At 41.4% G+C, this 72089-nt stretch overlaps 3 protein-coding genes across 3 annotated transcripts in view; 2 read left to right on the top strand and 1 right to left on the bottom strand.

Moving 5' to 3' along the window:
• Positions 1-9124, top strand: part of spam1 (sperm adhesion molecule 1) — a 16801-nt gene extending 7677 nt beyond the window's left edge. Inside the window, exons 2-4 of the mRNA XM_028015612.1 lie at positions 4174-5089; positions 6631-6720; positions 8560-9124. Coding sequence (XP_027871413.1) covers positions 4184-5089; positions 6631-6720; positions 8560-8889 — 1326 coding nt within the window. The 5' untranslated portion in view covers positions 4174-4183 and the 3' untranslated portion in view covers positions 8890-9124. The remainder of the gene's footprint in view (positions 1-4173; positions 5090-6630; positions 6721-8559) is intronic.
• Positions 9125-32859: 23735 nt separating this feature from the next.
• Positions 32860-39158, bottom strand: cpa5 (carboxypeptidase A5). The gene is made up of 11 exons (XM_028013762.1): positions 39024-39158; positions 37730-37811; positions 37480-37614; positions 37284-37388; positions 37091-37192; positions 35991-36092; positions 35794-35904; positions 35608-35698; positions 35074-35273; positions 33369-33453; positions 32860-33168 (listed from the first exon to the last, which is right to left on the bottom strand). The coding sequence occupies exons 1-11, from the start codon at positions 39113-39115 to the stop codon at positions 32981-32983; spliced, it is 1293 nt and encodes a 430-aa protein (XP_027869563.1). The 5' UTR covers positions 39116-39158; the 3' UTR covers positions 32860-32980.
• Positions 39159-45166: 6008 nt separating this feature from the next.
• Positions 45167-66116, top strand: tes (testis derived transcript (3 LIM domains)). The gene is made up of 7 exons (XM_028014714.1): positions 45167-45330; positions 48591-48676; positions 51795-52275; positions 58656-59216; positions 61503-61718; positions 61802-61960; positions 65386-66116. The coding sequence occupies exons 1-7, from the start codon at positions 45304-45306 to the stop codon at positions 65575-65577; spliced, it is 1722 nt and encodes a 573-aa protein (XP_027870515.1). The 5' UTR covers positions 45167-45303; the 3' UTR covers positions 65578-66116.
• Positions 66117-72089: the final 5973 nt, after the last annotated feature.

Raw genomic sequence — 72089 nt, 5'->3', positions numbered from 1 at the left:
TTTTCTCAGTTTCCAAAGCACACCTGTTCTATTGGCCTCTGGAGGAGGTTTGATGAAAATGTCTCTAGACAGTTGCATTCCTTGTAAAAATTGTTTTTGACATACAGTATTACTGCCACCAGGAGTCTCAGTGACTCTGAGGCACAGGTTGGAGAGTACTTTTGTAGGTCAGAAACTTGTAGCTCCTCAAATCCTCGTGCAACAAGTCTTGCTTTTGGTATTATTCCATTTTCAGTCTCTTTCAGAGTGCACACCCAACGAGTGGAGACACACTTTTGTCCTTTGTCCTCAATTTCTTCAAACACTTGGTTCTGTTTCCAGCTTTTTATTTCATTTTCCTTTGCTTCATCAAACGACATGTCCTTACTCACAAAAACATCCTCGTGCGAATCCGTATCCTCATCAGCTGCCTGGACGTGAAGATCCTCCAACTGTGACAGATCAGTTGATTCACTGTCGCCAGCCACTCCTGCAGGCTCAAGCAGCTCCAAGTTAAACCAGTTCTTGTATTTCCCAGTTGCTTTGCCGGCACGGCCCAACACTTTGGCTTTTTGTGAGACACCCTCTGCATTTCTGAATGTCACAATTTGACCTGTCTTTATGATGGTGTTTCCAGTTTGCTGTCTCATGGCCTCTGCATTTTCAGGAGCAGGCAAAGGATAATTCTCAGGATTTACTGCAATAGTGTCTCCTCCTCCATTCTCTTCAATGATGTCCACTGTATGTTGTCCTTGAATGTTCTCCTCATTACAGGTAATCTCAGGCGCTTCATTCTTGTGAGTAACTTTTCTCAATCTGAGTTGATGCACTCTGACACAGGTGCCTCCGTGTCTAACAAAAACGACTGCACCATCTTGACCAATCACCACTCCCGGTCCTTTCCATTCTGGACAATCCACTCTTTTGTAAAATACTTTGTCTCCAGTTTCTTATCGCTCATCTATGGGCCCCAGCTGTTTCTTTAATGCTCTGCGTATCCTTTCTGAACATTCTGCTTCTGTAAAAGCTTTTCTTGCAGCATGCAGGGCTGAAATGTGCTTAGCAACCCATTTGCTCCTGGTGGTGCCCTCTAGAACTGCAACTTTGTCTATTAATACAGAGGGCAGGTTGGGATTCTGCCCAAACACCAGCTGATGTGGGCTGTATCCATGGACACTTTGCAAAGAGTTCTTTGCCATCAGGGCCCAGTCCATGGCAGTGCTCCAGTCACATCCAGTACTTGCTTTGATTTTCAGTAGGATCTCCGTCAGAGTTTGATTATAGCGCTCTAACAGTCCATTGCCCCACGGACTGTAGGCAGGTGTTGTCTTAACTTCAATATTAAAGTTCTCAGCCATGTCTCTCACTTCCTCGTTATTAAACTCACCATTATCACTGAACAACTTTTGTGATGGGGCATGCACACTGATCCAATCATGGATAAAATGTTTGACTATTTCAGAAGACCTCTTGGTGGTTAAGACACTACCAGCACTGAAATGGGTGAACTGGTCAATAATGTGTAGGTACCAAGCCCCAGGTTCAAGTTCGTGCAGATCTACAGCAACTGTTTCATGGTATGTAGATGCCAACGGAAAGCCGACAGCAGGTTTTGGTTTGGTCTTACAATATTTTTGACACACTTCACACTGGTTCACGACCTTTTTCAGCAGGCTGTCACATTCTGTGTCCTTGTTGCCAGAATTAGTCAAAAGTCTCTGTATTTTATCAGCAGAGGTGTGTCCTAACTGTTTATGAAGTTTCTCCAGAACTTTCATCTTTTCGCTTGTGTTCATCTTGTCTGTTGCAGTCAGTATTTCTTCCTCAGTAGCTTCTAATAGCTTATCAGAGTGAATAAAATTTCTATGTTCACTGTCCACAATGTTCACGTAGTAATGACCTGAACTAGTAAAGTCCAGTTTGACAGGCTGGTTAAACATCACTGCACTGTCCCTTTCCATGTCCAAAACAGTCCCTGCCCTTTTTAATGAGGCTTTACTCAGGAGCAGCGGGATGTTAGCAGGTACTACTTCAGTTTCTATATTACACTTTGTGTTGCCGATTTTAGCAGGTATCTTTACCTTTTTGATGGAATAGACGATTTTTCCATCTCCAAACTTGACGGACCTGTGACTTTGTGTTTCTGTCTCTTTCATAATCTTCACACTTTTCTTTTGTAGTACAGTACTGTAGTTGTCCAGCCACTCTTGTCCACAAACTGTCCTGGTGTCATGACGTGCGGGTGTGAGGTGGTGAGGCAGAGGCAGCGGACCCAGGTATGATGAATGATGAATTTTAATAATAAATAAGTCCAACAACGAACAGCAGGCACATGGAAACACTGACGACGACTAGACTGGACATTGACGAGGACCCGACGAGGAACAAGGAACACAGGTGGAGTTAAATACATGGGAGGGTAATCACAGAGAGGAGACACACCTGGGAACAATCAAGGGGAGGACAGGACAACGAAGAGACTTAAGGACACAGAAAACTCTAAATAAACACAGAAAAACACAGATCCTGACACCTGGTGCAAGCAGTGTCTATTATTGCCGAGCCAAAACATTCTGTCATGAATATTTCTGCATCTGTTGGTGATTCTTTGGTGAATAGAGTTAAATTGCACTCTTCCTCGTCTTTTGCATCCTCAGCCATTTTAACACTATCAGCTTTGTGCGGACAGTTATTAACCCAGTGAAACGTACTTTGACACACTGCACATTTTGACCGTCATCTGTTCTTATCCAGCGGGTTTGTACCGGGCTGCGTAGTTTCCTGACGGGGACTTTGCCGCCAGTACTTGCCTTTTTGCCGCCGTTGCTCCGTTGCAAACACGGACTCCTGGGTAATGGCTTCTGCTGCCGCACCTCTTTTCTCGCCAAATATTCTCTTCAAAGCGGACTTCATAGAAGCAAATGTTACATCTGAGCAAGCCGTTAAAGCCAACTGTCTGTCTGTCATATCCAAACACGCGGTGTCCAAAAGCTTAAAAGATAAAACTGCGTCAGGTAGCTCCATGTTGTATTTTTTCATGCGCGAGTTACGCTGCTCAAAATCAATAATAGGCCTATAGTCCGCCATCGACATGTTAACTTCTTTTATGACTCGGTCAAAATCCGAGTACGCCTCATAGATCCTGTCCTTTTCCTCTTTTAGGAACAAGTCATCTAGTTTAGCCAACAATGTGGTCATTCCAGTGTCTTTATTTAGATCGTCTACCGGAATTTCCATCGCCGTGTCCCGCGCTCTTCCAGACAGTGCCAGGGCAACAGCAAGCGCTTGGTTTTTCTTCTCCAAATCTGTAACTCTCGTCCAAATGTTGACTTCATTCTTCCCGCTTTCGTAAGTCTTTCGTTCTTCAAACTCTGTAGTTACTAACCATCCTCTGCTACCAATGTTAGTCAGTAAAAATAACTTGTTTCTTTGCACCCCTTTATTCTGCAAAGTACAACACACGAACAGGCGACAAGAGCAGAAGAAGAGTACCAACGCAAAAACATATACTGCTCGCATAACAGTGCCCCTAGCGGATAAACATGTATTACAAACCAAAACAAAAGAGTAACAAGTGCAATCGTTACAAGTTTTGAGAAGAAAGACATGAAGTTCTGCTCTCATGTAAGCAAAAGTATGAAAAGTTTTGAGAACAACAGACATGAAATCCTGCTTTCAGACTGAACATGTGTGCTTCTGGATTATGGTAGAAAAGTTCCCCCATAACTGTCAGGTTGAAAGTTTGTCCAACCAGAGAACATGTCCTTAAATCTGCCACTGGGACAACAGCAAGCTGACTGCCTGTCAGGGTTCCGTGTCAGCCAGTACCTTAACTTTCTTATAAGAAACGTAATGTAAGTACATTAAAAATTGGTCACATTTAAAAAATACGTAAACTTCAAAGATCAATGCATCCTTGCAAGTAATTATATTATCCTTTGTGTCAGTCACAGTTCTGGTGGCCCTTAAAAAAACCTGAATTATGCAGAAGAATCCTCATACACTTTCATACATGGGGTTTCCATGAAGGGTGTGGCGCAGAGTGAAATAGTAATCATTCTGGCAAATAGGAGGATGGAAGTTAAATTACAGCTATAAAGCTACCTGTTGAAATATAATGTTATACAGTACAATATAATGCAGAACAATATGTATTGTTGGATATTATATGTATTGCCTCTTGTCTTCTCACAGGGCTATAGCGATGGCTTCGCCCTTTCTTTCCTGTCTCGGCCTCTGTATGATCATATCAGTCCTTGCATTACCACCCACTGAGCCACCACTAGTTCGTGACCATCCCTTTGTGGTCATATGGAATGCCCCCACTGACCAATGCAAGCAGCTTGAAATTCCACTGGATACTGCTGCCTTCCAGGCAGTGACAACGCCTTCTGCTGTGCCAGGTCAGTTTCTTACCATCTTTTATGAAGATCGCCTTGGCCTGTATCCTAAAGTCGACATAATCAAGCACAAGATCTACAAAGGTGGTATCCCCCAAAACGGGAACTTGACAGAGCATCTTGCTAAGGCCAAACGTACAATAGATCACTATATCTCCCAAGATTCCTCTCCTGGGCTGGCTGTGATCGACTGGGAATCCTGGCGCCCTCTGTGGGACCAAAACTGGGGATCAAAACATATCTATCAGAAGCTATCTATTACTCATGCATTGCACCTGGCTCCCTTTTTGACAACAAAGAAAATTTCCCAAACAGCCAAGAGCCAGTTTGAGCTAGCTGGGAGACGCTTCATGGAAAAAACTATCAGCATTGGCATCGGCAAACGTCCAAGCCGCCGCTGGGGCTTCTATCTGCTTCCTGATTGCTTCAACTATGGATGGAACAAGCCAGGATACACAGGGAGGTGCTCCACTAAAGCTCAGAAGCAGAACAACAAGCTGCTGTGGCTGTGGGAACGAAGCACCGCCCTCTTTCCATCCGTCTACCTCCATATGACTTTGAGAAACTCGCCCCTGGCCGCGCTCTATGTCCGTAATCGTGTCCAAGAGGCGCTGAGGGTGGCAGCACTGCCAAAACACCTCTACACTGCACCTGTCTACGTCTACTCCAGACCCCTGTACCGGGATCAGACCCAAATGTTTCAGACTCAGGTGATTCATTTTGAACATTTCTTCTGTATTGTTTACATTCAACCCCGAGTACTAATCCCAGAACTTCCTCTGGGATTAGTACTCAGGTTCTCAGCCCCAACACACTAATGACGCAATAAATAAAAAGGTCAATAAAGGTTTTTCATCATTTATGACTAGAACATATTACAGTGCCCTCCGCACTATTGGTTCAGAGATGTTTAAAAATCTTAAAATAAATTCTGCTTTTTTTGCAGCAGCTAGCTTAATATTAGTGAACATTTTATAAAAACACATTTCATTTGGGAACATTTATTCAGAATGGAAAACTACCATATGAAGACAGTTGTGTCTACATAAAACAGGCAACTTCTTTAAATTACTCCTTTAATTAGGTCCACAAAATATTAGAAAACATGCAAAAAAAATGGTTGCATTCCAAGCATTCCATTGCGATATTAACATTATGCTGATATTGTGATGAAGATTTATTAGAAATATATTATGTATCACTACATAATGTATGTAGTGCTACATTGTTTAGTGTGAATACAATTTACTCAAAACAATTAACATTTTTTTGTGTGAATTGTATTTGCTGTTTTCAGACCAGCAGTGAACCCTCATGTATGCTAAAGCTAAGCTAAAGCTGGGTTCCTGTTTTCCTCACTTTCAGATGATTCAGGCTGTTTTTATTTATTGCTCTGACCATAAATATGCACATTAAGGCCATAAGCTGTTGCATTGTAGCTTTTTCCTGACATATGACGATCGACACACATCTAAGTTAAATGGCATTTAGATCTGTTTTTCCTATTTTGAAGGGTCTGCCACACTCTTTAAACACCAGAGAAACAGGAAGTCATGGATTATTCAATGAAAGGGTTTTATTAGTACAAATGAAATGTGGCACTTTTGTTTTTGTATGTGAAATTTTAATTCCACTTAATGAATGAGCTGAGAATAAATGTTTTCTAACATGTTCAGTGTGAGATGATGCTACTGAAATAAAAGGCAAATATATTTGAAGACTTTTGACAATGGAAGCCAATAAAAGTGGAAGATATCATGTCTGAAATAGAAAGCTTTCCTTTTTCTTGTCTTATTTCTTTGCAGGTAGCTTGCATTTGGCTCAGCTATGGAGGAAGAATTCATATTCTCCATAGTTTTCTTAGGGCCATCATCAGTGAACTTATTAGGAATATTCACTTAGCTAGCACTACCACTTCCTTAGAGCCAATGTTATTTATTAGAGTTGTATTTTTGTGGACTCAATAATCCATTTCCAGTCTGTTTTGTAAGCAGTTTTACAGGATTTACATCACATTGCCGTTTTTTTTAAGCATAGTCTGATGTTCTCATGAAATCCATGAGATTATCGTTCAGAGTTCTGGACGCTTCCAGTCATCTTATTTGTTTAACATGCAATACTTTCTTTACATGAGCAGAGGATTTTAGGTCAATTCCAAATGTCCAACATCCAAGTGAATATGAGACAGTGACAGGAAACAGGAATCTGGTATGAAAATGTATTTGTCACTTGTGTGTTTTTGTCCTTTCAGACAGATCTTGTTAACACCCTTGGAGAGTCTGCAGCTCTGGGTGCTTCTGGGGTTGTAATCTGGGGAGGTACCAGGGACTACAACAGCAAGGTAACTTTCAAGGCCTGAAGTCATTGACGAACAATCTGTGTTGATATAAAATTCACATGCTGGCATACACACTGAATAGCTGTCCCGTCTCTCTAAAGGAGGAGAGGATCTACCACTGAAGGTTTCTAGGTTGATCTGCAGACATGATCACAAAAACTCTGTTGAAATATCTAAACAGGAACACATATGACCAGGCTTTAGTCAGTAATAATCAGAATGTCTTCACTTCCTCTTTTAGATAGAGTGTAGTGGAAAATACACTGAGGTGTTCTTATCTATGTGAAGCAGTCAACCACCAGTTAGTCTTTTGTGGTTTGTCGTTTACTTTAATATAATGTCAAACAAACATTTTTCTAAACCTATACTGGCCCTCTGGTATTTGAATTTTGGGATTGCATTCGTGTTTGTGCTTCCTTATTTATATACATATTAGTTTTTTCTTTCGTGTCAGTTTATTTATTCCTATCTTTTATTTGTGCATTTACATTTAGCTTTTTTAGATTAGTGTCTTCCTTTATTGTGTCTGTTAGTTTCAAGCTTTCCCTCCTTCTTGGCGTCATTAGTGTTTGTTTGTCTCCCTTCAGCCTGCTGCTTTTTGCTCCTGATGTTCCCTTTGACCTGCCTGCCTTGCCTGCAGCCCATGTTATCAGCCCCTCCTCCTTTTACATAGTTGTCTGCTTTCATTGCACTTTGCTGTTTCCTCTAATATTTTCCCTGCCGTTTTGCTGCTTCTCTGCCCAAGACTTGTGAGTTTTCAGCTTTTGTTAATTAAAGAACATGCATCACACATCATCTGAAGCTCCTGCCTGGATTTTGCTCCTACATTAAATCTACAAATCATAACAAACCTAAATTGAGTAGTTTCTATGGTTTGGTGGCTAGAAAACTAGAGTGATCTTTTTTTCCTCAATTTTATGAAATGAGTTACTGTCATACGGAATCTAAATCAAGATTTTAAGAATTGAAGAATCGTCCTTTGGCTCAGGCCATAAATCTAAAGCCAAGGGTCACCTCACTGCTTCACCTCCACCAATTCTGCGTATTCCCACTAGGCAGTGAAATCAGCAATCCTGTATTTTGTGTAACTCAGGCTAAGTTTAGCTTCGTTGAGAAGCAAAGGTAAAGCGGGTTCAGTTCCTCCAGGTAAGGGATGTTTCACTTCAAAACAAATTGTGACCACCAATCGGTCAGTCGCTGACAAACCCACTGGACTGGTTGACAGGTGGCACCATGTCAATTGAACTAACAGGGATTTAAAGATGGTCTCAGATGCCTGTTTTTCTTCATCTTGAAAACATTAAAAGGGGTGTATTATGTGACTTTTTTGAACATTTCATCATCTTATAATGTTGAAGATTATAAGATGATAATAATCTTAATAATAAGATTATAATAATAATAATATTATAAGATTATAATAATAATAATAATCTTATAATTATAAGATTCCTAATAATAATAATAATCTTATAATTATAAGATTATTATTATAATAATAATCGTATTATCTTAAGATTAACTTAGCAATTAGCAATGTTTGCTAATTGCCAGCAGTTAGCAAACACCTGGCAGAACTACGCATCTACTGAACGACTTCTCCGGCCAATGCACCTAAGAACAGTTGTAAGCGGCATCATGAAGAAACACTGTTTAGATAATTTGCACAATTCCTGAAAATACTAAAAAACAATGAAAAATTGATGGGAATGGGATGATGTGTTTACAGGTATGAAAGGGATAAAATGTCAATAGGTACAAAATCGGGTTACGAATTGGTTCAGGGATGAGTAGATGTAGATGATTGTGCTCATTGATCCTTCAACTTCCTTCAATTTGTAGGCCTCCTGCCAGGCTCTGTCTGAGTACCTGTCCTCCACGCTCAGTCCATATGTTGCCAATGTGACTGCGGCTGCCATGCTGTGCAGTAGGCTGCTGTGTAAGGGAAATGGCCGCTGTGTGAGGAAGAACTACAACACCGCTCACTACCTTCACCTGAACCCCTCCTCCTTCCGCATCCTAAAGGCAAGCGGGAAGTACGTTGCCGTCGGTCTCCCATCTGCCAGCGACCTCAGCAACTGGGTGGAGAACTTCACATGCCAGTGCTATGCTGGGTGGAGCTGCTTTCCTAAGCTGCGGCGTCCAACTCAAGTTCAACTTATAAGGGTTTAAATTGTGACGGGAGTAAATAAATGGCCCTTGCTGCCTTCTTGTGGTTGTGTAGTCATTGCTGTGAGGAAATCATATCATAAGCAATGTTTGCTCACAAAATAAAGATATGAGGCAAAACATTAAATTTCCTGTTTCCTGCAATGGGATATTTTTCTTCCTTCACACAGTTGCTGAAAATAAACTTTGTGTAGTTCAACACATTTGCAATCCAGTGTTGGCTGAAATGTAACAAGAATGCTTATTTTTTCAGTTTATTTTTCTAACAATAAGTCACTGTCAGTCTCAAGACACTTTAATAGAAAAACTGTTCAGTTGTAAGTAATTATTTAATCAAATCAATACAACAGATTCTAATTTTATTACATACAATCAAATGCAATCTTAAATCAATGCAGTTGAATTCAGTTAATTATGACAAATGGTTAAAAAATATATTATATCTGTCCCCTCTGGCCAGTGGCGTCAGGGAGAAGATTGTGCAGCCTTTTGCCATTAAACAATTTATTGAAGCCTAGACGATAATGTCATGGTAAACTTCTGACAGGTTAATTCACAACATTTTAGATCAATGATAGCATAGCTACAGATGTACTGTATTTCTAGCTTTCTTACTATCCATACCCCATGAAAAAAATGTAAGGAGATTAAAACTAAGATTTGGAGACATGTCCTGTGGTTTGATCATAATTAAAATGATAGTATTTGGTTATATAGGCCATCAGTTAATCAGGAACACCAAGAAGTCAGAAGCACTTCTCCAGGACTTTCTGTCTACTTCTGTATGGAGTTAAAGGTAGCAGGAGAGAAACAGCTAAACAGAGAAGTAATTGGACAGAAAGACCACTGACAGTATAGTTAGTCAAAGCAATAACTCCTTCGATGCTTTTTTATGGAACAAGCTTGGCAAAGCAGAAGGCCACATCAGGGGCGCAACTACATACATTTCGAGGTGTATGTGAACATGTCATCGGCGCCGCCCCCCCTCCAGGTTTAATATATCCATACAGCTCTCCCTTATTCATGTACATAGAAAATACAATAATTAAATACAGACCCTCATGATATTTAGCTTTTTTTTGTTGCCTCCCTAATGTTATTCCTTCCTGATGTCATCACTTGTCTCCTCTATCACTGACCTCAAGTTGTCCTTCACCCCTCGTCTTTGGTGTTCTCCACTAAATCATATGGTCAAAAAACTTTATATATTAGTTGTAAAAATTATAGATCTTAATACAGTTTTTAAAAATAATGTTTAAAAAATATTGCTTGGGATGAAGTAGCTGTTCCCTCACCTAATATTAGACCAACCTGTTGCTTTCCCCTGTCTGTCCTGATTCATCTTCTCTTCTTTCTCTCCATCCTCACAGCTGAATGACATTCATTTTGTTAAGTAGGTTTAAAAATACAGCAGTGAAACCACGTAAAAAATTAATTTTTAAATTTAAATGATGTCCTTGTTGGATAACAGTTACTGACTGGACATCTGATCTGACTTATCAGATACAACACCACTGTAGTGATATTGAGTAAAGACATTTAAACTCAAGTGTCTCCCTGCCAAGTCCTAGAACAAGGGTCACCAACCGCTTTGAGTCTAAGGGCCTTAGTGACACTGAGGACTAATTTTTTTGATACACACATAACCTTGTACAACTCATCTTTAATTAAAGTATCAATAATAAGAAACATACATACAGTATATATGAATAAATTGCAGCCTAGAAACAATTAAAAAAGAATGAAACAAAAAATAGGCCAATATTTTATCATTTAATATATAAGTGAGCCAAAGAGCCACTTCCACCAGCCTCTGGAACAGCCTATGGGCTGCAGGTCTGAGGCATTTCCTTAGCATGTTTTCCTTCATTCTGGCAACCCACATTAACCCTCTGATGCATAAGTGGGTCCTTTTGGACCCGGCGAGGTCATGTTTTTGTAATATCTTTGTAATGAAAAGTTTTCATTACTTCATATTCCAGGTGTTCTTCAAAAAATATGTCACTGATATCATGCAATTCAAATTTTTAATTTACCTTTGATACATTTTAAGAAACATTATGTTTTATATTACTACCCCATTCTTCCGTGAGTGGGTCAAAAATGACCCGAATTCATTTCCTATGGAATTTAATGGGAATCTTTGTTTCTTACCAGCTGTGACTGTCAGGAAAACATTTTTTGTGAACCATACACACTCAGTCCTAAGTGTCACCCCTGAATAATAAAATTTTACACAGCAAGAACTTTTACAAATTATATTTTAATTTTTACCTAACAACCGTGTATGTGTGTCAATCGTGAGTACTGTGACAGTGTTATTGTCACAAATCAACTTATAAGCCTTCTTTGAAGTTAGCCAACACTAGTTATCTAACCAACTAGCTGACATTACCACCTATACTTTATTGTGTGTGTATATTACTTGTGTGTGTGTCTCTGTGTGTGTCTGACACCCTGGATAAGAAAAATAAGAGAGAGAGAATGTGTTGAATGATATGCAAAACCTGTTGATCAATGTGTTCAAGGTTCTTACTTTTTCCCTTTTTTTTCTCTGAAGAGTTTTTGCGGCGCTAGTGGCTCATATTTTTTTCTACAGTAGGCAGACAGGAAGGAGGGTGAGGAGAGGGGGGAAGACATGTGGCAAAGGTCATCGAGACCGGGAGTCGAACCCGCGACGTCTGCGTCGAGGACTAAGGCCTCCAGACGTGGGGCGTGCTAACCCCCTGCGCCACCACAGCACGCCCCCAAGGTTCTTACTTTTATCATCTCAATAAATAAAATAAAAATTCAAAGCTATTTAAATAAATGAGCTGGAAAAGAATATAGTGCCTTCTCCAGGTCGGGGAGGATATCCTGCCCCAAGTGGAGGAGTTTAAGTATCTTGGGATCTTGTTCACCAACGAGGGAAGAAGGGAGATCGACAGATGGATTGATGCAGCGTCTGCAGTGAAGCGGGCGATGTACTGGTCTGTCATGATTGAAAGAGAGAGCTAAGTTAAAAAGCGAAGCTCTTGATTTACCGGTTGATCTACGTTCCCACCCTCATCTATGGTGATGAGCTTTGGGTCATGACCAAAAAAAAGAGGTCACGGATACAAGCAGCCGAAATTAGTTTTCCCCGTAGGATGTCTGGACTCTCCCTTAGAGAGAGAAGCTCAGTTATCCAGGAGGGACTCAGAGTAGAGCCGCTGCTCCTTCACATCGAGAGGAGCCAGTTGAGGTGACTCGGGCATCTGGTCAGGATGCCTCCTGGACGCCTCCCTGGTGAAGTGTTCCGGGCACGTCCCACCGGGAGGAGGCCCTGAGGAAGACCCAGGACACGCTAGCGGGACTATGTTTCTCGGCTGGCCTGGGAACGCCTTAGGATTCCCCTGTAGGAGCTGGAACAAGTGGCTGGGGAGGGAAGTCTGGGCCTCCCTTCTGAAGCTGCTACCCCCGCGACCCGACCCCGGATAAAGCGGAAGAAGATGGATGGATGGATGGATGGATGTCCATTACTGACATTTCATCATTGGTGTTGTAAAATTGCTGTTGTCATTTTGTTTTAAAAATGTTCTACAAATTGTTCTAAAAACGTTTAAAAAAGTGAAAGTTTTAAATATTTCAAACATGAAATAATTCTGTGTGACATAAAACACAATGGAAAGTATTATACAAAACATTATTTTAAATCAAACTGACAAAAGTAGAATAAAAACACATTGATTATAACCGGGTTAAAAAAGACCTACTCACCGAAGACTCTATAGTCAGTCACTCACGCATCAGAGGGTTAATAAAATAATAGTAAAATAATATTGACCACAAAAAACTGTATTTATAATAGATATCAACAATTTTCCTACACAGAAAGCCCTAACAAAGTAATGTAGAGAAAATAAACTGTTGCTCTTCACAATATTTAGTCATTTACCAATAATCTATTAGTATGATTTGTTCTTGTTAAATTGCCATTTATATTTTTCGGTCTCAGGATATGATTGAGGGATGAAGAGACTCTGATGTCTGGTTCTTTAGGTTCTGACAGTCCGCAGTGTTCCACTCCTGACCCATTCTGTCTGATATCACAATTAATTTAGAATTATTTTTATATTTATGAATGACATTGTGTACAGCATTGGCTTTATTTATTTGAAGAATATTTTGTAGTTCAGTACAAAATGTTGTATATGTGCAAAATATTTGGATAAATAATGTGTCAGTCTGATCCTGGTCCTTCGCCTTGTTAATTTCTCTTATTGGTCTTTTTTGAAGTTTGATTAGTGACTGTTGTGTTGTTTTGTAATTCATTTCCCAAATCTCTCTGGAGTCCCTTAAATAAGGTCAAACTAAACAGTGCAGGATTTTAGGCTGGTTCTGTGTGAACAGAAAGATGTTTGGTACTGAAACTATGACGGACCCACTTCATGTTAAAACAGTTAAATCTGACTCATCATGTCCACTTTTCCATAGATGGACATACATTCTTGTAAAAAAGGCCAACAGTCACATAACATTCAGATAAAAATAAGGGTAATGCAATTTCAAAGTATGATTTTCAAATAAAGTTCTGGTGAAGGACTCATTTTCAATAGTCATTAACCTGAACTTCTACCTTGATAATAAACTGGTTTTAGGTTTATTAATCCTATGCATTTAGTAAAATGTTCTTCAAATGACTGGAAATGCATAGTTTTGAGTAGATTTTATTTTAATTTCCACACTAGGAAATTGGGTTAGGGGTGTCACTCCACAGCTACTTGTGTCTCATTAATGTCAGCAGATGTTGGCAGGCATGATGTGGTCTAGAGATTCTGTTTCAAACTGAGTTTATACACCTCTGGAAAAACATTAAAGTTTCTCTGATTTTACTCTTTATAGGCATATGTTTGAGTAAAATGAACATTGTTCTTTTGTTCTGTGAATTACTGACAACATGTCTCTTAATTTTGATTGTGAATGTATGTAAATAAGCAGTTAGATTTAGAAAACCGCACCAACAAATATCTTCTCATGGGTCTTAGCCCTGCTGGGGGCTCAGCCCCCCTAAAAGTCAGATCCTAGAATCACCCCTGGTATACAGACTTCATAATCTGCACTCTTTTGGTTGAATGCAGTATTTATTTCCACTTTGGCTTTATGTTGTTTAGTTTTTATTCAAGTACATTTTTTATTAATGGAGACTGAGAATCCATTTTATTTTTGGTTTTGTTTATTTTGTTTATTTATTTTGTTTATTTATCTGGCTGCACAGTTGGTAGCACTGTTGCTTTACAGCAAGAAGGTCCTGGGTTCAATTCCCGGCCGGGGTCTTTCTGCAAGGAGTTTGCATGTTCTCCCTGTGCATGCGTGGGTTCTCTCCGGGTACTCCAGCTTCCTCCCACAGTCCAAAAACATGACTGTCAGGTTAATTGGTCTCTCCAAATTCTCCCTGTGTGTATGGTTGTTTGTCCTGTATGTTATTCCAGACCCCATTAAGGACAAAGGGTGAACAGAAAATGGATGGATATTTTGTTTATCAGCTCCAGTGTTAAATGTCCTTTTGAAAATAAAGTGTATCTATCTTTGGCAGGAAATCGCATGCATTATTACGTTATTTTATTATTTCCATTACATCAGTGTAAAAAGGTTTTCAAACAATATTATCGTTTATCGCAATAATTTTTGAGACAATTAATTGTTCAGCAAAATTTGTTATCGTGACAGGCCTACACATACTTGCTCAGGAGAAGCAGTTTGGCTTTATTGGATTATAACAAGTATAAAACTGCGCAGTATTTAATTAAATTTAAATCTGACTGGATTGAACTGATTTGATCATGTATTTTTTAACTGTATATGAATTGTATCTGTTCTTGTTTTGAGGGATATACAAAACATTTGACCTTTGACATATAACCAGCATACTTTGTCTGATAAAGTACCTTCAGATTTGTTGGAAAACTGCTCTCCAATGTCATGTTGGGTGCTGAACTGTTGACCCACACACAGAACACAAGCAGGATACTAAAAATCAGATCAAGTTTATTTGGTACAAGGAAATTCTTGTAGAATGTGCTGTTCTTGTACTGGAGGTGGAGAGTCAGATTCACCGGAAACACTGGAGACAGGTAAGTACAGACGTGAGGAATGAAATGGTCAACGAGTTGATTTTGCTGACCATCTCGCTGACTGATTAGAGATGACTGGATTTACCGGTGGGGGGAATAAGGTGGTCACTGGGGTTTGGATACTAGGAAGGGAGAAAGAGTTGTAGTCCAGTCCAGTTTATTTTTAATTTTTTAAGGTTTATTGGCCTTTATTTGTCAATGAATCGACAGGAAAGTGGGAGTAAGAGAAGGGGAAGACATGCAGCAAAGGTCACCAGCCAGCACTGCCCACCAAGCAGAAAACCTCCTGCCTCCATCTAGTGGCTGACAGAGAGAATGCAGCAACAAAAACAACTCCAACTCCCACGAAGGCCCAAAACCCTATGGGGGATTTTATCTGCCATAATCCAAAAGCACACATGTTCAATCTGAAGCAGGATTTCATGTCTTTTGTTCTCAAAACTTGTAATACTTTTGCTTACATGTATATTTTGAGAGCAGAACTTCATGTCTTTCGACTCAAAACTTGTAATGATTGCACTAAAAAGTTCTCCTCACAATCACACAAAAGGCACCTCCATGTTTGGTTAGCAAGCAGAGAGTCCAAGCAGAGACTAAGTCTGATCGCGAAGAGAAGTTCTGAGTACAAGTGTTACAAGTTTTGAGAAGAAAGACATGAAGTCCTGCTTTCAAAATGAAAATGTAAATAAAAGTATTAAAAGTTTTGAAAACAAACAACATGAAATCCTGCTTTCAGACTGAACATGTGTGCTCTTGGATTATGGCAGAAAAATTCCTTTAAGGGAGTCCTTCTTGATGAAGAGCGCCCTCCTCCTGCATTGTGCTGTGTAGAGGTCCAAGGTGGAGGAAAGGCAGCTCCCCACAGTCCTCTGTGCAGCCTTGACCATCTTCTGCAGAGCCGTCCTCTCAGCAGCAGTGAAGCTGTTGTGCCACATGGTGATGCAGACAGAGAACGCTCTCCACCACACAGAGATAGCAGCTCCTCAGGACTGAGTTCCCAAGTCCAGCTCTCCACATCTTCCTGAGGAAGTAGAGATGCTGGTGGGCCTTCCTGACCAGACGAGAGGTGTTGGTACTCCAGGTGAGGTCACTGGATATATGCACACCCAGTGGACCACCTCCATAGCTGCTCCTCTGATGTACAGGAGATGAAGAGGATCCTGGTCCCTTCTGAAATCCACCACCATCTCCTTGGTCTTCTTCACATTGATGCAGAATTTATTGTCTCTGCACCAGGTGTTGCACCTCCTCTCTGTAATTGGACTCATGATGTGAACCACAACTGGTGTGTCTTTGGCAAACTTCACTTTATGACAGCTAGGGTACCTTGCCAAGCAGTCATACGTCAGCAGAGTGAAGAGGAGGGGGCTCAGCACGCAGCCCTCTTCAGGGTGATGGAGGAGGAGACAGTGTTGTGGATCCTGACATTCTGAGGTCTGTTGGTCAGGAAGTCCAGAATCCAGTTCCACAGTAAGTGGGTTGATGGTTTTGAAGGCTGAGGAGAAATCCAGAAAGAGCAGACGGATGTAAGTGAAAAATGGATAATCTGTAGATTTGCAGCCCTGCAATTTATGTTCAACCTTATTTGTTATGTAACAGCTCAGAATGCTGAAAAACAACAGTTCTGTTGGGAACTGGGGTTTTTGGGGACTGTCCTTGTCTGCTGCCTTCTCTTTGTTAAGCACACGATGGAGCCTGTAGACCACTAATCATCTGGAGGGCCTGACGCCTGGATCTTCACACACCTGCAACTTGTTTGCTGTCATCAGTGTTGAGTATAAGAGGAGCAGTCTGCCAGCACTGGTAGGTTGACGGTACTCTGAGCCCCTCAGAGCTTCGACTCTGTGATCTATTAGCAAGTATCCAGTCAATTTCTACCTATTGTTCTGTTCCTAGGTAACTCTCTGTGGTGCCTTGGACCTTTCCCGTTGTACAGTCTGAGCTACTCGGCTTCTGGATCTCCCTTCGTGGATATTACCCATTGTGTTGCCTGAGAATCCCACCTCCTCAGGTAAACTCTCTCTGAAAAGATCTTCTGGTTTTCTCATCCACCGCTGGCGACAAACTGCTCCACTGTCCATATGTCAACCTGTCCGCCCTCCAACGCAAGTCTGTCAGCTCACACTCCTCCTCCAGAATCAACCAAACCCCAGTGACCACAGTCTGTCCCCCCTGCTGGATTCTTCTCACCCAAACAAGCAAGCTGCCCAGTCTCCTCATCTAATTTCCACTGCTCTATACTTGTTCTCACCTCTGCTCTCATCTGCCCCTAGAGACCCGACGAGCCAGGTTCCCCAGCCCATAGTCAAGAACCACACATTCAGTCATTTTTGTAATAAATCACCTTTTTCTGATCTCCTTGTACTCCTGGTGTGTTCTGTACGTGGCTCAGATTTCAAGCCTTCAACATGACAAGTTCTGGTGGTTTGAAACTAGAATCAAGTCTAAATCTTGTGTTTCATGAGAGCTGCAGCTGAGAGAACAGAAAAACCTTTATTAAGAAGTGAAAAATGGAGAATCTGTAGATTCGCTGCTCGGCATTCAATGGTCAACCTTATTTGATATGTAACAGATCAGAAATGCGGAAAAAAAACAATTGTGGTGGTTTGAAACTAGAACCAAGTCTAAATCGATAACGTCTTCTTGAGCAGCAGTGGACACACCAGTTCAGTCCTGAGGTCTTCTAATGACTTCTAAAGGTAAATACGTAGTTCCCTGTGATGCTGTGAAGACTCACCCCTCAAAGGTCTCCTTGGCGAGAACGGCAACAAACAGAGCGGCGAATGCGATCAGTCCCCTCATCATGACCAACTGTGTGGAACTGGTCATGGCCAAAACTAGCCTTTTATGGCGAAGCGTGCGGGGTCATGTGTGCTCACCTCGACCTTGCCCTGTGTCAGAGGAGTGTCACCGGCTGCTCCCGTTCCCAAGCCTCCTTTCACATACTTGCATGCTTTTTTTTTTTTTTTGGAGAAGTATTTCTTCAGTTTTCACAAAACAAATAACAGTATTGTAGTGAACAAGAACAAATATTTTCTGCTTTCCGACAACTAAAGTAAAAATATTTTCTTCCCTTCATGCTCTCTAGGAACTTCTCAAATAATTTCCTGAAATCAAAAAGGGTTTTTTTCTGGTTTACTAAGCAATGAGAAGTTGTATTAACTTTTAGTTTTATCTTTTCAACCTATTATTTGCATCCAAGCTGAGATTCCAGTGAAATATTTCATAACCTCATTGTTGTATTTCCACATAATTTTGATCTGTATGTGGAGGACTGTTGGATAATGTAGAAGATCTTGTCACTCTCAAGAAACTGTCAAGATGTATGTATTATATTATAACAGTTATAAAAATCATGACACTTGAAGCATCTTACATTCAAAATATTTACTAACATAACTCATAAATAATCTTTTATTAATCCCATTGATGGCTCTAATGAGCCCAAAACATAACAGGAAAATTAACTGCATAATGGAAAATTTCATTAATTCCAAACTCAATAAACTTTACCACTTTTCATCCAGTAGTTCAGGGATGGCCAACCCGCGGCTCGAGAGCCGCATGCGGCTCCTTGACCGGTTCCATGCGGCTCTTACGTTCATATAGTCGCATTCTGCCAGACGTGCAATAATGACAAAAAATAGTCAAATGAACTGTCAATTATTGACAACAGCAGCACGCAATTACTGTTGGCCATAACCACGCAAAAACAACACAAACGAAAAACAGTCTTTGTTTCTCTTGCAGCCTTACTCTTTCCAGTTGTTCACCATCTGCTCTCACACAAACCTCCGCTGACCCCTCACTCTCACTCCCCCGCCCCCTCGCGCTCTCATCCATCCTGATGCATTCGCGGACAATGGGAAATCATACACTCTAATTTTAATCTCTAAACAGCGTAACATCCAGTAACATTTAGCACATACTGTAGGGTCGCTATAATATCCAAGTTTCGCTTCGCTTGAGTGCAATACGGTATTTTCGTCAAATGCGCATGTGCGCAGTTTTTCAGTAAGAGTAAAATCATTTGAGTAAACCTTTCGCGCTCAAAATGGCAGGGAAAAAATGCACAGGAAAACGAAAATATGAAGATGAACACAGGACGTTTTTGACAGAGTGGGAGAATTTATATTTTTTTGTTGAACGTAGTGGAAAGCCATTCTGCCTTATATATGTCAGGTGTCCTTGTCGCATTTTAAGGCTTCAAACCTTCAGCTCACTCCATGCTAACATCGACCAGGAATTTCCAAAAGGGACTGAACTTCGCAAGCACAAGTTGGTTACCTTGAAAAGTCAGACAGAAAAGCAGGTAAAGTTTTTCCAAAAATGTACAAAGCACTCAGAGACTGTAACGCTTGCATCATATCAACTGGCTTGGAACATTGCACGGGCTGCCTGACCTGGTTCAAAGAGCTAAGTGTGTTTTGTTGAGACGTTTACTCCAGACACGCACCATACATGCACTTACACACAACTACGGACACAAAGATTCTGCACAAAAGCCTTTTGTTGTACACGGACACTTTCTGTAGAAACGAAACTTAACTTTAGCTCATCGTCTGACCAGTAGGAGGACCTTAGTGACGTAACACATCAGCAGACCAGGAGGCGGATTTTAGGATATAAGCAAGGTGTCTTCCGTGTTTGAGCAGATACTGTATAGATTCGGGCCTTTACACTTGACATCCACATAAGCCTGTAAGGGTAAGCGTCTCTTTCTTTTTAGCGCTAAAAAGAATAAAATAAGTAAACTCTGATTATTCTGTGTTGGCTGATTTCCTGTTCGTGTGCTCACACGCTTTGGGTCCGTCGAGTTTAAATCACAACAGTTTGCATTTGTCAACAAACTGAATTTGTTCCAGGCGCACATTCAAAAGGGAAATTAACACATTTTCCCACTCTACTAAAAGCCAGCGGGCAGGTCACCAGTGCCACCCTGAACAAGCAAAGAGCCAGATATGCAACACTGGTTGAAAACCTGCACAAAAGCTTTGTGGCCCGGTTCTGTGATCTACAACTGAAAAGGCCACAGATTACATTCCTTGTCGACCCATTTAATGCTGAGACAGACTGTTTGAAAGCCCCGCTAGTCATAGATGAGTGTGCGGCTGAGTTGGAGATGATTGATCTTCGTGAGGAGGACCAACTGAAACCTGCTTTAAAGGAAGGGACCATTGAATTCTGGAAACATGTGCCAAAGGAAAAATATCCCAATGTCAAACGAGCTGCACTTAAGATACTGTCAATGTTTGGGTCAACATATGTCTGCGAGTCTGTGTTTTCTACCCTGAAACATGTGAAATCGAAGCATCGGTCTGTTCTGACCGACATCCATGTCAAAGAATTGCTTCGAGTGACAACAACGGAGTACAAGCCAGATCTGAACAGGATTGTTCAAGACAAGGAATGCCATAAGTCCCATTAAATAACACATATAATGCACATAATAAAAGGAAAAAGGTATAAATGTATTGTAAATTGTTCTATTATTGTTTGTTTATTTGGTTAAACAGAGTTTGTTTGCATGAGAACGTGCACAGTGTTCATTGTTGAAAATGTCTGGCCTGTGGTCTTTGTAGTGTTAAAATAGTGTGTGAAATTTACAATAAATCTGGCTGAGCAAAAGTATGAGTATGAGGAAGGGATGGGTTGATGTTCATGTGTGCCCAATGCATATGATGTGGCTCTTTGCAGTAACTTGGTAAAAAATGTGGCTCTTGGTCTTTGTCTGGTTGGCCACCCCTGCAGTAGTGTTTCGTTTTAGGCCAGAGGCAGTTCCACAACAAGTTAAAAGGAAAAGGTTTAAAATTTGAGTCCCACATTAAATCTCTGAAGTATTAGCACTCTATTAATAATTGTGAATTATTATCGGTTCATTTCAAAGGCTGTTTAAGATCTGTCCCCTCAGGAAGCACTTTTGAAATATGTTGATCAGTGTGAACCTAATGCAGGTAACAACATGCTGAGGACGGAGCACAACAGAAATGCGTGTGGACATTTGGCTTGCATGAGGGTTGTGAAGGAAAATCCCACACATTTTATTTGGATAAATCTGCAACTTGCAAGCCACGCCCCTTTGGTTCTGGAAACGCTTCTGTGCAATCTGAAAGCACACACAGTCCTAGATGTTGGTGGACTGACGTGTAAACAAAGGGATTTGTCATGTTGGGTTCATGTTTACTGCTGACATGTTTTCACACATATCTTAATAAACACCAAAACTAAGGTTGTAAATATTGCATGTTTTAACAACTTCTCTGCAATACGCCAACAAACAGTGAGATTTCATGTCATTACATCAGAATCCGGTTTTGGCTAAAAGTTTATAAACATGTAAACACTGAGTTAACTTTTGATTGACACTGATATGCAATTTTCTCCCCTGGATGTTTTTATTTACACACTTAAAAAATACTACCTGTCTTTGAGAATCTTTGACATTATTTTCTAATACAATTGGTGTCAAGTGTACTCGCACCTATTTATTTTGTTTGGTTTGCAAAAAAACAAAACAAAACAAAACATAATTACACAACCAAGTTGATAAGCTACGATATGTAAAGAAGGATATGGAGAACAAAAACAGCTGCAGGATTCACATAGATGTACAGAGAAGCAGAAAATGTTCTTGTTCCTGGTCCATGTGCTGAGCCAGTTCCTACCTGATCGACCAAAACTACCGAAGGACATCGACTTTGATATGAGCTTCTGCTTAGTTCTGAAACTGCAGTACAAAATTAAACAGCTGCCTTTATTCCTAAAAATTAATTGAAATCAAAATTCTCTCCAACACATTCTGCTTTGGCAAACAACAAAACAGGAAGTCCTCTTTCCCTGCAGTCAGCGCCCACTTATTCTGTCAGTACAACACAGGCTGATAAGATGGGTTTAATTTTAGACATTGCAACACTGCAGGTCATCTGGCTGAAAGTCAGGAAATGTGTCTGTAAATCAGTGCATAAATGTTCCAAAAGAGTGTGCTGTTGTTTTCTGTAATTGCTGGCACTACCACAATTCTGACATGTTTGTCCTGCCGGGGACACCGTAGTGCAGGGGATTTTTGTGCGCGAACTGCCGTACTCTTTACAGCAGTGATGGGATTTTCGGCTCCTTTTCGAGATGCGGCTCTAATGGCTCTTCTTACTGTGGAGAGCCGGCTCTTTCGGCTCCCAAACGGCTCCCCATATATATTTTTGGCATTATTAATTAATTAATAGCTTAAACCTAGTTTTATAATATTTTGTTTCATTATTGACATTGTTAAGCACTTATGATGAGTAAAAATGCCGCATAACAATGCTATAGCAATACCGATGCGTGTGATGTCCGCATGTGCCTGTGCAGGTTGTTTGTCGAGCCTGCAGATAGGAAATGCTGACTTTGCACAGTCTGCACTCTGCCCTGGAGCTTGATGTAGCATTAAAATGAGTCCAAATCTTGCTCCGTTTTCTGTCACTCATTTATTTTCACCTATTCAGTTCTCACACTGACTCCCCTTCTTTCTGTTGTGCTTCTTGACCGCTGAGTGAGTGTCTGTACATAAACACCTGCCGACGAACGCTATACAGCTTGGCCAATTGCCTGCCGTTTCCACAAAAAAAGTGGAGATAAACTTCTTTTTTCAGTGTTTTCCCGCCACATTATTAATTGAAACTATGTGTGATTGGTCAGATGTGTGGAGCACACGCTTGACATGAGGGCAGTGGACCGACCGAGGGAAAAAAACTCTCCGCTCTAGCGCTGGCAGAAGAGCAAAACGCGCAAGGAGAGGGAGAAGGGGGGGAGAGACAGCGAGGCACCGCAGGACAAAAAAAAACGATGTGGGGTGTCAAGAAAACTGGCATGGGGTTATGAGATCTTTCCAGGTACACGCAGAAAAAGGGCATAAAGGCCTGAGAGAAATAAAGCAATCTTGTGGTTTGATTAAAATAATAATTAAGTTGAACATGTATGAATACAATCGGTAATATGTGTATAAGTAATCACTAAATAACTCTCTGAAATGTATTTCTGAATAATGATTTGTAATGGTAACAACAATGTAATGATTATGGTTGATGATTTATAGTCAATGTAATGATTAGATTTGATGATTTATAGTAGCTGAAAGATGTGATTAATTCTTAATGAATATCAATGATTTGAAAATTAATTCAAATGGTTTTAGTACAGGTTGAATATGGTTAATGATTTGTAACAGAAAAGAGAGTTATAGAAAAGAGAGGACGTTATAACATTAGAGTCAGCATGATGGGTGAGGCCCGGCTGCCAGGATATGTCGCAAGTTGGGGAGAGATGGGACTTTCCACAAGACTCAGCAAACAGGTTGGGGGCCGTTGGGGCTTTCCACGAGACTCAGCAGATGGTCAGGAAGTCACGTAGACCAAACTGTCCGCACACACATATGGTGGAGAAATGTATAAAAGAGGGCTGAAATAAGGAAGCAACCGTTCTTAGTCTGCGGCGCTGGAGACGAGTCAACACGAAGAAGCAGATTGAAGAACAGCAGAGGACCGCACCTCGGAGCCACGGGAAAGTTGAGACTTCGCGCCGCTAAGAAGGGACAAGATCCTACCGCCCCAGCCCTGGTTCCTGATTCGACTGTCGGCCCTGCCTCAACCCAACAATCTCTAATTCTGCAACAGACTTGGGGAAAAGACAAAGGTCCCTGAGGGATAAAGAGCTGGGTTTTCGAAGGATTTGGACCCGTTCTGCTTTGCATCTATTCTATGGAGGATTTTTCCACACAAGGACAAAGACTCTGACCAAGGATTCTGGATGTTTCTGCTGCCAAGATCCACCATCAACTGGGCGTGAGTTGAATCTGCTCGGTAAAAGTCCATCCCAGAACTTGCGACATAGGTTAGGGAAAAGAGACAGGATAGTATGGTTATACATGTTGATTTTATTATACTGCTCTGGAATTATATACAACTAATTATTGATTTGTATGTCACATATCCCTGCTTAAGCTTGCTCAATAAATTTATACTATACAATTCTAATGAGGTTGGTGGACATTGGGATTAATTGAGTCATTTAATAAATTTTCAGTTCTGTTAATTGAGGTAAAACGAATGTACATGATTCTAGTAAATAGGTGGCTTCATAATTTCCTTTAGTGAGTGTAAATAACGACCCTGGGACTTATATCCAAGTCACTAAAATTGATCTAGCCGGTTCCAAGAGCGAGTTATATTTTAGAAGGCGAGCTAACGTTAACAGAAGTGGTTATTGGAATTATGCAGCTGCGAGGGCTACTCAGCTGATTGTTTCTTAACTGTAAAGGGTCGTAGCTTCTGGATCGGAGGTAGTTAGAGCTAGACGAATCGCCTTCGCCACCAGTTTGAATAGATTATCTCTTATAGATCTCTTTTAGGGTAATACCCAGGTCTCAGAGATTTTCCGGACCTGTTAGACAGAGAACTGGTCAGTAGTCGGCCCAGGGGAGTTGTGAGGAATGGGCGGGGCTGACTATTGCGCAATAACAGACAGGGGAAAAACTATCGGCTCTGGCACTTGCAGAGCACAAGCACAAGGACAGGGAGGCGGAGAGACAGCGATATACTGTAGAAAAAATCCCGGCTCCCAAATAGGATCCTAAAACGGCTCCCATTGTGGAGCCGGTTCCAATCATTCACTTCAAAGAGCCGGCTCTTAGAGCCGGATCGTTAGTGACCGACACATCACTACTTTACAGTGTGTTTACTGCCTGTAAGGTAAGCAGCAGCTCTGCTAGCTCTGTGTAAAATATACATTACATTAATATACCGATCTATTTCTGTTTGTTCAGTTTGCGTGTTAAGTACAAATTACATTTTGTTTTGGTGATGTTTGATTATTTTGTAAAAAGAAAACGATTGAATGTTGACAGTGTGTTTACTGCCTGTAAGGTGGACGAAATAAACGCGCCAAAGTCTCCCCACAAAGAAGAGCCGCCTGTCTGATTCCTCTCCTGCACGGAACACATCCCACCCTCACACAAACACAACGCAGAGTCTATTGGGTGTCTTCCACCAGCTGCAGGGTTAAAGAGGAAAAGCCTGGGTTACATGACCATGAATGATACAGAGAGTGACAATGATCAGCAGTTTTGTTAATCTGAGCAACATTTATAATCCCATCCAGGAATGAGGCAGAATCTGGGAGTAGTGGTGTGTGTGTTATTTTAATTTTAATATATCTGAATATTTTGGTTTTGAACAACGGGTTATAGGTTCTTCTTTTCAACGGACTCATTGTCAGCATTATCATTTGGCATTAGTCACTTACATGCATTTTTCTGGTGTTTAAAAACCCATAACCCGACCCTGTTGAGTTGCAGGTTTATCTCCATTTGACTCAGAACTGTGTGAATGAAAGATTTAATGTTTTGGACATCCAAGTAAATCTATAATTTTTTTTATGAAGGAACATATTGACATCGTCATATCAATGACTTTCCCTGAACAACAAAACTAATCTTATGCTGCCCTGATGATGTGTTGCTCTTACAAAGCTAGACAGCTAGCTAACACTTGAGTTGAAAATAATCCAGTCCTTGATAGTTTTTTGTATTATTTTGCAACTCTTTTCTGATTTGTTTTTTCTTTTGCGAAACTGTAACAAAGCACAAAAATACACATTAACCACAGACAAAATACAGAAAACAACTAGACTACAGCCAACAAATGACTCCCAATTATCATCCATCCATCCATCCATCCATCCTCCATGGGCTGCCACCTTATCGTGGTGGAGGGGTTTGAGTGCCCCAATGATCCTAGGAGCTATACTGTCTGGGGCTTCATGCCCCTGGTAGGGTCACCCAAGGCAGACAGGTCCTAGGTGAGGGACCAGACAAAGTGCAGCCCGAAGACCCCAATGATGAGTAAAAACATTGGACTTGGTGTTCCCTCGCCCGGACGCGGGTCACCGGGGCCCCACTCTGGAGCCAGGCCTGGAGGGGGGGCACGATGGCGAACGTCTGGTGGCCGGGCTTTTACCCATGGAACCCGGCTGGGCTCAGCCCGAAGAGGAAACATGGGCCCCCCCTCCCATGGGCCCACCACCCGTGGGAGGGGCCAAAGGGGTCGGGTGCACTGTGTGATGGGTGGCGGCCAAGGGAGGGGACCCTGGCGGTCCGATCCTCGGTTGCAGAAACTGGCTCTTGGGACGTGGAATGTCACCTCTCTGGTGGGGAAGGAGCCGGAGCTAGTGCGTGAGGTCGAGAGGTTCCGGCTAGAAATAGTCGGTCTCACCTCGACGCATGGCTTTGGTTCTGGAACCAGTCTCCTTGAGAGGGGCTGGACATACTTCCACTCTGGAGTTGCCCAGGGAGAGAGACGTCGGGCAGGAGTGGGCATACTTGTTGCTCCCCATCTCGGCGCCTGTACGTTGGGGTTCACCCCGCTGAACGAGAGGGTAGCATCCCTCCGCCTACGGGTGGGGGGACGGGTTCTGACTGTCGTTTGTGCTTACGGGCCGAACGACAGTTCAGATTACCCACCCTCTTTGGAGTCCTTAGAGGGGGTACTGGAGAGTGCTCCTCCTGGGGACTCCCTTGTTCTGCTGGGGGACTTCAACGCTCACGTGGGCAACGACAGTGAGACCTGGAGGGGCGTGGTTGGGAGGAACGGCCCACCCGACCTGAACTCGAGCGGTGTTCTGTTGCTGGACTTCTGTGCTCGCCATGGATTGTCCATAACGAACACCATGTTCAAGCATAAGGGTGTCCATATGTGCACTTGGCACCAAGACACCCTAGGCCGCAGTTCGATGATCGACTTTGTCATCGTTTCATCGGATCTGCGGCCGTATGTCTTGGACACTCGGGTGAAGAGAGGTGCGGAGCTGTCCACTGACCACTACCTGGTGGTGAGTTGGCTCCGGTGGTGGGGGCGAAAGCCGGTCAGACCTGGCAGGCCCAAACGTGTTGTGAGGGTCTGCTGGGAACGTCTGGCGGAATCCCCTGTGAGACGGAGCTTTAACTCCCATCTCCGGCAAAACTTCGAACACGTCCCAGGTGAGGTGGGGGACATGGAGTCTGAGTGGACCGTGTTCCGTGCCTCCATTGTCGAGGCGGCCGATCGGAGCTGTGGCCGCAAAGTTGTCGGTGCCTGTCGCGGCGGCAACCCTCGAACCCGTTGGTGGACACCTTCGGTGAGGGATGCCGTCAGGCTGAAGAAGGAGTCCTATCGGGCCTTTTTGGCCTGTGGGACTCCGGAAGCAGCTGATGGGTACCGGCGGGCGAAGCGGCATGCGGCTCGGGCGGTTGCTGAGGCAAAAACTCGGGCATGGGAGGAGTTTGGAGAGGCCATGGAGAAAGACTTCCGCACGGCTTCGAGGCGATTCTGGTCCACCATCCGGCGTCTCGGGGGGGGAAGCGGTGCAGCACAAACACTGTTTATAGTGGGGATGGTGTGCTGCTGACCTCTACTCGGGACGTTGTGGGTCGGTGGGCAGAGTACTTCGAAGACCTCCTCAATCCCACCAACATGCCTTCCACTGAGGAAGCGGAGCCTGGGGACTCTGGGTTGGGCTCTCCAATCTCTGGGGGCGAGGTCGCCGAGGTGGTTAAAAAGCTCCTCGGTGGCAAGGCCCCGGGGGTGGATGAGATCCGCCCGGAGTTCCTTAAGGCTCTGGATGTTGTAGGGTTGTGTTGGTTGACGCGACTCTGCAATATCGCATGGACATCAGGGGCAGTTCCCCTGGATTGGCAGACTGGGGTGGTGGTCCCCCTGTTCAAAAAGGGGGACCGGAGGGTGTGCTCCAATTATAGAGGGGTCACACTCTTAAGCCTCCCTGGCAACGTCTATTCAAGGGTCCTGGAGAGGAGGGTCCGTCGGATAGTCGAACCTCGGATTCAGGAAGAGCAGTGTGGTTTTCGTCCTGGTCGTGGAACACTGGACCAGCTCTACACCCTCGGCAGGGTCCTGGAGGGTGCATGGGAGTTCGCCCAACCAGTCTACATGTGTTTTGTGGACTTGGAGAAGGCGTTCGACCGTGTCCCCCGGGGAGCCCTGTGGGGGGTTCTCCGGGAGTATGGGGTACCGGGCCCTTTGATATGGGCTATCAGGTCCCTGTATGACCGGTGTCAGAGTCTGGTCCGCATTGCCGGCAGTAAGTCGGGCTCGTTTCCGGTGAGAGTTGGACTCCGCCAGGGCTGCCCTTTGTCACCGATTCTGTTCATCACTTTTATGGACAGAATTTCTAGGCGCAGCCAAGGTGTTGAGGGGATCCGATTTGGTGGCCTTAGGATCTCATCTCTGCTTTTCGCAGACGATGTGGTCCTTTTGGCTTCATCAGATCGTGATCTGCAGCTCTCGCTGGAGTGGTTCGCAGCCGAGTGTGAAGCGGCCGGGATGGGGATCAGTGCCTCCAAATCCGAGGCCATGGTCTTGAGCCGGAAAAGGGTAGAGTGCCTTCTCCGGGTCAGGGGGGGTGTCCTGCCCCAAGTGGAGGAGTTTAAGTATCTCGGGATCTTGTTCACGAATGGGGGAAGAAGGGAGCGGGAGATCGACAGGCGGATTGGCGCAGCATCTGCTGTCAAGCGGGCGCTGTACCGGTCCGTCGTGGTGAAGAGAGAGCTGAGCCAAAAAGCGAAGCTCTCGATTTACCGGTCGATCTACGTTCCCACCCTCATCTATGGTCATGAGCTTTGGGTCATGACCGAAAGAACGAGATCGCGGATACAAGCGGCCGAAATGGGTTTTCTCCGTAGGGTGGCTGGGCTCTCCCTTAGAGATAGGGTGAGAAGCTCAGTCATCCGGGAGGGACTCAGAGTAGAGCCGCTGCTCCTTCACATCGAGAGGAGCCAGTTGAGGTGGCTTGGGCATCTGGTCAGGATGCCTCCTGGACGCCTCCCTGGTGAGGTGTTCCGGGCACGTCCCACCGGGAGGAGGCCCCGGGGAAGACCCAGGACATGCTGGAGAGACTATGTCTCTCGGCTGGCCTGGGAACGCCTCGGGATTCCCCCGGAAGAGCTGGAAGAAGTGGCCGGGGAGAGGGAAGTCTGGGCCTCCCTTCTGAAGCTGCTACCCCCGCGACCCGACCTCGGATAAGCGGAAGAAGATGGATGGATGGATGGATGTAGCTTTAAATTTTGGTTGGGAAACATAAAACTTTTCCTATAAAATATTACACAATACTGAAATGATAATTTCAGTAACTATAAGGACCTGATGCCCCTCCTGTAGGACTCTCAGGAGTGTTGGGCTTATCAGGGGAAGCGGCGTAAAAGAGTAGAGCAGCACTCTCGGCCAGTCGTGTGCCAGTGCATCCTGACCCAGGGGACTGGTACTGCCTGCCAGGGAGAACCAAAAGCGGGCAATGTATTGTCTCTTGGGACGCAAATAGGTCCACAGCTGCTTTGCCGTACCTCTCCCAAATGTTCCCCACTACCTCCGGGAGGAGCCTCCAATATCCCGGTGGTGAGCATCCCCGAGACAGCATATCGGCCGGCCCATTCTGTACTCCTGGAATGTGGGCTGCCCTCAGGCTGGCAAAAAGAGGGGCTGCCCAGGTGAAGAGCTTCTGGGTCAACCTCAGCAATGTTATCGACCGTGTTCCCCCTTGATGGTTGATATGAAAAACCACTGAAGTATTGTCCGACCGCACCAGGATATGCCTTCCGCACAGGCCTGGGAGGAAGTGTTGCAACGTCCGCTGCACAGTCTCCAACTCCAAGGTGTTGATGTGCTGCCGTTTGTCCCGCGAAGACCATGTCACCTGGGCGATCTGTTGCTGCCACGACACCCCCCATCCTGTGATGGATGTGTCGGTAGAGACAACCTCTCGTCGAGACGGCAGCGATCCCAGTGGAACCCCCTTTGTCACAAACCCTGCATCTCGCCACTTAGCCAGTGATGCGAGGCATTGAGGGAACACCAGCAGTTTCCTGCGACTGTGCAGTGTGTGAGAATAGGTCTAGCTTTAGGCTAGACAGAAACCAACTCTTCTTTCAGAAAGACTTTTCTTGTCTTGATTTCTAGCTACGTTTTATAATGTAGCCAGAAATCAAGTAGCCACAGTCACAGAAACCACAGTTGTCCCAGGGGTATTACTGTAGTGGCAGCAGTCAGCTTGCCCAACAGATGAAGGTAAGCAATAAAGGGGGATGCATGGCCAGGCAGAAAGGCGGGCATCATTTGCAGAATGCCCTCGACACGCTGGGGTGATGGGCAAGCAGTCATAGTGAGGGAGTCCATTGTGATCCCAAGAAACATGACCTCTTAAGATGGAACTAAGTTGCTCTTCTGCCAGTTCACACGAAGACCCTATAGGTCTATGTGATGGAGTAATGTGCATGTGTCTGCAGTGCACAGATGAGCCAATCGTCCAAGTAGGGCAGAATCTTCAACCCTTTGGCCTGCAGAGGACACAGGGCCGCAGCCACGCACCGAGTGAACATGTGGGGACAGAGAGAGACCGAATATAAGTACTCTGAAGTGAACATGCTTTCCCTGAGATGGAAAGTGGAGAAACTGCCAATGGTTTGGTGCAATTGGGACATGAAAGTATGCATCCCTCAAGTTGACCAATGTGAACCAGTCGCCTGGTGAGATTGTCTGAAGCACAACCCTGATGCTCAACATGTGGAAAGGGATAGTCTTCAAAAACATATTCAGACTTCTCAGGTCCAAAATTGGGCGGAGTCCGCCAGTCTTTTTTGGGACTAAAAAATACTTTGACTAAAAGCCCCCTGGATCCTGCAGGGGGTCAACAGGCAATATAGCGCCCTTGGCCAGCCAGACGTCTATCCCGTGGCTCAGAGTTTGAGCCTTTACCTGGTTGTGAATCATCCTGACTCGACCAGGAACAGGTGGGCGGCGATGGAACAGTAGCATGTAACCCTGAGTTACCGCCAGCTTGGTGACGTCATTTCCGAGCCCCCCTGCTCTTAAGAGGGTGGGAGGGTTTCCGAGTGGACTGCCTGGGTTGAGAGGCGACGTGAGCCCGACCCTTGGTCAGACCCCACTGGCCATGAGTAGGCCCTGCACCAGGCCCTGCACCAGGCCATGGCTGCCCCACAGAGAGTGTAGACGGGGCTGGATAAGTGTGCGAAAGAGATGCAGAGGCACTCCCAGCAGGACGCTGCAATTGTCTGTGATGAAGGCCGGCCAACTGCTGCCTGGTACGAGAAGCCTGGGGCAACCGCTCCAAGACTGCAAGCGCAGCAGATCCAAACAGCTCCCCAGGAACCACTGAAAGACTCATCAGGGTCCTTCTACAGGCTTTGGTCAGAGGAGACTGTGCCAGCCAAACCTGGCGGCGTGCCTGGACAAGGGTAGACAGGACATTGCCAATTTCCCTTGACAAAGGAGCAAATGCATGAAGAGATGCATCCATCAGCCCTTGAGTAGCCGCATCAATCACCAAGCCCTCCAAAGAGGCTGAGAGACCCAGTAATAAATGAGACAATGAGTTACCAAGTCGCCCCAATCGAGACCCTGAGTCATAAGCTCTACAGAGCAGATCATCTGTCACACGACACTGAGAATGATGACACCTGGCATTAGCTCTAAAAGCCTCATCTGGCACCACAATGAGGGGTGCTATGGCAGGCTCAACAGAAGGCATATTGCCCAAGCCAAACTTGGGCGTATCCTACATGGCCGCCAGGGCTCTGCCATCAGAGGTCGGCCATGAAAAGGCCTTAGTGTCTGCTTTTCTTTTAGGGACTGAGGTTCTGTGGTGGCGGTGTCTTGTCTTGTGTGTTTTGTTGGAGCACCTTCTTTCTTTTGTGTGTGTGTTTGCCATGTTTTTGTAGTGTCCAGGGTGATCCCTTTTCTTCACTGGATGTTGCCCCTTTCCTCACTACCTCCCCCCCACTTTGCTTAGTATGCCTTCTTTCTTGCACCTCAATAAGAGTGAAGTAAAAATAATAGGATTTTGTTTGACTCAATGCAAAATCATATGTTTTATTAGATAATCTGAGACATTTAGGTGTAACCAAACGGCAAAATAAGAAATCTTTACAAACAATACTTGAAAATCTGAAAATAAGTTTCTCAAAAAACGTATTTTTTGAAAATAAAAATACTGTGGTGAGCATTGCTAACTAAAACCCATAAATATTAGTTCTGCTAAACCAAACTTCAGTTTATGCAGAAGAAAATGGACTGAACTTATATAACCCTTTTCCAATCATCTTGACCACTCAAAGTTCTTTACACTAGAGTCACATTCACCCATTCATACACCAATGTACAGATCGGTAGGCAATTTGGGGTTACGTGCCTTGCCCAGGGGCACGTCGACACATGACAGGAGGAAGCTGGAACTGATCCTACAACCTTCCAATCACAAGATGGCTACTCCACCCACAGAGCTACAGTCACCAGTAACTTTCAACTGAAAGTTTACAAAACTGCCAAGTTTATTGGTACTTTAGAAAAAAAATTTTCCCAGGAAAACTTAATTTAGGGAAAGCTAAGTAAATGATAAGTGAAAAATGCTAACGCACCTATCTAAAATTTGTTACGTTATTAGCGCATTTGTGGATTAGTGGAAGTATTATTACTCACGTCATTTAACTTAAACACACTGTAACAACATAGTTTTGCCTATGAAATGTCACTTCAGCCAATAAGTCACATTGGCTGCACTTATCAGCAATAAGGATCTCAAATCTTAAAATAATCACCCAGTGTCATGCTGTTTCTAAAGCGTCTTTCTGTTTAAGGTGATCTGTTTCCAAACCTGTATTTGTTCAGAAATTCCTTAACTGCATTTTGTCACAATTTGTCCTAAAGATCCAGGAAACATGATAATAAAACAAGAACATGCCATTGTCTACTAATGATCAAGTTTTGTGAAAATAAACTGTATGAATTTGGTATGAAACTGAAAACCTTCAAAGCTCTTTAAAGTGCATTGGAAACAAACACAGCATCGGTTTATATTGGTGTGCTTTTTTATTGATATATTATTCTCTTTTTTATAGTGTTAAAATTTAGTTTTCACCTCAAAGATTACACTGAAAAAGAGACAGTAGTTGGAATTCCGTCCTGTCCACATTAATATGGGTTCTTGTAGGTATGATCCATGAGGGCCATCAGAGCCAGCCAGGTCTCCTCAGCCGTGGGGATGATCTGCTTGGCAGGCAGCAGGAAGCCGTAGGTACCGGTGTCCCTCAGCTCAAAGGTGTAGGAGTACTTGATGCCGTGTTCATACGTCCAATCAACAGTAGAGCCACTGGCTTGATCTGGGATTAAAACAAAGACGTTAAGTCAAGGAGAGCCATTGAACTTAAAGGAGCAGCTTCTTAAATCCATGAACATGGACATTGATGTGATGTATTTTCTTTAATTTGCTCAGCTTTTACATTGTGCATGTCTTAACTAAACATGTACGTCTTTACATAAACAGTAGTCCGTATCTGTTGGTTGAGAGGCTAAAACTTACAGATGACGTCAATGATGCTGCCGTATCTGTAGCGAGTACCATACAGGGAGGCCAGGTCGGTGATTGCTTTCTCTGCCAGAGCGTGCTGCAAAGACACGTTATTAATAGTTCTGTTTACTTTTCACAGATTATCATTAATCTTTTTGTCAAACTTCTGATACATATTCTGCAGGCTGGACCCTCCGCACTTAAGCAATATGATGAAAATACCATGGTAAATAGTCTTAACGTTTTATTTATTTATTCTTTTTTTACAAAACCACTGTTGAGAAACACATTTGCAGTCGTGCTATTAATATTTTGTGCTCTCTGTTTCCTAAATCAACAGCTCTTTTATAAGGTTTGAACATACAGTACATAGAGAGGGATTTGTGATGACTCCTTTTTGATTTACCCTTTTGGATTATTATCATGCTAAAAGTCAAGATGCCAATATATTTTCAGTTTATTGATAGATTTAAAAACATAAAATCTCCATATACCAGGAGATTTTCCACAGTCTCCTGGTATATTAAAGTTCACAATGCAATGCCAAAGTTTCCAGTGGGGTTGAAAGCAAGACAGACCCACAGCCTTACAGTTCCTCTACCATGCTCAATTGGTGGACGTTGAATTCATAAATGTATCTTTAGTTCTCACCAGACACACCTGAGGTCTTTGTTGCAAAAATAAACTCAATCTTAACTGATTTACTTCTTTTATTTGCTACTGGGCTAGCTTGTTTTATCTGGGAAATAACAACAGGAAGGAATAATAAAGTTTGATTTGCAGCATTTTAAGAAGAGAGGCAAATTATTTGTTGTCCCAGACAATGTTACCTTTTGATTAGCAAGTTACTGCACTCTTTCCCTTGTGCCTGTTCTCCTTCTCACTAAGTAAAGCTATTCTGTGTGAATATGTGCAGCTGCCTCGTGGTTCCCTCCATTTATCATAAAGAGTCAGTCAATTTTGTCATAGAATTAGATTTGCTTTGTTGTTGAAAATCACAACTTTGTTGTTCCCATTTCCAGACTTATGAAAATCAACACAAGGTATTTTTTTAAGAATTAGAAAATGGCTGTGAGTAGCCACAGCTAATCACAGGAGATATGTATTTCTGCAGACATACATGTATGTATGTCTGGGGAACAGGAAGACATGGACTAGTTGTTAAAAGTTTCTAGACATCAGTCTAAAAAGACAACAGAAAGATGAAACATCCTGGATGTAGCAGTTGTTGGGTGTCTATAAGTAAATGTACTGAACTAATTAAATAATTAAATAAAGGGTGAATTTTTACCTACTAAATGAATTAAACATATTTGATGCCTATTGATGATTTTGATTATGGCACTCAACAATACATAATGTTTGTTACTAGTTTCTTATTTGTATGTTGTGTTTATGACTTTTTATTTTTGTGTTTATATCCTGTAAAGCACTTAAATGTGCTATACAAATAAACTTAATTGATTGATTAAAGAGATTAAAGTTTAATTAAAGTTTAGGATATTGTGAGATTATGCCACTAAAATACAAGATGAATTTTTAGACATCTTTTCCAAGTATGTCAGTATATGTAGAGGTGCTCTAGAATTTCTAAATGTTTAGTTTCATGGAGAGTTTTCATTTGGGTCAAGGTTTGGAGTCCACACAGAACTGTATGGTAATTTACCGTGGTACAGTGTGGAAAAAAATAAAACTGCCACAGAGGATTTTTTTGTACCAGCTCAGCCTGGTCCTTGACTGGAGTGGTGGTGTAGCCGTAGGGATACATTAGCATCTGAGAGTACGAATGGATGGAGATGAAGGCCTTGATGTTGCCATGGGACTTCACAAAGTCCACGATGGACTTAACCTCAGACTCAGAGAAAGCGCTGGGTCCATGGTACGTCTCTGAGCAGGGGTAGCTGCTGGCTCCAGGTACTAGGAGGTACATGACAAACACAGATACCTTAAGGTATTAGACTGCTTACATGTGGCTGATTCTTTACTTGTGATGACAACCAACTGAACAGGTGTAACTAATTAAGTTGCCCGTGAGTCAGCACATTTGCACTGTTTTCAACAGTGCAAATGTGCAAAATAATGTTTTTTGGGTACCCCCTGGTGGTCGCATTGACAAATAACCTGCGACAACCAATTGGCCATTTAAGTTGTAAAGATGAAAACTGTAAATCTGAATCCTTATTTTCAGTGGGGAGCAAACAGGTCACCCAGCATGCATCTGAAAATAATAGATAGAAAAGAAAGACATTACATCCAAATCCAGCATCCCAGTTCCTGTTGGGATCAACTCCATAGCAGGAATATCCAGGATTGGGCTTCCTTGTCTTTCGCCACATACGGTCCTAAAAACATATGGATGGTTGGAGTTTTGCAATTTTTGATGTCCATGACTAAAGTTTCTCTCAAGATGTTTTGGTAAATAAATTGACTGGGTTACAGAGGTGTGGGTAAAGTAGTAGCCATCAGGGTTGGTCGCAATCTCCAGGAAGATGTCCATGTTGTTCAGGATGGTGGTGAGGGCAGAGTCATTTCCATAATCTGTCACAATCTAGTGGCAAAAGCCAAGGAGACACTGTCAATGAAAACACTGACATTTCGGTGTTCAGGTAACCATAGGGTCAAGAATGAAGCAACCTTCTTGGCGAACCACAGCCCACTGGCTTGAGTGACCCACTCCCTGGAGTGGATTCCAGTGTCGATCCAGATAGCGGGACGACTGCTTCCACCAGTGCTGAACTAAAGAGTCAGACATGGGAAGAGAAGGAGAGTAGCAGTCATGGTAGAGTATTTGTTTTGAAACTTTAGAAGATGAACATTACGATTCCTGGAAAACTAAAACCTAAACTAAATTAGATTGTAGAGGATGTGTCTGTGAACATCAGTTTTCAAGCCTTGTGACAGAATCTCAAATAGACTTGGATCTGGACTTAGACTGATCTTTCATCTTTCCACTCTCAAGACCAGATTTTTGAAGTGTTCGACCAATAGTTGTCCTGTAGACAGATGCCCTCCCCTGAGCACAGAATCTCTGCAACTCTGAGTCGAATGAGGCGGCTGATAATGTCAATCCAGAAATTGGAAGCGGGGCCAACAGAAACTGAATGGCTTTCAGTGTCTGTTGGCTTTGTTCACTTCCACAGCTGCCATTTGCTAAAATTACAGGCAGACTACAGTTCACAGGAATTCAATGACCTATGGCAGAGCTTTTAGCAGTGTTGTCTTGCACCAAGACTTTGTCTGCATGAAGTTTCTACTTTTTCTTTGTGCATGCTTAAGTTGTTCTCCAACAGTCCAAATTGATGCTTGTTAGATAAATTAACATCACTCGCTCTTAGGTTTGAGAGTCAACATTAATAGTCTTTTAATCTGTGTGTGTCTGTGTTACCCTAGGATAAAGAGGCAACATTTCTAGGATTGTGTTTTGCACATTGAATGCTGGAGATAGGCGCCAGCTCCTCTAGTTGGTGCAGTCATTGCATAAATGTCTGGATGTACTATTTTCAATTTCAAAATTAACTGTTGCTTTTAGTTTGTCTATCACACAAAATTCCAATGAAATCCTTTGACATTTTTGGGGTAATATGGCATTATGTGAAACAGTTCAAGGAGTAAATATAGTTTTACAAGCCAGTCTATCGGCTACTTCAGTTCAACCAATTTTACTTCACATTCTGGCAACCTTTCATGAGGAGATGTTAAACATTCCAAGGAAAATCCTCTAGATGATTCTTTACCTTGAGCAGATTAAGAGGACGGCCCTCATAGCTCTGACCGATCACTATCTTGCTGACCAAGTTGGGATTCTCAGCAACCAGCATGTCCTGAAAACTGTAGATCTGAAGGAATTGAAAAATGTTCAATCTCCATGTATCAGCTCAAAACACTCAAAACATGATGATCATCTTAGTGCAAAATGTGCACACGAACCTCACTAAGAGTGTGATAGTTGGCATAGTCGAAGCTGTCAGTGTTCCTTGGTTGAGCTAAGCGAGCAGCAGACTCCATCTGTTCCCTCTCCATATCCAAGATGGCCTAAGAGAGCAAATACAACTCATGTTTACATTATATTTTTAAAAAATGATTCAGTGATCCTAGATTAGTGGGGAACATTAAGGTCTGGTACTTGGACATCTTCAATCATGGTAGAGTACTCAAGGTCAAGGCTGTCCAGGTAACTCTTGAAAGACTCCAGGGTGTGAGGAGGAACTCTAATGTCTACAGGGTGGGACACACCAGTCACCCCCATCCAGACGTCCAGCTGAAATGAAACATTAAAAGAAGTACAAATACAGTTTGAAGACACAATATACTGTATATGGATACTCTTTACCAAAAATATGATGCCTAGCTAATGTCAGTAGGATATCAGTAACCTCGAATTCCATCATCTCCTCCAGGTTCTTAACAAGAGACAGCTGGAGCTCATTCTTTGGGACGATGCGAAGCACCTGGTGTCTACAAATGAGAGCAGAAAAACAGAAATATTACTAAAACATAATCATGAAGCTCATACTCCGTCTGGAGTGATGGCGTATGTCTGAAATACAAAGTCTTCACACATCATCTATGCTTGGCCCTCCACTATTACAAGAAAATGGAAGTTTTGGATGCCTTTAATTTACTTTGATTTGTGAGGGTTTTTATTTTGTCCTGCAAGGGAAAACATTCTAAAACTTTCAAAAGGTTCATACTCAACTTGTGATCTAGAAGAAGGCATGTGATATGTCAGGGACAGTTGTGTTTTTTTTTATGTGCAGTGATTACATTCCTTTCAAACTGCATAGAATCCTGCATAAATGAGCAAAGTCCTACCTTCTAAATAGTTTATATGTTTTTTTTAAATAAGGTCAAAGAGTCTTCTCTTCTAGCCCAAAAAATATTAATTGAAAATCGGATATTTTAATTCCTGTTCAAATTTTGTTTAAACAAAAGCTTTGAAATTCAGCTTTGGTAGGTCTTTTGATCAACTCCAACCAGAATCCTCAGTCAATCCAAATACTAATTAATCGTCAACATTTAAATTCAATGTAACCTATGAAATATTTCTAAGTTTTCCAGGTTTCTGAAAAAGGACACAAAGGTTAGCAACCATCAATCAACCTATCTGTTCCAGGTGAGAAAATTCCACATGCACTATAAGCTTCACCTACTGTAAGAAAATGTGGTTATATGACGACAATAAATCACACCTATAATCAGCACGTTGGAGGCCATAATCTGCCATAATTTAAGATTAACTGGTGCAAACTGGAATCCGAATTAACATGAATGGAAATAGCTCAACCACAAACATTTCAGAACATACAAAGAAATAAAATGTAAGCATCTTTAGGACTTCTAATCTCCAATATTGGAAAAAAATACTTAAATGAAACGTAACGATACACATAGGTTTAAGTACATAGAGATAAATATTTTCTTTAGACTTTTGAAATGGAAAAAGGCTATCCATGTACTTGGGTACCATAGTTTATCAAATACCTCCCAGAAATGGAATCTACCTTATCACTATCATTATTATTATTATTTACAGTTATGTGAGCTGCACCTCCTTTACAGCTGATAACGTCTTCTTGAGCAGCAGTGGACACACCAGTTCAGTCCTGAGGTCTTCTAATGACTTCTAAAGGTAAATACGTAGTTCCCTGTGATGCTGTGAAGACTCACCCCTCAAAGGTCTCCTTGGCGAGAACGGCAACAAACAGAGCGGCGAATGCGATCAGTCCCCTCATCATGACCAACTGTGTGGAACTGGTCATGGCCAAAACTAGCCTTTTATGGCGAAGCGTGCGGGGTCATGTGTGCTCACCTCGACCTTGCCCTGTGTCAGAGGAGTGTCACCGGCTGCTCCCGTTCCCAAGCCTCCTTTCACATACTTGCATGCTTTTTGGAGAAGTATTTCTTCAGTTTTCACAAAACAAATAAGCTATTTTATGCTTTACGACGGCTAAAGTAGCAAAAATGTTTTCGTCCTTTTTAAGAGCTTCTCAAGTCATTTCCAGAAATCAAAAAGGTATTTTATTTCTTTGTTTACTCAGCAAATAGAAGTTGAACTTTAAGTTTCATTATCTTTTCACCTTTTTATTTGCCTTCTATCTGATATTCCAGTGAAATATTTAGTGTGACCTTGTCATTGTTTCAAATTCTTGAATGTCCGCATAACTTCGATATTTGCGGGGATCGGAGGACCAACAGAGCGATCCAGTGGACCTTTGTGCTTCACTAGTTGCTAAAAGTGTTGCTCAATATTGAACCACCACTGTACACAGTCTGTCTCAGCTTCCTCTCTTTCAATTTAGTGAAGCAGCATCAAATTCTTGTAAAATATTTTATACAGTCTGAGTCAGCAGAAATGCAATCTCAGTAAGAACGAATTAACTGTGTTTTTAAGTGCATAACTCACCACTTGATTATGAACATTAAAAGCTATACAGATGATGAATGTTTGTTAAAGTTCAGTAAAGTAACAAATGATCATTCAAAAACATGGACCATTAATTAATTCTACTGATATGGCTTCCAGTAGATTGTATTAATTAATGATTTCATCACTGAGCATAATAGAATAGAATAGAATAGAGTAGAATAGAAGTACTTTATTCATCCCAGCAGGGAAATTACTTTGCAGTTACAGCATAAAGACAAGACACAATAACAACTACCACTGAGTATTAGTTGTAGATAAAATAAAAATAAAAAAAATAAAATATAAAATGCCATAAATTGTAAAAATATGAAATGCTATTAATATAAAAGCAACTTAAGAGCAGTCCTTGCAAAGATTTTAAAAAAATGTAGATATGTATATGTAAATATATGTACAGCAAGTGTGCCACAGTGCAGTTGTGCAAAATCGGACTGATTAGTGCAGAACAATGATTTAGCTTTTATTGTACAGTGAGATGGCATGTGGCAGGAAGGGTTTCCTGTATCTGTCCCTACGACAGCGGAGCTGGAGCAGCCTATGTGAGAAGGTGCTAATATTGATGTTATGTTTCTGACAGAAATATGGTTGAGTGATAATAATGATAAAATAGTGATAAAAATCAATGTCTCCTAACTACAATTTTTTAAGTGATAATAGAAAACATAAAAAAGGAGGAGGCGTGGCTTCAATATTTAAGAATACCATAAATTGTAGTAAAATCTCTTTGGGTCTCTTCACCTCTTTTGAGTATCTTGGAATTGAGGTTAAAGGCCACAAACGAACTTTGACAGTAACTCTATACAAAACTCCAACTTTTGTGGAAAATTTCTTTACTGACTTGAATGAGCTTCTATCTCTCATATGTATTGATTATGATTGTTTAATAATTGTCGGTGATTTCAACATTCATGTTGACAACCCCCAAGACAGAGGGGCAAAAAAGCTCGCTAATATTTTAGAGACTTTTGGTCTAACACAACATGTCAAACAAGCAACACACACTCAAGGACACACACTGGACCTGGTTATCAGTAAGGGTGTGAATATTTCCAATGTCTCTGTAACTGATGTCGCCCTGTCGCATCACTTCCTGTTATCTTTGAAAGTTCTTTATCTTTTAACCCACTTATACAAACAGCAACCATCACAAAACGTTCTCTCACTGAAAACACAGCAGAAACTTTTAATCAAATCTACTCTTCTTCCTCACCCTTAAGCTGTAATGATGTAGATAAGTTGGTAAATGATTTTCAGTCTAAAGTCTCAGATATTATTGATTCCATTGCCCCTATTAATGGTGAAGGTTGTGTCTGGTAGGAAGAAATCTCCATGGAGAAATGCACAAACAGTTAGATCTGCAAGACAACTCTGCCGTAGAGCAGAATGAAAATGCTGTAAAACTCAACTTCACGTTCATTGTGACATCTATAAAGAAAGACTACGTAACTATCATCTAGGACCTGTCTGCCTTGGTGACCCTACGAGGGGCATGAAGCCCCAGACAGCATAGCTCCTAGGATCATTGGGGCACTCAAGCCCCTCCACCACGATAAGGTGGCAGCCCAAGGAGAGGATGATTAATATGATAAATGATAATGATGATGATAAATATGAACCCCATATGATTTGTCATATGGGGTTCATATTTATTACTGATATGTTTTACCAGATATCTTAATAAATACCTCATCAAAAAGCATTAAAGTTATAAATATTGCATGTCTTAACATTTGGCTAAATAAAGCCTCATATTCATTTTAACTTTTAAATACATTTAAACACTGAGTCAACTTTCAGTTGATTCTGATATGCAATTTGCTCACAGATATGTCTTTATTTATGAACTAAAAAAAAATGACTACATATCTTTCAGAATCCTTGACATCTTTTCCAGTGCAATCTGTCTTAGGTTTCTTCTTGCCTGTCTTTTTTTATTTTGCGTTGGGTTTTTTCCCCCCAAAACTAAGTCAGCCAAGATGATAAGCTACGATATGTAAATAGTGTGATGGAAAAAAAGCAGCTGCAGGATTCACGTAACAGAGAAGCAGAAGGTGTTCTTGGTCCTTGTCTAAACAGGAAGTCCTCATGACCTGCAGTCACACGCTGATAAGACAGGTTTAATTTTAGACTTTGCAACACTACAGGTGGCTAACTGGTGACTGGTGGCTGAACGATACAGGGTTCCAGAGAGTCATAAAAATAATTTGGACGTATGAAAATGACTAGTCTTTTAACTCTGAGCCGCATTTTCAATCCAGTGGTGATGCAGAACCTGGGAGTAGATGTGTGTATACTGAGCATGCTGAAGGAAACACAGGCACTGTGGATATTTAAGCTTGTTTCTGAAGGGAGACAGCCGGAGAGAGGAAAAACCAGAAGAGTTCAAGTACAATTTTAGTCATCAATAGCAGAATATAAACATGTTTCCTTGTACAATGAAAAACATACTTTCATATGTGCAAGAAAGTCTCTTTCAAAAGGTTAAAAAGTAATAGATATAAAATAAATAGCCTTGTAAGTGTGGCAACAATATTATCTACAAGCAACATTAACATAATAACTAAATATACATTTCATGCAATAAATACGTAGTTAAAATAAAATATAGATTCTGTGAGTGAATACTGAACCAGACAACAATTAGCTCTATGCGTTTATTCAAAAATCTAAAAATGTGTCAGGGTTGGGTGGAATAAATACAAAAATAGCTGTCTGTGGGAAAAGCTGAACAATAGCAGAATCTGAAAAAATAGATAATAGAAAAATAGAAGGCTGGACTGCTGGGATATAGGAAGCATGTTTTCAGACAATCTGCAGGAGCAATAAAGCCTTTTCCCTGGTTGTGATCAGAAGACTTAGAAAAAGAAGATAAACAGAGGATTCAGGTAGTTTAGAAATATCCCACAGATATTTCATCAGTGTTCCTGAACCTGGACTCCACACTCACATATTATCTACTCATATCTCCAGGTGCCAAATGACAGAAACACTTTCATGCTTCCACCCACTGAATCACTTTATCTGCGTCTTACTCCAATATTTACAAAACTTTGCCCACCTGGCACCATGGCAACAGTCCAAGGCTTCCTTCAGATCAGTTACATAATTCTTCTTCTAATGTACAGTGTGACTGTCTTCAACTTCACGTCTCTCTTCTGACACTGGACTGCTCTTCGTTCCTCACCCCAGACTGAGAGCGTTTGGTGTCACACTCCCTGCCCTCTGGAATGCTCTTCCTCTCTACAGCTGCAGCACATCATCCCTGGATACGTTATGCACATCCCAAACAATGCGTGTCTGCCGAAACATCTAATCTAATGCAGTTTTCTCTGCCTGTGGCAAGTTTCTCCTCTCGTCTTTCTGGATAATACCCAACAATTAACAAGATCTTTTGTATCTCAGATGACATAGAGCGGGCTTAGTGAAGAAGGCTGCTGATAAAGCTAGCATGTCTTCACACTGATTTCTTACTTGCAGATGTCTTTCAACAATGACTGTGCACCTTCCTCTCTTCCCCAAACTTACCAATAGTTGACCTATCAATAGCTTACATTGCCTGAATGTTGGATTGCTACACCTCCTCTAAAGTTACTATTAGCTTTTTGGTTACTTCTCTGACAAATACTTTCCTGCCTGGCTTGTCATGTTAGGTTTGCAGTCATGCCATACTTCTTACATATCAGATGCTGAATTGAACAATGCTCTGTGAGTCATTGAAATCCTAGAAACTATTGTATGACATGTCTATATTTTAAATGTATGTACAACTTTACCTCAAACCTGCTTAGTTCCTTGGTCTTTGGTATTCTGTTAATTCCCCTATGCTTTCCAACAAATCTTCAAAACGTTCACAGACCAGTTGCATTTATACTCAGATGAAATCAAACACAGATGGACTCTCTTTCATAATTGGGTGACCTTTGAAGGCTCTAGAATTGTATTGAGTGTAAAGTGTATGGTGTACGATATACTTTTCAGTTTGTTTTGTAAAAAAAAAAAAAAAAACGTAAAAATCATGTATTGTTTTTCTCTCCACTTGATTGCACACTCATCTAAGTTTTGCCAGGCATTGCTGTATCTGTTCCTTATTGAAGGGCGTTCCACCATGTATGACCTGTGAGGGCGTGACAGTGTAATTTCCTCTGACAGGAACAGAGGCGGCACTTACAGGAAGCTGCTAACCACCATTGTTTCCTGTCACTGAGGCAACCCAGCAGCTGTTCCCCAGAATGTTTCTATGGCAGACTGTGAGTTGTAACAATGACCGCAAAAAGCAACATCACAAAACACACCAGCTGTTTTGTGTGGTTTTTGGAATATTTGATTCTGCGCTTTAAAACTAGAATTCTTTGAACAGAGTTTTTGTTTTAATCTGCTACAATTGCGAATCACCTGTCAGCATGCCAACAAATGCATTGGTATTATTTTAAAACGTCAGATCTTGGAAATAAATTGGTATCCATCAGAAGGTTGAGTATGTCAGAGGACAGTCATTTCCTTTTGTCATGCTGTGACCACGCCCCTCCTGGGCTGTCTTTGTTCCTGATAGGTTTAGATAGAAATGTGGCAAAGCGGAAGCACCCTCTCACAATCGCTGGAAGAAAAGTGAACGGGACTTTTGGAAGACAGGATTTTCAAGAATAAAAAGATGCTACCGGAAATACAAATACCTGGCTTTCACAATAAAAAGCAAAAATTGTTAGGGAAGGAAATAAGTGTGATATAGTAACTCTTTAACTGATATTTATCAAACTTGCTAAATACTGTGTATACTAAATTGTGCACTACTATTTTTCTTAGCAATATTAACAATAATAATATTATTATTAATAATAACTTAAACCATTTTTTCATCATTAATATTTCCTATGCGCTGTTTTGTTTAATTTAATTTTAGTTGTGTTAGACCAGTGGTGCCCAAAGTCGGTCGTGGAGGGCCGGCATCCTGCATGTTTTAGTTCTCTCCCTGGTTTAACGCACCTGGATCAAATGACGGCTCATTAGAAGGTCTAAGAAAAACATTGACATGCTGAGAAGCAGCGTTACTACCAGTAGGGAGAGAACTAAAACGTGCAGGATGCCGGCCCTCGAGGACCGGCTTTGGGCACCCCTGTGTTAGACCAATGGAAAAGTGTGTGCATGAGTGACTGAACTAAGACCGTGATTCTCTGTTGTACAATTAGGAGACAAAAGTTTTTTGATTATATTAGGATGAATGACATAAGTGTTTGCCCCACTATCACAGAATTTAAACCTTTCACACAAAATTAAGTATTTTACTTTATTTTGATCAAACTGCCGCTGTGTGGGCATTAGTCATTCATATCCAACAACAACCCCGTGTATTCTGAAATATTTGAGCGGAAGTTGGGCCCGTGATTATGACCCGCTTGACACACGTGTGGCTCAGAGAGAGAGGAGACCGGTGCGGGGCTGTTTCATCTCTCTGTCCCGGTTTGTTCCTGTCGGTGCCAGCGCTCCTTCAGACTGAGTACCCGCCTCGGACACACAGCCAGCAAGATGGAGATAGAGAAGGAAATGAAGAAGGTGAGTTGTCCCGTCCAGTGGACTCTCCTCTGTCCTTGTGAACAGCTGGGAACGCCCTGAAAGGTGCGCCGAGCACCGAGCAGGTGGCGACAAAACCTCACCGTACTGATTCAATGGGTTACGATTCAATTCTTTAGGAGGCGTTTCTGACTCAAACTTTGAGACTGGAACAAATTAAAATTCATACTCAAATACACCTAACGCCACTTTGGAGTAATTTCTCTTAGTTTAAATGTCGTTTTTAAAATCGTACAGCTAGGTTCTCAGAGTTAGAAAGCAACTTTAAGTTGTCGGAGATCAGTTACTTCCCCTTCCTGGTCAAGTTGCTCGTGCGAGTTCACAGATCACTTCAACTTGTTTCCTGTTTCATTGCGGATGAAAACACAATTTTAAACGTTTAAAAGGGTCACAAAAGTAAATTAACCTGTTTGTTAAAGACGTATGTCTTCATTTGAAGCTATTGAACTTCTTCACAACAAGTATAAACTCCAGTGCACTAAATTGGCATGTTGTTTTAGGTCGGCGCAAAAAAATTGCAAAATTTTAAAGTAAATCGGAAAAAAGTATGTTTTACAAACAAACATAAATGTTTTTGGCATTTCTATTTAGGCCGTTTATCGTGTAGCCTCCAGAATTAAAATCTAAATCCTACAGTACCTTGGGAAGTCATCTGATTAGTAAATAAGGTCCATCTGTGTAAATCCAGCTGTTCTGTGAAGGTTTCAGAGGTTTGTTAGAGAACATTGGTGAAAGCAGCTTCATCAAGACAAAGAGGGGAAAAACTAGCAGAGACGTTTAAAGCCGAGTTAGGTTATAAAGTGCTTTCTTGTTTTGTCTGTTTTAGGGAGCAATTTTCCATCTTAAAATTGAAACAGGGAAGAAGAACATTAATCAGAGAAGCAGCCAAGAGGCTGGTTGTAACTCTTGTGAATGAATCTATAGACTGCTCGTAGATGTTAGATGTGCTGGTCAGGCAGAAATCCATTGTTGAAGTACAGCCATAAAACTTTCATTTATATTTTACCACAAGCCATGTAGAGGACACATGCACTTGCAACATAATGATGAGAAAAAATAATAAATATTACTCGTACTTGTGTCAGTCCAGGATTTCCCAGTGTACTGGCGGGGCACCCGGCTTCACCTGGCTCCCCACCAGACTAAGTGCCGTTTGTTTATTTTAAATAGTTTCTTTTATACACCAGTGTCAGTAAAGACGGATTAAGCCAGGTTTATAGTTGACGCATGGAACTGGTTGCAAGAGGGTGCACACCAGTTATGCTGCCCCTCCACCAGCCCATTGACTTTACATGCTGTTACTTTCAAATTATGATGTCTACTCATGCATGCGCCTCTGAATTATTGTAACATTTTGTTAACAAAAACATGGTGGGGTACTGATGGACTTCCATAGCTTCCCTACCACTGGGCTTAGCAGGTGGTTTTCTGGGGGAGGCCTTGCATTCTGTTGATGAAGTATTTAATCCAAGCAAAAAACAAAAACAAAAAAAACCAAACATAAAATTTGCAGTAATCTATATTTTAAAAATATATTGATTCTACACTTAGTCAAATTATTAAGAGCCATTGTGGAAGGTCCAAAGAGCCACAGACATTATGTTTAATGCCACAGACATTAAACATAATGCAAATTGAAAGTGTTGCATCATTTTCAGTCTCCTTTTTAGCATTTGGCAGCAGGCCAAATTGACAAAGATAATGCAGTATTTTAATTCCCCAGTAGAGAAAGCTACATAGTTTCAGTAAGTAGGTACAGGGAAAAAAATATTGGTATTGGTTTCTGTTACCAGTACCAAATGAGTTTTAGTATGTCGGCATATCAGATATTGACCTAAAGTCCGTCAATATCGTCCATCCCTAAATGAAATTAGTTTGAATACACAGACACCATATGATGTAGTTTGAGTATTACACATTACTATTGCTACACAAGCTGAGATTCCCAAAAGTATTCCCAGTTCTTGTTCCACGTGTGTGTGTGTGTGTTGGGATTTCATGTGATGGAGCAACATAAAGAAGCACAGCATTGTCAAGTGGAAGGAAAAAGAGACTGCTGTGTTGGGGGAACCTTGACTCATCTGCAGCAGTATAAACACTGTACCAGTGACCCTCAGTTATACACTTTGTCATCATTTCTACTGTTGGTGGAGTAAATAATTTCTAGAGTGAATCACCCTGTGAGCCTAGCCTCTTGCAGAGTCACTCATTAAACAAAGCATGGGGATGCGGATGAATACACACCCTTCCAACAGCTACTCATTTTCACTGTGCTCAGATAAATATTTAGACCACCACATGTTTTGACCTGTTAGCTTGGTCTTCTGCAAGTTTTGCTTGGATCTGAAGCTCATGAGTACAATTCAGTCTCTCTTAGATCCAGTGGTCTGTCGACAATTCTAAATCTAATTGCAGTTTCTGCAGCTGTTGCTCTTAACTCTCCCATGAGGAGGAAGCCATTGCTGCAAACAGTCTCTTGTCTGCATTCCTCACCAGCAAGTGTCTTTTGGGTCAAAACATGCCTTTTGACAGCGGGGGTGCCTGCTGCGCTCCCATGAGGCTTTGAGCTTCATTGAAAAGTTACCCATATATGGAAATAAACAGCAGTAATGGGCTATGGTGCATATGACCATTGGCTGACACACATGTTCTAAGAGAAAAACAGATGTAAGAGTAGAATTGGCTTAAAGGGATAAAAGTTCAGATTGTTTTTCTTCAGTCGGGTTGAGATCTTTTCTTTTTCTTTGGCTGCAAACATCCTGTCACTTCCTCAGGTATGTCGAGGATCCTAGAGCCTGGAGAAAAGGGGGAAATTTAACTAGTAAAGTTTTCAGTCTGTAGCAGGTCTGTTCATTAATGTAAGGCTCATGATCAACAGTTGTTTAAGTCAAAAATAGGATGCTACCAGCCTGCGCTCTGGAGAGTTGCCTCTCTCCTCCAGGATCAGCACCATGTGTTCATTTCCAGAAACAACAATATTCCCAAGAATCCACTCCCAGCCTTCAGTAGACACTTTATTCATGTCGTCTCAAAATACCTCTCTGAATTATAAATCATTGCCCTCCATCAGGAGGGGGAATGCAATTTCAAATCTTACTAGCTATGTCAGAAATATGTCCATTTTGGAATCCGTGTCCATTAAAAACTTATTCAGGTAATCTTTCTCGAGTCATTTTAAATTCACCTAATATTAAGTCAAGTCTAAATATTAATGATGTTTTTGTTCTTTTTCTCTTTTCCAGGCGACTCTCGGCCACGAATTTGGCGCCGGAGCGGCGTGCTTAAAATGCAAGGACAAATGCGAGGGATTTGAGCTGCACTTCTGGAGGTTTGCACAATCTGTTTGTGTTGACAGTGATGCATGACGAGAGCAAGCACAGAGAGCAGAAGAGTTTAATGTCCTGCTCTCTAACTCAAGAGTCACAATTTCTAATGTCTAGATCTCTGACCAAATTTGGCTGATTCCCATTTCCATATAAAAGCTAACTGGTTAAATATTTTCTGCTTTATTCTTTGGGTTGGAAGCAGAAATGATGTTGAATCGTGTGTGAGACAACAGTCACTGCATAACAAGGTTTTACTTATACTCAGTGTTGGTGTAAGCGTTTAAGACACAGCAGAATAACTTTTGTCCATCTAATAACACTAAATATTTTGACGTAAATATCACTCAGTAGTATAGTGCTGCATATTTCACCATGGCCTAATAGATATAATAAAAGGAAAACAAAAGGCTTTATTCATCGAGTCAGTGTGATGTCATTCCTCCTTGGTTTAATTAAAGTGCTCTGGCAGCAGCAGGAGTTCACAGCCTGATTGTGTCCCGTTCCTATGGAAATCCGACACCCCTAGGAGATTTATGTTGTCTTAGTTTAGCTTTAACAAAAGTGACAGTTTTGGTGTAAATTTCGGACTCCGGAAAACAGCTTGATTTGGGTTTCTGTTCAAAGCTACAAATCAGCCACAGTAAAAGGTTTAAAAACGGCCCTCCAGGCTGCTAGCTGGGACTTCTGACTGTGCAGACCATTAAAGTCACTCATTCCCAAGGAGTGAGACCACTGCTCATAAAACTGTAGCACTCCTGGCTGGATCGCCAAACTTTGTCATCAGAGAAACTATTGACCTGTGGCATACTTCTCACAACAACTAGAGCTACTTTTCTTGAGTCCCAAGACTGTTGTCAAGTTAGAATGTTTGTTCTTTTTTTCTTTTTTGGTTCCTTGTGCGTCAAACTGTTTAAAAAGCTAATGCAGTTCAATTTGATACATTATTCCTCTTCATAGCTAAAGTTTGGTATGTTCAAGCTCAAACATGCCTAGTCATAAATGATGTCAGAGTTGACTACAAGCATGGAGATATCTGTGTTGAGGCTTGTTAAAGGCTCTGTGATTTGAACAATATCACAGAGGAGTTGATGCTTATATACTGTTTAAATAAACAGTACAGTTAGCTATTTCAAAATAGCTAACTGTACTGGAGTTACAGTACAGTTAGCTGTACAAAAGAAGACATTCGGTCTGAGTCTCTTGCTCTTGCGTACGTAAAAAGTCCAAAAATTATGCTCTTCTATATTTCTATATTAGAAGTAAAATAATCTTAATTACTGGGGGAAAATACACTTGTTTGCTCTGCAGCCTAATTTCAGATAAGTATCATAAGATTTTCCATATTATCTAAAGCGAAACATGTAAGATAACCCTGAAGTGTAGTATGAAGGCTGCCATATTCATCAGAACCCAGTCAACCCGCAGTTGTCATGTGATTTTGGGACGTTCATATTTACACAAACATTTAAAAAATCTAGAAACTGAAACTGACAAAAACAATAATTTGACTGCCTTGGTCAAACATGTAAAAATAAGCTGCAACAAACCTTCCAAATGGTTCAGAAAGTGCAATTAGGAATTCTAAATATAATGTACAATAAAGTATTAAGTCACTTTGAGCACATAGCATTAAATTGATTAGGTCTACCCTTAAAGTTTGGGCACATTAACCCTGATACCCTATCTAGAATTTTTTTCAGTATTAGGACCAATGCAGATCAATGCGTCTCTAATTATTGTAGATATTTAAGGAAGAATCATTGAACTGTAAACAATGGGCTCTTTGCATCTGCTGCGCCGACATCACAACCGCATGCTGCTCTCTTTTTTCCGCTTTGAGTTACCATGACAGCTAAAAAAGACAAAGTTGTATTTCAGACGCAAATAAAACAATACTATGAACATTGCTGTCTTCCTAATATAATGGGCTTTTAAGTTTTCATGGATTTCCAAGCGATCCTGAATTAAGAAGACGGTGGCTTGCAAATATTCGTCGCTACCAGTTAAAGCTAACGCCGCACAGCAACATTTTCAGCCTGCACTTCACTCCGGATCAACTTCTTCAGCCTAAAGCAGAAGGTAAAGGAGCCTCCTGTGTTATTTCCATGGAATCACTTCTGTATTCAGCCTGAAAGAGAGTTTATGGGAACGAGTGAGCAGACCAGAGCCAGACAGCCGAGCTACTGATCCGCCTGTACAAACCGCTGTAAACATCGTCCTGCTTCACAAGAAGCATGCAAAACTAATAAAGTGAAATAACATGGAGACCTTAAGGAACACGGCCATATTTTTCTAAAAGCAACAACTCTGAACCCGAACAGTCAGCTGAACTAGAACTCCGACACCAGAGCTGCTCTACTGTTAAGCTATGGGCTTGTTGTTCCTCAGGCTTTCAGAAGCAAAAAGCCTGAACCGTAAAATCCACATTACTTGGTCTCTGACACTAACGACAATAAACGCATGTAATATACTTGAAAAAAAGGTAAAAACATTATCCGGTAGAATGGATGAAAAATGTTTAGATACTTAAATAGCACATTTTTACAAGAAAAATGTTTAGCATAAGCTAAAGCTGATGTTAGCCACAAAGTTTAAAGAAAGTAAAACTCACCTTCGTATCTGTGAACGTATAATGAGGCGAACATCTTTAAAACCTTTCTCCAGCTACTTGTTGGGGCTTTGGATCGATGTACATCATTAACTGTTACCTTGGACAAGCCCTGAAAACACCCAGTGTAAAGAGCCATTTTCAGTAGATCGGAAACGATTGAGCCGCTTTTCCCCGAACGCAGAAGCTGACCTGCAAAGAGCCCATACCTCACCTTGTCAGATTTACGTTCTTCAAAACGTATATCTGACATGTACAAAAACCACGTTGCTATCTGGGTGCAATACCACATACAACACAGCAACAATTTTCTGACCAGTCATACAACACTTCACAAAGATCTCTGTTGAAATAGTTCGACCCAGGTTTGGTGTCGAATTCATAAGGCAAATGTCCGTCTGCGAACAAAATGATGCAGTTTACGTCATGCATTGATGAGAGCCAACTGCAGCACTCCGTATGAAGTCTGTGGAGCCTTTAACGTGACAAGAAACTCTTATTTTCTTGTGCAGGAAAATTTGTAGGAACTGTAAGTGCGGCCTCGCAGAACACGACGTGTCAATGAACTCGGAGGAGAACAAGAAGGTTGGCAAGCTTTTTGAAGACACTAAGTACACAGGCCTCATAGCCAAACTGAAGACAGATGGCATCCCCAGGTACCAGGGGAACATGGTGACCATCACTCTGCCCAGCCCTGCCACTGCTTACACAGTGCCCCCTTTGGCTTCCTCTACGATTGTACCTCCTTCCCCCACAGTGGCATATGCACAGCCTGCTGTGACCTCTCCTGGGCCGGTGCTCATTGGCTCTCCAGCACAAGCCCAGGGGAAGCCTCTGGTTCTGTCCACAGACGTCACCGTCACTCCAGTTAAGGCTAACAAGGTGCCGGTCACTGCCGGTGCTACAACGGCCAATGTGGTTCCAGTCCCCAAAGATGTTCCAATGAAATCCATCACCTATGAGTGGGCACCACCAGTGGCCAACAAGCATCTGGTAAGACTCTGAATCATTCATTAACTTTCTCTGTTTAGATTTAGGGGGTCAGTTTCTGAAAAGTCTTTCTATTGGCCTCTAAAGAAATGTGAACTGTTGCTGCACAACACCCCCCCTACTCTCTCTACTCCCTAACTCTCTACTTCCTCTTCTGAGAGGGTAGATGTGCTTCCAGCTCTCCATCTAATGGATTAATTGAGTTTCCTAAATCTGCTGGGATTTACCCTGTCCAGAACTGAAGTAAACTCTGTTTAAAGCTGGTGTTGAGAAACGATTCGCCTGGTTTCTGATGACCTCCATCCAGATGCTCCACCCTTCTTCCCCCTGTGAATTAGCCAGACTGAGCTAATTCACAGTCAACTAGTTTCACAGAGCACACCTGTTAATGGTCGCTCTTTCACTTTATTACAACTTGCACTTGTTACTGAACCAGGTTGGTTTTAGTGACTCGGGCGAGTCCCAAGGATGATGTTTTACATATAGTTTGGGCTAAAAGCAAACTAACTCCCCAGAATCAAACATCATAGCTATTTTACAACCATCAAAAAACTTTGGGGTGACTTATTAATTGAATGTCCATAACATCTTTTAGATTTTCTTTATGTTCAATATTTTATTAGTAAGGTCTTTTTTGCAAGGGTCAGTACAGCTTAACACTGGAAGTACTAGAGAAATGCCAAATGGCCTTTCTACCTATGCAGTCTAGAGATGGGCCAACTGACCTGAAGGATTTTATCTAGCAGGTGCTTTTGTTCTGTAAATAAGGCCATTACCTTATAAGTACCCTGGTAATGGCCTCAACGCATCTCACAGTTGCACAATTGTTCCTTAGACTTAGACTTCGACTTAGACTGACTTTGTTATCATTTTGCATGCACACGGTGTATACAGAACGAAATTTCGTTGCATACGGCTCAGGACAATGTTTGAGGTTCCAATGTTGTGAGTAAAATAAAATACAGTATAAAATATGGATATAAATATAGAATATAAAGTGCCTTAATGACAGTAAAATATAAGTTATTTAGCTCTGTACATGTGCAAGGTATAAAGTGGAGACCAGATTTTAAGTGCAGTCCAGTTAAGAGTTCAGCAGTCTGATGGCAAGTGGGAAAAAGCTGTTTCGGAACCTGGTGGTCCTGCACCGGATGCTGCGGAACCTCTTTCCAGAGGGCAGCAGGGAGAACAGTCCATGAGGGGTCACTGATGATGTTTCGGCCTCGGGACACGCAGCTCTGGGATGAAATGTCCTGAATGGAGGGAAAGGGGGCCCCGATGATCCTCTCTGCTGTCCGCACCACTCTCCTCACGTTCTTCCAGTCGGAGGCGCTGCAGCCTCCACACCACACAGAGAGGCAGCTGGTCAGAATGCTCTCTATGGTGCTTCTGTAGAACGTCTTGAGGATGGGCGGGGGCAGGTGTGCTCTTCTCATCCTCCGCAGGAAATACAAGCGTTTCTGTGCCCTCTTGACCAGAGACGTGGTGTTCACAGTCCAGGTGAGGTCGTTAGTGATGTGCACCCCCAGGAATTTGGTGCTGCTGACCACCTCCACAGCCAAGCTGTTGATGAGCAGTGGAGCGTGGCTGGGCCGGTTCTTCCTGAAGTCGACGATCATCTCCTTCGTCTTGTCAACGTTCAGGATCAGGCTGTTGTCTCTGCACCAGTCCACCAGCTGCTCCACCTCCTCTCTGTAGTCCAGGTCGTTGTCGTCTCTGATGAGGCCCACCACCGTTGTGTCGTCCGCGAACTTCACGATGTGGTTGGTGGCGAACCTGGGGACGCAGTCGTGTGTCATCAGAGTGAACAGCAGAGGGCTCAGGACGCAGCCCTGAGGGGAACCTGTGCTGAGGGTGATGCCATTAGTTCTTGTGAACTAAATAGGTGAAGCAGTCACCTATTTATCCTCCACAGCACAAAAGGCTGCATGCAAATTTGCATGTGCAAAGTCTCCCAGATTTCTTTTGCTTACACTTTTTGCATGATTTTTTTGAAGTGGATCAACACAATTAATTTGGTTAGTTTATTTCTAAACTGTCATTTTAAACCCACTTAGCTTTATTTAAAAGAAAAACATTACTAATTTCTTTTAGAAAAACCTTTGCATATTTCTTGAAACAGATTGTATGTTTTGCAAACTCTATGTACATTTGGCAAAATGACCTGGATAATGCAGCACAACATCATGGATCAGCTGCAAAAGGTCACATCTCTCCAAAAACACTTCATGTATGCTTCAAAACTAAACTGACTAGTTGTAGGTATCATAGATACCCACCCCCAACATGGACTATTCACACTCCTACCTTCTGGCCTGACGGTCAACGGCCACATTTACAATTGAAGAAGAATGCTAATTTGAGCCATCAGAGTCGTCGGTTTGGACTCAGGGCCTTTTGGCCCTGTTTCAGTAAGTCTGGGGAGAGGTCGAAAACCCCAGTACTCTAATTCAGTAGCAGAAATAATCAAACAAGTAAAATCAATCATCTAGTCTATCTTTCCCTACTGCTGACACTGAGAACTAAAAAGGGGATCTTTGAGAGAGACGGACGAGTATGGCGTTTCGAACCCCAGACCTGGCCTGATGATGATGTGTGAAGACTTTCTATTTCAGACATATGCCATACTCCGTCCGTCTGAACCCAGCTGATGAGAGAAGTGCGATTTGAAACCACATGTTGCGGGGCTGACGGGTTGGTCCCTATGCGCTGGACAGTCTTCGGCTCTTTGGCCCCGGCTCTTCTTCAGCTGCAGAGTTCTTTGTCCATCTCGATTTTGGCTCGAAGCTGCCTGGAGGATCCAACCAAAGGTTCCTCTTTTGCACTCACCCTTAATAGGGTTTATCCACCATTCTTCAAAAAGATAGGAAATCTCCTCAAATACAGCAAATAATCCATCTAGCTATTCTAAAATGGTTTGCAGACCAGATTTTACTCAAAGCGGTAAATAAAGAAGTTCCTCATTAAACTGTCCTGTCTTCATCTGGCTTGGAGGTACTGTATTCCATTTGAAATCAAATGAAGTGTCATTTCATTTTGAGCAACACCATGGAAAGTTAGTAGTGGTTACACCATGTCAGAGCCAGACTTGGAGGGATTTTTTTAATTGGTGTTTTTGGTTTGTAGGGTTGGTTCGGATTTTAACTTTTACAGCACAACAGCGACACTCTCTGGTCTCTTTAGGTACTACTTTGCTTCTTTCACTACAGTTTTTGAGGAGATGAATAAATTCAGTTTTATGACGGATCACAATTCCTAGTTCTGGGAATTCTGAATCAAATCAAAATGCTCAAAAAATTATTTTAGTCAGCATAATTTTTTTTGTACACTTGTATTTTGAATATTTCGTTTACATTTTTTATTTTAAGAAAAGCCAGGCAGCTAAGCTAATGTGATACTAATAATTTCAGTTAAAGAATTTTATGCACAAATTTATTTTTGTTAGTAAAAATTAGGAATTTGATAATGTATGAAACTTTATAGAATTGTCTTCAGTAAATGCTGTGTCAATAAATGCACTGTCTTTTTCCTAACGTCAGTCTCATAATTTAAACAGAATCTCTCGGCTGTTTGAATAGAAAAATTAGTTTTTGAATTAGAAACTGTTTCAGAATTGAATCATGTCTAGGCCTGTCGCGATAAACGATAAATCGATTAATCGTACGATAAATTAAAACTATCGACGTAATTTCAATAATCGGCATTATCGTCTCTTCCGGCCTTTTTCTCTTTCTGTTAATGACACCGAATGAAAAAAAGCTGAACTCCGGTGCTCTCCACTGACTCCTCCCTTCCTCATTTCCTTAGTGTAAACCCAGCGCACACGACACGATCTTAGAGCTGTCAGCCGATTGTCGGCCCATTTTCAAAACCTGACAGATCACACATTAGCCGACAGAAATCCTAGGTATAACGGTTCGATCGGGTTCGTTCCTGCTGTGTGGTGTCCAACAATGGGCACAAAATAATGGCTACAAGTCCAGTGAACTAATTTTAAAACCAGGCATTAATCAATGCTTTACTACAATCTACCTGCAATGCATGTGGCTAGTGTCAGCGTAAAGTCCTGACTGAATGAAAATCATTAGAACCTATTTATGTCACGTTAACGAAGAACAGCTGAAAAGTTACCGGGTTTATCAACTGCGGTAACAATTTCGCTCCAATTCCTCCTCTTGTCATTTCTATATTCTTTGCATGTTGAATAAACATTAATGTTGTTTCCACGTCCGCTGGACTTCGGGTTGCGCCGTGTCAGCTGGTTGGGATTCCCCGATGTAATTTCCCCTCAGAAAACACGGAGGAGAATCCGAGCTTTCTGATTGGCTACCTGTTACATTCAACAGGCTGCTTTAAGCTCCCAGTCGGGAAAAACCCCCGCAACGATGATCTACCATAACACACCACACAATCTTAGAAAGATCAACGTTTTAAGATTGTTGTATGTGGAAAAATAGGAGCAAAAAATCATGTAGTGTGAACTATTGCATCAGGTAGTCGATGTGCCCATTTTCTCTATTTAAATCTAATTATTACTGAAGGGCAACATAATATACAGACTTCATAATCTGCACTCTTTTGGTTGAATGCAGTATTTATTTCCACTTTGGCTTTATGTTGTTTAGTTTTTATCAAGTACATTTTTTGTTCATGGAGACTGAGAATCCATTTTGTTTTTGGTTGTTTTGTTTATTTTGTTTATCAGTTCCAGTGTTAAATATTCTTTTGAAAATAAAGTGTATCTATCTTTGGCAGGAAATCACATGCATTATTACGTCATTTCCATTAAATCAGTGTAAAAAGGTCTTCAAACAATATTATCGTTTATCGCAATAATTCTTTGAGACAATTAATCGCTCAGCAAAATCTTTATCATGACAGGCCTAACCATGTCCTTAAAAATTGAATTTGAATTTCTAATCAGTCGTTCAAGGTAGGGCTGAAACGATTCCTTGAGTGATTCGAGTACCTCGATTATTAAAATTCCTCGAGGAAAATTATCTGCCTCGAAGCTTTATTAAGTTATATTTTATTATTTACTGTACTGAGTTCCGGCCGGGTTATCACTTTGCTTTGCACAGCGCTCTCACTTCCGCCTGAGTTATTGACGAAAGCTAAGTGTTAGCAGCACAATGTCCAGTTTTCAAGTTCAGCCTGGGAGAATTTTATTGATTCATGATAATGTCCGGGTCTTCATCGTTTTTGGGGGACCAATAAGCATCCTTAAAATGACTGGCGCGATGCCTGGAGTACGGCAGCTTTTCTCCTCCCAGAGCTGCTGCCTGGTGGCAGTTCAGAGCAAACTGCGAGCGATGAAGGTGTATTTATACAGGTGAGCTGATAGACTGAACACTGCAGGCAGCTGAGCATTAGATGATTAACGTAAGTGTAGTCTTACAGACGAACCGGAAAATGTATTTCATATCATTCCGATCTGAACAAATGGGTGGCGGTCTGGAGTGCATCGTGACAGTACATAGCTGGTAGATGAGTTTCTGAGTGTGACGAACAAAGGTGTCAAATCCCGTCGCTAACATGAACACAAAAGCTATATATGTCTGGGCAAGGTGAGAGTTCATCTATTAAACTCACTAAATATGGATACAGAAACCAAAAGCTGAACATAGAAAATGTTTTAATAAGCTTATTTGTGAGCCTGCCTCTTTATTATTAAATTGAATATAATTTCTGATTTTTGTGTAACGTTTCTTCAGGTTAACTTAGAAAGTGAGCTATTATTGTTACAGGTTAATTTTCTAAACTACAGAAAAGTTATTGTTAGGGAAGCTCAAATATGAAATATTGGACTGATGTTGATATGTGATAGTAATACTGATGTTATGTTAGTTTTACCAATGTTTTATTTGATCATTTTTAACTGATTACTCAACTAATCGTAAGAATAATTGATAGATTACTCTATTACTAAAATATTTGTTTACAACAGCCCTACTTCAAATACATTTTACTATTCTCAATAAACAGTGTTTCCCCTATGCAGGGTCTGTTTATTTTATGTTTTTGCTCTATGTGTAAATTTCTTATGTTTTTTCAAAATCACCTCTTTCTACTTTGGATCCTAAATGTTTTGCTCTATTTATGTCTGTAAATGTGTTATTTACAAATATTTTAAAAATATTTATCTAAAATGTAATGGCTGTTCTAATGATTCCTACTCAGTTTTTACTCCTGTAGTCTTTGTTTAGTCTAAAGTTGAATCTGAAAGAGCCATGTTGTGGTTTTCTGTGGGCTGCAAGGCAGAACAGTTTTTGTAGAGTCTCTCTGATTGCTTCTTTGATTTCTTCCCCCAGCTCTGTCTTCTAATCGTCCCTCTTTAAACATTTTGAACTTGAACTAGATTTGAATTCTCTCCCCTCCATCAGGCGGTGCGCTACATTGAACTGCTCCCACCTGAGAAACGTCCAGTTGCCGGGACGCAGGGGGCCGCTTACCGCCGGCAGCAGATGGATCGCCAGCTGCCTGAGCATGACCAGGACCCGTCCAAGTGCCACGAGCTGAGCCCTGCGGAGGTGAAGCAGATGCAGCAGTATGTCCGTAAATGCAAGGACGAGGCGTTGGGCGTCGGAGATGTCCTGCTGCCTGAGGAGGTGGCTCAGATTCAGGCAGGTGGAACGGGTGCAGCAGCTGCTGGTTCTGGAGGTACACCTGGGAGGGCTGGGTTTGGTCCCGTAGCAGCTGGTGTTGGAGGGGCTGGAAACGTACCAGGTCTTGGAGCTGGTGGTGCCAATTCTGGACCAGTTCTTGCAGGTTCTGGTGTTAGTAGATTTGGACCTGCAGGACTCGGAGCTGGAGCAGGATCTGGATCTGGATACACTCCAGGGTCAGGGACTGATCAGTCTGCTGGTCTGGGACCAGCCGGAGGGTCCCTGGGTACCGCTGCCACTGCTGGAGCCATCAACGCCGGACTGCCACAGAAGAACTTTGTAAGGAATTAGTTTTTTAAAATTTTCCTTAGTTATACAGCAGTGTCATTCCTACACCTGTTACGGTAATAAATTACCTGGGTGATAAATTGTCCCAGACGTTATTCTGATAAACAATAATGTTGTTTTGAGACAATTTTCAAGTAACGTAACGGTATAATACAAGAAAATATTCTGAAAGATCAATAAACTTTACATTTTAATTAACAAGTAACTCTGGAACTGGAAGTCATTCTAAATATCAAAAATAAAAAAACAAAACAGTAGAAACAAGAAAATCTCTGAAGTCTGTAAAAAAAAAAAAAAAAAAAAAATTGTCCATTAAAAAGGGTCTATTTGAGACCTAGACAGCAGACTGAAAACTTTTATCTTCCAGTTTTTGGTAGAAAAAGAGAAAAACTGTAAATTATGAAAATAGAAATGACTGATTTTGTTTTTATTTGTCATACAATTAATTAATTTATTGCGTATTGTGGCAGGCTCAGTCATACCTCAAATTATCCAAGGTAAAAATATTTTCTATAAATTCTTTTTAAAGGCTTACTTTGGTCTTTTGACTAACCTTTCATCTTATGGCTGAAAGATGCTTGTTATATGGCATGAAACAAAGTCTTGCCAGTCAAATTCAGAATGTTATGATTTCCAAATGTAAATGCTCTATAATGGGCATTTTGGTTTAAAAAAACAGAACAAAACAAAAAAACACTTAAGTTTAATCAATGTAGTTTTTGCTACAACTTGTTTTAAGTATTATAACACAAAACATATGTTGATGTAAAATGTGTACATTTTTAAAATTAAATTTTGCATAAATAAAAAAATACACAGAAGTTAAATAACTATTTTTGGATAGAATACAGTGGTGTAAAACTATCACTTTGAGATTTTATCATGTGGCCACTTTATCTTAAACAAGAATATATTATTATTATTACTATTGCTGCTAGCAGCTGTTGTATTTCAGCAATTTATGACTCTTGAATTAATACTCGTATCATATATTCTGTTTTACATTGTGATGGTTTTGTGTTTCTTCTCACACCTTCAATCCAACTGACTTTGAAAATGAAAGCTTTCAGAATTATGATTGTACACATAAAATCCTAATCGATAAAATCAATACAAGCTTACATTTGCACAGTTTTTCCACAGTGTGATCAGTACATGTAGTTCTAGAGAATGCTGATGTTATTCCCATATCGGACAATAGGGGGAGCCGTGACTCTCCCTGTGACAGCCTTCCCAGCAGTCCCAGCATCATCATGGACAGTCAGTCAGAGCCGCATGGTTCCACAAACTCAGCTGTGCAGTTTGTGCTCATTTTACTGCTGCACTCATAAGAAGCAAAAGGTTTAGATGACACAGTCATAGCGGTATTGATCAGAATAAGCATGTTTCCTTTTTTTTTAAAAAATCTATTTATTTTTTCTGGATGTAAACACATTGTAGAGGGATGTCCAAGGAGTGGTCTGTGGGCCATTTGTGGCCAAAGAATGATTTTGTTTGATCAGAATTCAAGAAAGGTTCAAATATGACCCTCCCTAGTCAGATGATGCAGATGGAAATATTTTTAAGCACAAGGTGTTTGTCTTTTATTAACCGTGTTTTTAGCTTTCAGTTTCTGATTAAATAAAAAGTGGTTGAGGAGATCTTTTAATTAGACAGTTTTGGTTAAACAACTTGTCATTGCTGCTCTACAGGATCATGAGATTATTTTTAAAGTGTTTTCTGTCTCCTTTTAATAGCCTGAATTTATTCATTTTGACCTGAACCCTAAATAAGTCAGATTTTTCCATGTTTCTTCATTGTGTAATATTTTTAGATTTATTCAAGTTATAGTTGACTAACTAATTAAGTCAAGCAGGACTGCCTGTTTGACTTCTTACATCTTTAAGGAAATGCACTTCTTTTCACCAAGTTAAACGATTTGTTAGGTGAACTAAAGCTACGTTTTGAATTAAATAGGCTTATTCATCTTTACAAGTTTTATTTGTATAGACTTTTTTGTTAAAAGCCAAAACTCATAGATAGGAAGAGTAAGTCTAATCTATTTTTACACCTTGTCCCAGCCTCAAAGAGAAACACTAGAATTAAATCTGATTTGATTGATTAATTTTCTGGGGTAAAATGTCAGTCATTTTGTGATGTTTTTGTCTGTTTTTTCTTTAACATAGTAAAAGGTCATTGATGAAAATAGAATGTTTTCATCCACAAAAATAACACTGACTTTAGGTTGTTAGGAAGCTCAATTAAGTTGACAACCGTTTTTCTCTTTTCCTTTTCAAGTCGTGCCATCACTGTAAGAAACCCATGCTGCTGGGCGAGCCGGCCGTCTATGCCGAGCGGGCCGGCTATGACAAACTGTGGCACCCGGCGTGCTTTGTGTGCTGCACCTGCAGTGAACTTCTGGTAGACATGATTTACTTCTGGAAGAAAGGCAAGATGTACTGCGGACGTCACTATGGAGACAGCGAGAAGCCCCGATGTGGCGGCTGTGATGAGGTGATGACAACCAGTCGCTCTTAGATTGGAAACGTACATGTTTGCTTAAAAAGGAGTTGACACCTGTGTGCGTGTGTCCACAGCTGATCTTCAGTAATGAATACACTCAGGCGGAGGGACAGAACTGGCATCTGAAGCATTTCTGCTGTTTCGACTGTGACTGCATCCTGGCTGGAGAGACATATGTGATGGAGAACGACAAGCCCATCTGCAAGCCCTGCTACATGAAAAACTACGCTGTGGTGAGTCTGGCATCCTGACTTTGTTCCAGAAGAAGTTGTCATTTTTAACCTGGAACACACACATGCACACACAGAGACCTGGGGAATTCTGGGAAGTTTTAGTCAATGGCTGCTCTAACAATCCACTGCAGGACTTCGGAACATGTTTTGTGTTTTTTATGGTGGGTTATTTGGAGACATTATCTATATCAGATGGTTAATTAAATAAAATTGATTTGTAATAGAGACCAGAGGTAACAGCTAGTCTAAGTGGAGCCATATTCATAGTCTTTCTACTATCTTTAAATGACTCCAATCTCTCTCTTTGTGACTAAAATATTGCTTTATAAATCTTTTAACCGGCTGTAACATTTACATCAAATATTTATTTAAAGGGGCAGTATTATGTAGAATAGACTTTTTTTAGCTTTACATCATGTTATAATGTTATTCCGACATCATAAATATACCTGGGGTGTTGCCTTGATTCTTTCATGCGTGTTTGAAAAATCATCTAATCTCCATGGCAACCATTCAGCTGTGCAAAATGCCTGCTTGGATCTAGCTCTGCCTTTGAGACTCAGCTCCTCCTCAGAGCTCCAGCTTCCAAACTTCCACCTCATAGAGCCTCCCCTCCCCCACTACTCCTCCACTCAGCTCCTTCAGATTAGCCAGCAGTAGTTAGCAAACACCTGTTGGAATTGAGCATCTGCTGAGCTCATTATAGGAGCTACTTGTCAGTGAAACGCTGGTAAAAACGTTGTTAAAGGGTCAATAGAGTCCCAAAGGCACCGGTTCAGAAAGAAACTGGACCTGAGACAAAAGCCCAATTTAAGATGATAAATTACGAAATCAGATGTCTTTTAAGTCATAATTTGATATACATAACATTTTTATAACAAGTGAAGTTAACTTGTTTGAGCTATAAAATGGCACTATATGGCTGGAAAACACATAATACTGTCCCTTTAAATAAATGTAATTATTTAATCTGGAGATCCTACTCCATGAATGGCCATTCCAAGAACTAGAATGTGTTAAACGAGATAACGCAAATATGTGATGGGTAAATAATATATAAAAATCTACAATGAACCAGTCAGGTTTTTCTTGGTGGATACCAGTCTCTGCTTTTCTTTGATTTTTGATCTTTTGATTCAGATTGCTTTTAAGGAGCATAAAATAAGAGTCTTTGTGTAAACTTTGTTTTAGTTCAACAATTAAATCTAAAAACCTTTGACTACAAATAAATGTTACTGAAGTGAAAGTGCTTTATGAAGCATGTTGATGTTTAAAATAGACAATCCATTATGGTGGTTCCAGTCAGGTGCAGTTTTAGTTGGGATTTAAATAAAATCATGTCTTTAGGATGTTTATTTGACCTTCACGAAGCTTTCAATTTGTATTTCTACTGTTTGACATTTTGTTTACAAATTTGGTCACCTGTAAAGGTTTTATGTGTAAATCATTAATGTATAAGGCAGTTGAAATAGAAAATCAATGAAAGTGTTTATTAAAGGAAAGATCATGCACCATGAAAACAACATCAACACTGTGCTTTTAGCACCAACAGAAACAGGAAGATGTTAAAGTATATTGCAGTTTAATGAACCAAACAGACCTCATGCTTTCTGCTGCCATTGTAGCTGTTCCCACATCAGAACCCAAGTTCAGCAGAATGAAAGCTCTGAGGTTTCGACTGATTTGTTTGGGTCTTATTCACTTCAGCAAATCAGAAGAGTGGCTTTTAGAAATGGGTATATTGCATGATCTAAACAGAATTTAGTTGATTTTATGTTACTGGACAACACATATTATTTTATATACTGTTAAAATATTGAAGGTAAAGCTGGAATTACCTCTTACTGCCAGCTGGAAGATATTATTACTATTAATGGTAACATAATGATTGCAGTACTTTTTAAAAACTCTTCTGCAAAGAAGGAATCAACTTTAAAACTCTCTTTGTATGACTGTGCATACAGTAATAACTGATTAAATCCCCACTAACGCTGCTATCCGTGTATATACGCTTCCATGTGATACTCATTTGTAGGCCTGTCACGATAAACGATAAATCGATTAATCGTACGATAAATTAAAACTATCGACGTCATTTCAATTATCGGCATTATCGTCTCTTCCGGCCTTTTTCTCTTTCTGTTAATGACACCGAATGAAAAAAAGCTGAACTCCGGTGCTCTCCTCTGACCCTCCCTTCCTCATTTCCTTAGTGTAATGCCCAGCGCACACTACACGATCTTAGAGCTGTCGGCTGATTGTCGGCCCATTTTCAAAACCTGACAGATCACACATTAGCCGACAGAAATCCTAGGTATAACGGTTCGATCGGGTTCGTTCCTGCTGTGTGGTGTCCAACAATGGGCACAAAATAATGGCTACAAGTCCAGTGAACTAATTTTAAAACCAGACATTAATCAATGCTTTACTACAATCTACCTGCAATGCATGTGGCTAGTGTCAGCGTAAAGTCCTGACTGAATGAAAATCATTAGAACCTATTTATGTCACGTTAACGAAGAACAGCTGAAAAGTTACCGGGTTTATCAACTGCGGTAGCAATTTCGCTCCAACTCTTCCTCTTGTCATTTCTATATTCTTTGCATGTTGAATAAACATTAATGTTGTTTCCACGTCCGCTGGACTTCGGGTTGCGCTGTGTCAGCTGTTTGGGATTCCCCGATGTAATTTCCCCTCAGAAAACACGGAGGAGAATCCGAGCTTTCTGATTGGCTACCTGTTACATTCAACAGGTGTAGTTAAAGCTGCCAGTCGGGAAAAACCCCTGATTTGGACCGGAGCGGCAACGATGATCTACCATAACACACCACACAATCTTAGAAAGATCAACGTTTTAAGATTGTTGTATGTGGAAAAATAGGAGCAAAAAATCATGTAGTGTGAACTATTGCATCAGGTAGTCGATGTGCCCATTTTCTCTATTTAAATCTAATTATTACTGAAGGGCAACATAGTTTACAGACTTCATAATCTTTTGGTTGAATGCAGTATTTATTTCCACTTTGGCTTTATGTTGTTTAGTTTTTTTTTTCCAAGTGAGTTTTTTGTTAATGGAGACTGAGAATCCATTTTGTTTTTGGTTGTTTTGTTTATTTAGTTTATCAGTTCCAGTGTTAAATATTCTTTTGAAAATAAAGTGTATCTATCTTTGGCAGGAAATCACATGCATTATTACATCATTTCCATTAAATCAGTGTAAAAAGGTCTTCAGACAATATTATCGTTTATCGCAATAATTTTTTGAGACAATTAATCGCTCAGCAATATTTGCTATTGTGACAGGCCTACTCATTTGTAAACATTAGGATGGGTCCTGTGCATGTGACTTAGTGATCTGACCAAATATGTGAAATATTGAAGGAGGAGGACTGGATTTGACGTCATGATGTCCTTCCTCTTCCCAGAGATGTGCCTCATGTCAGAAGGCGGTGGAGCCTGAGGCTCAGAGAGTTTCCTACGGCGAGCACCACTGGCACGCTGAGCCGGACTGCTTCAAGTGCTCTGGTTGCACCAAGTGCCTGATTGGCCAGCGCTTTATGGCAGTGAAGAACTGCCTGTTCTGCTCCGTGGAGTGCAAGAAGAAAGTCATGACATAGTCTGTCCTATCTGTCTTCCAGAGCAGAGAGAACAACAGTGGACAGTGATGGCTTGTAGTTGGGTTAGCATGTTAGTGTGGCTGTTCCCTTTAATATAGAAAGCTACTGCAGGAGTGTCTTCAAGTAAGGGTAAGGGGTCAGGGTTGACTTGCACTGATTTTGTTTACAATTTTTACTTTTAACTAAAGTCGTGCACATATTTTGACATATTCAACTTCTAAGCCACCAGCTGTTCATTACATACTTTGACTTTACCTTATCTTCCCAACTCTGAAAGTGGTCAAAATGTAGACAATAGCATCATGTTCTGGCTCTAAGCATAGCTGAACTGCCACATTTGATTTAGAGTGCACATGTAACATGTGTTCTTTGTCACTCATTGTACATGATAATGTGGTTTATAAAAAACACTGCAGAATTGATTTAACACCTGTCTGCTGTCTCATCCCACACTCTGCTCCTCACTGTAGCACTCCACATTGTGCAGATGTTTCATTGTTTATTTGTTTTATTCTTAGAATAAAAGTAACATAAATGTATGTATCCTGTAGCTTCATCCATCCATCCATCCATCTTCTTCCGCTTATCCGAGGTCGGGTCGCGGGGGTAGCAGCTTCAGAAGAGAGGCCCAGACTTCTCTCTCCCCGGCCACTTCTTCCAGCTCTTCAAGGGGGAATCTCGAGGCGTTCCCAGGCCAGCCGAGAGAAATGGTCCCTCCAGTGTGTCCTGGGTCTTCCCCGGGGCCTCCTCCCGGTGGGACGTGCCCGGAACACTTCACCAGGGGGGCGTCCAGGAGGCATCCTGACCAGATGCCCGAGCCACCTCAACTGACTCCTCTCGATGTGAAGGAGCAGCGGCTCTACTCTGAGTCCCTCCCGGATGACTGAGCTTCTCACCCTATCTCTAAGGGAGAGCCCAGCCACCCTACGGAGGAAACCCATTTCGGCCGCTTGTATCCGCGATCTCGTTCTTTCGGTCATGACCCAAAGCTCATGACCATAGATGAGGGTGGGAACGTAGATCGACCGGTAAATCGAGAGCTTCGCTTTTTGGCTCAGCTCTCTCTTCACCACGATGGACCGGTACAGCGCCCGCTTAACGGCAGACGCTGCACCAATCCGCCTGTCGATCTCCCGCTCCCTTCTTCCCCCATTCGTGAACAAGATCCCGAGATACTTAAACTCCTCCACTTGGGGCAGGACACCCCCCCTGACCTGGAGAAGGCACTCTACCCTTTTCTGGCTCAAGACCATGGCCTCGGATTTGGAGGCACTGATCCCCATCCCGGCCGCTTCACACTCGGCTGCGAACCGCTCCAGCGAGAGCTGCAGATCACGATCTGATGAAGCCAGAAGGACCACATCGTCTGCAAAAAGCAGAGACGAGATCCTAAGGCCACCAAATCGGATCCCCTCAACACCTTGGCTGCGCCTAGAAATTCTGTCCATGAAAGTGATGAACAGAATCGGTGACAAAGGGCAGCCCTGGCGGAGTCCAACTCTCACCGGAAACGAGCCCGACTTACTGCCGGCAATGCGGACCAGACTCTGACACCGGTCATACAGGGACCTGACAGCCCGTATCAAAGGGCCCGGTACCCCATACTCCCGGAGAACCCCCCACAGGGCTCCCCGAGGGACACGGTCGAACGCCTTCTCCAAGTCCACAAAACACATGTAGACTGGTTGGGCGAACTCCCATGCACCCTCCAGGACCCTGCCGAGGGTGTAGAGCTGGTCCAGTGTTCCACGACCAGGACGAAAACCACACTGCTCTTCCTGAATCCGAGGTTCGACTATCCGACGGACCCTCCTCTCCAGGACCCCTGAATAGACCTTGCCAGGGAGGCTGGCAAGGTGTAGCTTCAACTGACTGCAAACAGCCCTCACCTCAACAGTTTGAAGAGAGATTTTTTCTGAATCACATACTGAGAATCTAACAGAAAAGAACATTCTAAGGAAATCATAGAAACTTTAAGGATTTTTTTTAATACTCCTTTTGACTCGGACATTTTTATGGCTCCTTGTGGTATGACTGCAGTAGTCTCATGTGGGATTCAAAATTCCAGTGAACCTTCAGATACTAAAGCAGGCCCTTTGCTAAGTTGAATACAATCTTTATTGATTAATGTTTTATCCAAAATAAAATCAGCAAGGATTTTCCATTATAACTTTTTACATCAGAGGACTCATTATTCTAAGATTTACGGCAAACTTAGACTCATAACAGGCAATCGGCACATTTCAGACAGTAGTTTTTCTGTAAGCATACATTTTCCCCGTGCTCAGTTGAAGAATGGCCCACAAAGTTTGATTTATTTTTAATCATCCTTAACCGCTAACATGCCCCTGACATTACAATATATTTCTTGCCTTTTCAGTGTATACACAGGTCTATATAAGGGATACTTTATCATTTGGTTTACAAGAGAATTTGCCACTATTGCCATTTATACACATATGCACCACTGATGTAAAACTAATCCAAGAGCTGTTTAAATGTCACAGCAACTAGCCAAAAATACCAGTACTTTAGCTCATTCTATACTATGCAGACTTTCTATCTTTACTGATGAATATTCACTCAGCTTCGTATGCCCAAAAGACTGTCCAACCAATGCTAACCCGACCTGCTTCATTTATAATAACCATGTGACATCTGAGTGAAGTTGTCAAATGTTTGTGCAGCAACAACTTTCATTTGTGCTGCTATAATTTCAAGGATATTGTTTCCAGAGTTCATGAAACAAGGCGGTCCACATTTTCAAAACCAAACGAAACATGATGTCAATCAACTGTGCTACATTTGTGTAGCAAAAATTTTCATTTGTGCCGTTATAATTTTTAAGACTGAAATTAATTGTGCTATGTTTGTATAGCTGAAATATTAGTAGCATGGTTGGTAACAAATTTGCTTGCAAATTTGGACTAACTGGTTGATGTTTGACCTATGAAAATATTTATTCATATCTTTAAAATGGTAGCGGAACAAATGACAATTTTCACTGCACAAAAATTTCACACCAGTTTGGTCTAATTTGAGGAGGATGGATGGTGCAACTTCACTCAGGACCATCTGGCCACTTGAGGGCGCTCTATTTAGAGCATTAAACTTTCATTGCCAGATGCCTGGAAATTTTATACACATGGTCTCAGTACACATGTAACATACAAATTATTAGTCTGCCATAGGAGACATAGTATCTAGCTGCAATAGAAGTTGATGTCTCTCAAATGAGCGTTGTTTCTTCACGTTTAAACCCATGTAAAACACATTTTCTGACGCATCAACGTGCACTGAGTTTGACAGCAGCCTGACGTTACAACTGGGAGAGCGTTGACATTTCCTTACTGGAAACAGTAGCAGCAACCATGATGGTGAGGTGGAAAAAATGTCACAATGTGGAAGCTGCGTACAATTCAAGGAAGCTCCATCTCTCAGGAGGCCATTGTCTGAAACAGCAGCCACCTAAAAGGTGCTCTGCTGTTTCCCCTCTTTCAACCACAGCTCTGTCGGTTGATGAGAGCAAGTCGCCTCACCAGCCCTGAGTTCAGTCTGTCGTAATTCCTCGTTGTCGTCCTGCCTCCATGTTGCTGGAAGTTTGACTGTTTTCACCATCGCTCTCTGTTTTGATCTAATAGAAGAGCTGGCTTTGATCTTTGCAAACTTAGCAGGATTAGAATATGGGAAAAGGCTTTTGTGACTGTCGAGATTTGCATGTGATTTGTTTTATGCATGAATGTCAATGAGCTGCAGTTTAATTTGCATTGTGACTCTTTAACTGGAATTTGCATCATGCTAAGCGAATTTGTTCAACCACCTTTATGATCTAAAGTGGAGACGGGTGCTGTATTGTTTCTGGAGGTTGCATAAAATGGAACATTTTTAACCTGGATTTAACCTTGAAAAACAAAATAATCCTCCAGGTTTTCTTAACCCTTTCACGGCGAAGCTGGGGGTGGTCCCGTCAGACTTTCAGTTCCCAAAACCATACAAAAATAGAAACCTTGTAAAAGGGTAAAAAGCCTGTGCAGGGTCCCACTGACCGCATCTCTGCAGTAGGATCACAAAAATGCTCAAATCAACTTGGAGAATCTAAGTCATCCCAGCATCTCTGCAGACCCTAGCCAGTGTGGTAACAGTGAGTCAGATTCTTATGAAGAGAGATAAGCTAATCTGGAACGGATTTAGTACTTTTTTTTTTTTTTATTTAATTTTCATTTTCTTGTGGAACAGCAGTAATAAACGTAAAGTCTTTCCTGATTTTAGACATGGAGCCCAGCACAGCGGCCATGAGAACTGAGAAAACCAATCCCAAGGTTTGTCTGGGTTTATGTTGAAGTCCAGATCTTGCAGGAAAGTCGAGGTAACATGTTGACTTGGGCACGAGAAAACTGTAAAACCTGAGAGCAGCAGCTGCTGTTACACTGAACATTAGTACAGGTATCTGCTGCAGGGCCTGCAGGGAGCTACTGAACATGTTTTCCCTTTCTTTTCCTTTTGTTCCCAAGATTTCCTACAACATTATGAACAGTAATTTGGCTCCGCCTACTTTCAGGCTGGTATGTGGAGTTTTCCATCACCAGGTAAAATATTAGTGAAGTACACTCAGATTAGTTGTTTTTCACACCAGTTCTACTAAGATCCCAAACCACATTGAGTAAATCTGAAAATTTTTATCACAGTTGTTTGAGTCATTTATGCATTATGAACATTATGGTGATCTTTCCTTGTTTGGAAGGAAGAACACCTAGAAAGGACAGGATTTGAATCCAGAACCTTCTTGCTGCCAAACAACAGCATCAGTAAGTACATCACTACGCAACCAAAGCAGGACATGGTGAGCAAAAACTATAGAAAGATCTCAATGTTTGGAGTTTAGCCAGTGATATCAGTTTAACAAACTTTTCTAATAAATGCTGGCGAGTTTTTATGCTTGGATTTAGATGTGCTGCAGTTTATTGCTTAGTAAATATTAAAAACAAGGGAAACCCGTATGTGTAACAACATCCTTGGAGTGGCAGATGACTCAAACTTCAGCTTCAAATGAATGTATTAAGAAATACTTATTTAAAATAAGTATTTTTAATGTTTACATTTGTTTAAACATTAAAAATGTTTGCAAAACTTTGTCGATATTCCGCTAATGTCGAGAAAACACAATTTTGCAATTGCTGTTTCCATTAAATAAGAAATGCAATTAAAATATCCCCTTCCTGTAATCTTTTTTTGTCTTCTCTGTTAACATCCGCTTGTTGAGCACAAAAAACAAAACTCTCATCGAAGCCCAAAAACCTTTTCATTGAATGTGTTTTTTTTTTTTTTAAATTGGAGTGTTTCCATAAAGCTAATTTCTTTTCGTAATTCTAATCTGCACAATTTTATGGTCAATGGAAATGCAGCTACCGTTGGCACACTTTTTCAATATTTTGCTAATGTCAAAAAAATGCAATTTTGCAACTCCAGTGTTTCCGTTAAATAAGAAACTCAATTAAAGTAACACATGAAAGAGCTTGTTCACACAATGAGTTATTAAAAACACGTCACGCCATCATCCTCCTACCATTTCCTGTTATTGTTTTCATGACAGCATCTGGTTGATCATGTGATGTGAAATAAGTGTCTCCATTGCAGTTTTGCGAGATAAACCCATTTTGATACGATTAATAAAAACACCTCATCCTAGTGCCAAAGCTTTGTTTTTTTAGAAATTGGCCTGTTAATTTATTAAGCAAATTTATTCTTGATATAGAAAGTTGTGCAATTATATGGCTGATGCAAAAGCAGATATTGATACTAGCTGAGAGGCTGTGACTAAGTGTGGTGCAGCTGCATTGCACAAAGTGGATGGCTAATGAATGAATGAAACTATTTCAAAATTCTTATCCTCAAGTCAAATGATAATTAAATCCTAGGTGATCAACAACGTTTTGGAATATATATGGAATTATTAGAATTTCCTTACCATTGACATCAACACTAATAGGAAATCAGTCAGTCAGGTGTTTCAGAAAGCCAACCATTTTCACTGAGCTGTTGAAACACTGCACAGAAATCGAATCCAGCTAGAATGACATCAAGCAGATCTCACAGGGAGAAGATACAGTAGAAGCAGTAAATGTTTAATCACTTCATTTTGGAAAATTAGACTGTGTGTCTCCACTTATCTCTTAAGAGTTTAGGTTTACGTAAGGATTAAGTCCATCCTTTGTCTTTTGTGAAGATTTAGGTGCAACTCAATATGTCAGGGAAAAGACAAAAGCTCCTAAATAGGGCAGCATTGTTGCTTTATCTGCTCATCTCCTCCTTTCACCAATTACAGCCTTCTCCCTTTTCCTACAATCTGTCATGCTCACTCCTCTTGGGGGTCACGCACACACACACACACACACACACACACACACACACACCCACCCCCACACACACATAACCACAGTAGATTAACTCAAATTGAGATAATGTTCTTATGTTTGGCCACTCTTCCATAGGTAGCTCAGTCATGTATTTATTGT

The sequence above is a fragment of the Xiphophorus couchianus genome, chromosome 4, assembly GCF_001444195.1.
Source record: "Xiphophorus couchianus chromosome 4, X_couchianus-1.0, whole genome shotgun sequence".
In the NCBI taxonomy this organism is placed as follows: domain Eukaryota; kingdom Metazoa; phylum Chordata; class Actinopteri; order Cyprinodontiformes; family Poeciliidae; genus Xiphophorus; species Xiphophorus couchianus.
This window is presented reverse-complemented; position numbering and strand designations above follow the sequence as displayed.

Bases quoted from the DNA above. Each gene is read 5' to 3' on its own strand.
- cpa5 (XM_028013762.1), bottom strand. From the start codon at position 39,115: ATGACCAGTTCCACACAGTTGGTCATGATGAGGGGACTGATCGCATTC. The intron at 36,093-37,090 runs GTAAAGAATCAT...CTGACTCTTTAG, and splicing joins GTCCTCTTAATCTGCTCAAG to TTCAGCACTGGTGGAAGCAG. The intron at 33,454-35,073 runs GTACAAAAAAAT...GTGTCTTTGCAG, and splicing joins TCAAGGACCAGGCTGAGCTG to CACGCTCTGGCAGAGAAAGC.
- tes (XM_028014714.1), top strand. From the start codon at position 45,304: ATGGAGATAGAGAAGGAAATGAAGAAG. The intron at 45,331-48,590 runs GTGAGTTGTCCC...TCTCTTTTCCAG, and splicing joins TAGAGAAGGAAATGAAGAAG to GCGACTCTCGGCCACGAATT. The intron at 48,677-51,794 runs GTTTGCACAATC...TTTCTTGTGCAG, and splicing joins TTTGAGCTGCACTTCTGGAG to GAAAATTTGTAGGAACTGTA.